This window comes from Triticum aestivum, chromosome 6D, assembly GCF_018294505.1.
Source record: "Triticum aestivum cultivar Chinese Spring chromosome 6D, IWGSC CS RefSeq v2.1, whole genome shotgun sequence".
In the NCBI taxonomy this organism is placed as follows: domain Eukaryota; kingdom Viridiplantae; phylum Streptophyta; class Magnoliopsida; order Poales; family Poaceae; genus Triticum; species Triticum aestivum.
This window is the reverse complement of record NC_057811.1, coordinates 474,310,174-474,382,262: the sequence shown is the minus strand read 5'-3', so window position 1 is coordinate 474,382,262 and position 72,089 is coordinate 474,310,174. Positions and strand designations below refer to the sequence as shown.

Genomic DNA, 72,089 nt, shown 5'->3' with positions numbered 1-72,089 from the left:
TCATTGGGGAGTTTTCCTTGATCATATTTGAATCATGGTTTCACCCCTTTGGGAACCGACGTGGATCGTATTCGAATCAGCGTCGTTAAACAATTCTTAAAATCACTTGGGGGCTTCCTGTTCAAACATGGGTCGTATTCGAACCAAAGAGAACATAGCTGTCGATACCCTCTTGATTGGCATCGCCACACCCACTGGGGGCTATATGATCGTATCCGAATCTTAGCTTAACCCCTTTGGGCCGAGTCTCTGGTCGTATTCGAACCGGAAGCCCCTAAGTTCTTCCGCTTTATCACAAGTTTTCTCTGATTATGTCAAGGTGTGTACAGCCGGGTCTCACTTTGCCGGCTTAACTTTGGTTTACAGTATTGCTGAACGCAATGGGTGTTATAAGACAGGTAAAACGGAGTTGTGGTACCAACATTCTTATCTGGGTTATCTAAACCGGAAGTATGCTTGCAGGCCGTTAAGTATGTTCTTACGGCTGTATTCAGGATATCATTGAAGACAAGTCCTTTTTTGATTCATATTCCGGGTTATCTAAAACTTATGATTCTTAGGGCGGTAAGCCGCCTCGAGACTTGTGATTTGTCCTTCTATGCAGGATAATTAAAGGCACCTCTTTTGAGGTTAAGAAAAACAAAGGATTGACTATGACCCGGAGAAACATCAAAGAGACAACTTCAAAAGACTTCAGCATTCAATACGTGCACGATGGCACGGCAGAGATAAACTGTTGCACCTACTCTATTACAAAATTCATCAAGTCTGAAAGGGTGGAGCATTGTTTGGTAAACCGGCTGCGGAAGTTACGACGCTTGCTGAGTTGAAGTCTCCGGCTCGTTCCTATCTTCTCCTCCGGCTGATCCCAAGACCTGGAAAGTTGATGACTTCCAGTCGATGCCGCTGAGAGCTTCGAATTGGGCTTCCTCGTCAATTAACCCGGCCGGGTCAATCTCCGGGGCGAAAGTGTGCTGACGAGCCGGCGGGATCAAGTTGAGGGCTTCATAGCGAGGGGTTGGAATCCTCTGATTCTCCGCATTGTAACCCGGTTGGTACTTGGTCAGATCTGTGTCGTTCCCGATAAGGGTGGCCACCGGGCGAACGGCCTTCATGCAAGCTGCGAAGTCCTTCTGATCGAAAGCTGACCAGTCTTCCTCCAGGCTTGGATAGCCAAGGGCGATGTCCGCCGGGTCTAACTCCGGAAGGAATGCCTTGGCCCGGCTCAGCGCGGCGATCGCTCCGGCTCTTGCAGAGGCCCGTCGCAGTTCTTGGATCCGTTGAGGCAGTATAGCAAGCCGGCGAAGGACTTCTGCCAGGTGAGTCGGCACCTCGTTGGATAGGGCCACCACAGCTAAGGCATGCTGTGACCCGGTGTAGAGCTGCTCCACCAGGGTATACACGGCCTTCAGCTTATTTACCACGCTCTGGTTGAGGTTGGCACTTCTGGGACCTGTTTGACAGAGTCAGATAAGCCGCTGACAAGGATGAAATTATGAGATATAAACATTCTAAACTTGATAAAAGCCGGCGCGACGACTTACCGAAGATTGCGGCCACCATCTGGGACACTTGGCGCTTTAGGCCGGAGAGCTCGGCGGTCTTCTCGGAGAGAGCCTTCTCCGCCTGTTCAGCCCGGTTCACAAATGCGGCCTTTTCTTCGGCCCACGCCTTCCGCTCAGCGTCGAACTCCGTCTTCAGCTTTTCTTGCGCGGCGATGCTGGACACGAACTTGGCGTTTGCCTTCCGGGTCTCCATCTCTTGCATCTTCAGCCAGCTCTTGACATCAGCAAGGTCAGCCTCAAGCTTTTTGCCAACAGCCTGTATAAATTTCCGGGTTATGGCATGAACAGTTACTATATAAGTCCCAAGCGTTTTCCAAGCAAAGACACTTGGCACTTGGGGGCTAATGCATATTGAACGTATCTATCTACAAACTGCCGACTCAGTTGAGTAAGCCGGAACCTAAGTCTACAACATATTTAATCATAAGTCGCCGACTTGGGGGCTAGCATGCTAAAGGTAACTATGCAGTCAGTAAGAGGATAGCAGAAGGATACCTTAGATTTTTGCTGGATCTGGTTCACCATGGCAACCTCTGCGTCCCGGCTCTTGTGCACTTGGCTGATGTAGCCAGAGACGAGCTCTCCAATGCTCAGGTTGGTGTAGTCGGAGAGGTCCAGGTTCACCCGGTGGGCCTGCAGCAACTCCCCCTTAGCGGAGCACTTGGCCAGCACGGTAGGTCTCCCCGGCTCAACGAACTCCGTCCGGGTGATTACCACGTTCGGGTCGTCTGCTGGTGGAGCCGAGCTGGAGGCCTCCGGGTTAACAGAAGCTTCTGTAGTTGCCTTGGTAGTTGGGGCAGCGGCCTCAGGTGCCTTGTCGGTTGGAATGGTGGCTTCGGGGGCGGAGGCAGCTGGCGGTTCTTGAGCCGTCACCTCCGGTTCAGGTAAATCCGGCACTCCGGCTGACTTGGTCTTCTTCGCTCTCTTGGTGAGCTTTGCCTGGGCACTGAAAGGACAGAAACGTTAAGCACAAAAAGGGTAAGTACAGACAAGTATAATATGAGATGGTTGTCATTACCCGGGCGCGGTCTTCTTCCTTTCTTGCGAGGGGCGGTTTTCTTGGCTGCTTTCTTCGCCTTTCTGGCCTTCTTGGCCGCCTCATGGTCATATTTGACCCGCCAGAACTTGTCATCAGCCTGGAAAATGCAATGAGGTTTTCTTAAAACAATTCAGATGAAAGTCATGTACAGATGAGATGTTCAGATCAGCGGCTTACCGCTGGGGCTGGGTTGGTCTTGCAGAAAGGGGCTAACCCGGTCCTTCCGCAGTCTGCCAGGCTCTCGTTCAAGAGAGCCTTGGTCATCTCCTCTGCAACGTCTTCAGGAAGATCGTTCCGGCTGTGTCTCTGAGGATTATCCTTTCGTCCTGCGTACTCACACATTAAGCCGGGGCGGCGGCTCAATAGGATCACCCGCCATGAGATCCAGACCCGGACCAGGTCGATTCCATTCAGACCAGTGCCCAGGAGAGCCTTGATCTTGTTGATAGTAGGGAGCAGAGGTTGGCGCTCCGCTTAAGTCAGCTTGTCTGACAGTGGGTGAGTCGGCTCCAGACGCGAGGGGCGAAAGCCGGGCAGCGGACTTTCATCAGCCGGTGACGTGTCTTGGCAATAGAACCAAGTCATGTTCCAGTCCTTTGGGTGGCTCGGCGGCTGTGCGTAAGGGAAAAGGCAGTCCCTACGCCGCTGGATGGAGATGCCACCTAACTCCAGACTTGGCCCATTGGCGCACTCATTCTGACGGTTGAAATAAAAAAGCTCTCTGAAGAGCAGCAGACTAGGTTCTTCTCCAAGGTAAACCTCGCAGAAGACTTGAAAGTTGCAGATGTTGGACACTGAGTTGGGTCCTATGTCTTGAGGCCGCAAGTCGAAGAAGTTTAGAACATCCCTAAAAAACTTTGAGCCGGGCGGTGCGAAGCCCCGGCTCATGTGATCCGCAAAAATCACTACCTCCCCGTCCTTTGGCTGTGGTCTCTCTTCTGACGGGTCAGGGGCACGGTAGGACATGACGTCCTTCTTGGGCAGATATCCGGACTTGACAAAATCTACTAGGGTCTCATTGGTGACGTTGGACCTCATCCAGTTGCAAGTAATGGGAGCTTTGGGAGGCATGGTGAAAGTCGGCAGTCTATGATAAAAGGAAAAACGTCCGGGTTAATTATGAGCCGGAAGAAATCTACGGTTCAAGGTCAAGGTGGCGGCTTATGAAGGGGACTAATGGTATACATTTAAGTGCATCGGGCTATTTAAGCCGCCGAGGGATTGAGAGTAATTTGATTGTCTACAGGCTTTATCACAGCTAAGCCGGAAATTTTATGGCGCATGGTTTTCTTTAAGCCGGAAAGTTCTACGGCGCGGGGTTTCTTTAAACCGGAACTGTAAACCGCCGAGATTCAAGGATTGCAATTTTTACTAAGTGTGGTAAAACAGGTTTCACACATCGCAGTAAAAATTTTGGATCAAAATAGTCGGGCAAAAGAAAAGTTTCTAGACCTAGAAACAGACGCTGGAGAAGTTCTTGGGCTCAAACAAGGTTCTTATACAGTAAAAAGAGAGCTACTTGCATATAAAATGGGTCCTCAACGTCTACCGCACTAGTTCTATACAAGGCTAAGATTAAACAGGGGCAGTAACTATGAGAACTACCGGAGCTTGTGGGCGACGGCGACGAACACGGACGAACACGGATGAACCCTACTGCAGATCTGTTCTATGGGGTAGTGAGGACTTACCGGTGCTGAAGAGGTGCGGGGGTCGCCGCCGTTTGTCTGGTCCGAGTCAGGGTGATGCAGCGGCCAAGGTTGACGAAGACCGGAGGTGAGGCGATGGCGGCAAAGTTCGAGCTCGGGTAGAGGGGCAGTGATGCGAGGAGGAAGAAGGGTGGCAGAGAAGCCCGTCGGGCCGACCTATTTATAAGGGCGAGCTCATGAGTGGGCGCGAGGATCAAGGAGTCCACGGCGTGGTTATCTCCTCATGAAACGCCTCGATTTTCGGGAGGACAGTAAATGCAAAGATCCGTTGCGGATCTGGCGGAGTAAAAAACGGGCTTAATGGAAGATGACGTCACGGCGGATTATCCGGAGTCCAGAGGATGACGTCACGCCGGGTTATGGCCTTCACACAAATGGTAAGCCGGAGATTTTTTCTGTCGAAAGAATTGAAGATTGACATGAGCCGGCTCAAATCAATCTGGGGCCTAATGTTGAGGATATAGACCTTAGAGTCACCCGCCAGGAGGGGCCGGGTTACTCTAATGGTCATTACCAGAAGCCCGGCGTCAAGCTTGAAGACGGTGGGCCAGAGATGGGCTTAAGACCCGGATGTGGCTTAAGGCCCGTAGTTACAATCATTATCATGGTAGAACTTGTAGTGTAAGGCAAGAATAGTTGAGAGTCCGAGCCGGACACTTTTATGAGCCGGCCGGGACTCTGAGAGCTGCTGGGCGTCAGCCTCCCTATATAAAGGGACGACCCGGCAGCGGTTTAGGGACAAGAAAGATCTCATCGAGAGCCAGACATAGCAGTTAAGCTCCCTGGTCATCGAAACCCTAATCAATACCACCTCAAACTGGACGTAGGCTTTTACCTTCACCGTAAGGGGCCGAACCAGTATAAACCCTCGTGTTCCTTGTCCCACTTAACCCCTTCAAGCTTCCTAGTTGCGATGGCTCCACGACTAAGTCCTAGCTCGAGGACATCTGCCGTGACAATTCCACAACACTAAGCAACCTCGTAAGTCTCACACGACTGCGGAAACGAGAAATCTTGCACAACTAGAGCTCATACATTCAGATCTATGTGAAATGAATGGTGTTTTGACAAAAGGTGGAAAGAAATATTTCATGACGTTAATTGACGACTCCACTAGATATTGCCGTGTGTATCTTTTGAAATCTAAGGATGAGGCTTTGAACTTTTTCAAGATCTATAAAGCTGAAGTGGAAAACCAACTTGATCGGAAAATCAAGAGGCTTAGGTTCGACCGTGGTGGAGAGTATTTTTCCAATGAATTTGATGCTTTTTGTGCGGAACATGGTATAATCCATGAGAGGACGCCTCCCTATTCACCTCAGTCAAATGGGGTGGCCGAAAGAAAGAACCGTACTCTAACTGATTTGGTTAATGCCATGTTAGACACATCGGGTATCTCCAAGGCATGGTGGGGGGGGGGAGGCAATATTGATGGCATGTCATGTCCTAAACCGAGTTCCCACAAAGAACAAAGAGATAACTCCATTCGAGGAATGGGAGAAGAAAAGGTTAAAACTCTCTTATCTACGAACATGGGGTTGTTTGGCGAAAGTCAATGTTCCAATTCCAAAGAAGCGGAAGCTTGGACCAAAGACTGTGGATTGTGTTTTCCTGGGATATGCTTTTCATAGCATTGGCTATAGATTCCTGGTTGTAAAATCTGAGGTACCTGACGTGCATGTCGGTATGATCATGGAGTCGAATGATGCGACTTTCTTTGAAAATATCTTTCCCATGAAGGATATGGCTACCTCATCTAATCAGGAGATGCCTAGTTCATCGAATCAGGAACCAGTTACAATTACCAAACCTGCCATTTCAATGGAACACTTTGAAAGTCCTGTGGAGGAGAACAATGAAGTTCCTACTAGTAGCAAGAGACAGAGGACTGCAAAGTCCTTTGGTGATGATTTTCTTGTGTATCTCATAGATGAGACTCCCAGTTCTATTTCAGAGGCCTATGCATCTGAAGATGCTGACTATTGGAAGGAAGCAGTTTGTAGCGAAATGGATTCCATCTTGGTGAATGAAACTTGGGAGATAACTGATCGTCCTTATGGGTGCAAACCTACAGGATGCAAATGGGTATTCAAGAAGAAGCTTAGGCCTGATGGTACTATTGAAAAGTATAAGGCTCGGCTCATGGCTAAGGGTTATACCCAAAAGGAAGGTGAAGACTTCTTTGATACTTACTCACCTGTGGCTCGACTGACCACTATTCGAGTTCTACTTTCACTAGCTGCCTCGCATGGTCTTCTCGTTCATCAAATGGATGTTAAGACTGCTTTCCTAAATCGAGAGTTGGACGAGGAAATTTATATGGAACAACCAGATGGGTTTGTACTAGATGGTCAGGAAGGAAAAGTGTGCAAGTTGCTGAAGTCTTTGTATGGACTCAAGCAAGCACCCAAATAGTGGCATGAGAAGTTTTAAAGAACTTTAACAGCTGTAGGCTTTGTTGTGAACGAAGCTGACAAATGTGTGCACTATCGCCATGGTGGGGGCGAGGGAGTTATTGTAACACCCCGCATGTAACTTTCCATATTTGTAACTCCGACTCTTGCCATTTTCGGCTATGTGTTATGGTATTTCCTCCGTGGTCGGGTTTTGTCTTTCGTTTTGCATTTTGTCATGTCATGCATTTTCATATCATGTCATCATGTGCATTGCATTTGCATACACGTTCGTCTCATGCATCCGAGCATTTTTCCCATTGTCCGTTTTGCAATCCGGCGCTCCTATCTCCTCCGGTGCACCCCTCTTGTTTTCTTTCGTGAGCGGGTGTCAAACTTTCTCGGAATGGACCGAGGCTTGTCAAGTGGTCTTAATATACCACCCGGAGACCACCGGTCAAGTTTTGTTCCATTTGGAGGTCGTTTGGTACTCCAACGGTTAACCGGGCATCCGCAAAGTCCATTTGTGTGTGCAGCAAAACCCCCCCTCAAAACCAGCCCAAAACCCACCAAACTCTCTTCCATGCTCTAGGTCGTTCGATCACGATCGTGTGGGCGAAAACCGCACCTCATTTGGAGCCTCCTAGCTCCCTCTACCTATTTATATGTGAGTCTCCCAAAAAACAAACACAGTCCAACCCTAACCCTCGTCCCTCTCCGCCGCCGGACACGTCCGGGCGGAGCCGGACGCGTCCGCCGCCGCGCCCCGGCGAATCACAAGCCGCCACGTCGCCCGTCGGACCTCCCTCCGCCTCCGGCCCGTTCGGCCCACGAGGGGCCCGCCCGAGCCCGCGGATCTCCGCGCCGCCGCCTCACGCGTCCGCCGGCCCCGCCGCCGCGCTCGCCGCCGTTCATGCCGCCGCCGGCGCCCTCGCCCGGCGACCGCCGCCCGCCGGCGCGCCTCCCCTCCTCCTCCGGCCGCAGCCCGGGGCCCCGCCGCCTCCTCCCTCCGCCGGAGTCCGCCGCCTCCTCTTCCTCCACTCCGGTCGGCGAGCCCGTGCCCGAGCACTGTGCCTCGATCGGATCTGATCCAACCCACAGTATGCGTTGACTTTTCCCCGTCCCCCGTTTTTTTCTAAGTCATTGATTTCTTACAGCATATGCCCATGTTCATCGTTCCACAACTCCTTGCATGTAGCTCCGATTCGCGCGTGTAATATGTCAAATTGTTCGTCTCGTGATGCTCTTCATTTTGTTCAATTGCACCGGATGTTTGTGAAGCTTTCCGCAAGCTGAATCTCCAAGTTGTTCCTCAAGGCTTTCTTGCCAACCTCATAGTCTCTCCTACTTTGGAAGATCAAATTCGTGAGGCACAACTTCTTGATGCCATGGTGAAGAAGGTGAAACGTGGTATCGACAAGGGTCTTTCCAAATACAAGTGCTATCGCATTGATGAGAGAGACACTTTATTCTTCGAGGACCGGATTGTGGTTCCTAAAGGTGATCTAAGGAAAGTCATTATGAATGAGGAGCACAATTCTCTTCTTTCCATTCATCCTGGAAGTACGAAGATGTATCATGACCTCAAGCAGTCGTATTGGTGGACTCGAATGAAGCGAGAAATTGCTCAATTCGTGAATGAATGTGATGTCTGTCGAAGAGTGAAAGCAGAACACCAACGACCAGCTATTCTGCTTCAACCTCTTGCTATCCCAGAATGGAAGGTTGATCATATCGAAATGGACTTCGTGAATGGTTTTCCCAAGTCCAAGCGTGGAAATGATGCTATCTTCGTTGTCATCGACAAGCTTTCTAAAGTGACTCATTTCCTTCCAATCAAAGAATCCATCACAGCAGCTCAGTTGGCAGAGCTTTACACCTCCAGAATTGTCTCTTTGCACGGCATTCCACAATTGATTTCTTCTGATCGTGGAAGCATCTTCACCTCTAAGTTCTGGGACTCCTTCCAGAAGGCCATGGGCACTAACATTCGCTTCAGCACAGCTTTCCATCCTTAAACTAGTGGCCAAGTCGAGCGAGTCAATCAAATTCTTGAAGATATGCTCAGGGCTTGTGTCATTTCCTTTGGCATGAAATGGGAAGATTGTCTTCCATATGCCGAATTCTCCTACAACAACAGCTTCCAAGCGAGTTCGGGCAAGGCCCCATTCGAGATTCTCTATGGTAGAAAGTGTCGTACTCCTCTCAATTGGTCAGAGACTGGTGAATGCCAACTTCTTGGCAATGACTTAATCACTGAAGCTGAAGAAATGTGTAAAGTCATCCGTGATAATCTCAAAGCCGCGCTATCGCGCTAGAAGAGTTACTATGATAGTAAGCACCGTGATTTGGCTTTCGAGATCGGAGACCATGTCTACCTCCGCGTCTCTCCAATGAAAGGCACTCGTCGCTTCGGTATCAAAGGGAAGCTTGCCCCTAGATACGTGGGTCCTTTCAAGATCATTGGCAAAAGAGGCGACCTCGCCTATCAACTTGAGCTTCCTTCCAACTTCGCGAACGTGCACGATGTGTTCCACGTGTCACAGCTCCGCAAGTGCTTCAAGACGCCTGAGCGCACTATCAACTTCGAAGAGATTGACCTCCAAGAATATTTATCTTATCATGAGCACCCCGTTGCTATTCTTGAAGAAACTGAGCGCAAGACTCGCAACAAGTCAATCAAATTCCTGAAAGTGAAGTGGTCGCACCATTCCGACCGGGAAGCCACCTGGGAACACGAGGACCATCTCCGTTCTGAATATCCGGAGTTCTTTCAGTCCTAGATCTCGGGATGAGATCCTCTCGTAGTGGTGGAGTGTTGTAACACCCCGCATGTAACTTTCCATATTTGTAACTCCGACTCTTCCCATTTTCGGCTATGTGTTATGATATTTCCTCCGTGGTCGGGTTTTGTCTTTCGTTTTGCATTTTGTCATGTCATGCATTTTCATATCATGTCATCATGTGCATTGCATTTGCATACGCGTTCGTCTCATGCATCCGAGCATTTTTCCCGTTGTCCGTTTTGCAATCCGGTGCTCCTATCTCCTCCGGTGCACCCCTCTTGTTTTCTTTCGTGAGCGGGTGTCAAACTTTCTCGGAATGGACCGAGGCTTGTCAAGTGGCCTTAATATACCACCCGGAGACCACCGGTCAAGTTTCGTTCCATTTGGAGGTCGTTTGGTACTCCAACGGTTAACCGGGCATCCGCAAAGTCCATTTGTGCGTGCAGCAAAACCCCCCCTCAAAACCAGCCCAAAACCCACCAAACTCTCTTCCATGCTCTAGGTCGTTCGAACACGATCGTGTGGGCGAAAACCGCACCTCATTTGGAGCCTCCTAGCTCCCTCTACCTATTTATATGTGAGCCTCCCGAAAAACAAACACAGTCCAACCCTAACCCTCGTCCCTCTCCGCCGCCGGACACGTTCGGGCGGAGCCGGATGTTGGAAATATGCCCTAGAGGCAATAATAAATGGTTATTATTATATTTCTTTGTTCATGATAATTGTCTATTGTTCATGCTATAATTGTGTTATCCGAAAATCGTAATACATGTGTGAATACATAGACCACAACGTGTCCCTAGTAAGCCTCTAGTTGACTAGCTCGTTGATCAACAGATAGTCATGGTTTCCTGACTATGGACATTGGATGTCATTGATAACGGGATCACATCATTAGGAGAATGATGTGATGGACAAGACCCAATCTTAAGCATAGCATAAAAGATCGTGTAGTTTCGTTTGCTAGAGCTTTTCCAATGTCAAGTATCTTTTCCTTAGACCATGAGATCGTGCAACTCCCGGATACCGTAGGAGTGCTTTGGGTGTGCCAAACGTCACAACGTAACTGGGTGACTATAAAGGTGCACTACGGGTATCTCCGAAAGTGTCTGTTGGGTTGGCACGGATCGAGACTGGGATTTGTCACTCCGTGTGACGGAGAGGTATCTCTGGGCCCACTCGTAATGCATCATCATAATGAGCTCAATGTGACTAAGGCGTTAGTCACGGGATCATGCATTGCGGTACGAGTAAAGAGACTTGCCAGTAACGAGATTGAACAAGGTATTGGGATACCGACGATCGAATCTCGGGCAAGTAACATACCGATTGACAAAGGGAATTGTATACGGGATTGATTGAATCCTCGACATCGTGGTTCATCCGATGAGATCATCGTGGAACATGTGGGAACCAACATGGGTATCCAGATCCCGCTGTTGGTTATTGACCGGAGAGGCGTCTCGGTCATGTCTGCATGTCTCCCGAACCCGTAGGGTCTACACACTTAAGGTTCGGTGACGCTAGGGTTGTAGAGATATGTGTATGCGGAAACCCGAAAGTTGTTCGGAGTCCCGGATGAGATCCCGGACGTCACGAGAGGTTCCGGAATGGTCCGGAGGTGAAGAATTATATATAGGAAGTCATGTTTCGGCCACCGGGAAAGTTTCGGGGGTTACCGGTATTGTACCGGGACCACCGGAAGGGTCCCGGGGGTCCACCGGGTGGGGCCACCTATCCCGGAGGGGCCCGTGGGCTGAAGTGGGAAGGGAACCAGCCCCTAGTGGCTGGGCGCCCCCCCATGGGCCTCCCCCCATGCGCCTAGGGTTGCAAACCCTAGGGTGGGGGGGGGGGGCTTCCCACTTGCGTTGGGGGGCAAGGCACCCCCCTTGGCCGCCGCCCCCCACCCTAGATGGGTTTTGGCCGGCGCCCCCCCTCCCAGGGGGCCTATATAAAGGCCTTGGGCGCCTCCCTCCTCCCCTGCTACACCTCTCTCTCTCGTAGAAGCTCGGCGAAGCCCTGCCGGCATCCCGCTACATCCACCACCACGCCGTCGTGCTGCTGGATCTCCATCAACCTCTCCTTCCCCCTTGCTGGATCAAGAAGGAGGAGACGTCGCTGCACCGTACGTGTGTTGACGCGGAGGTGCCGTCCGTTCGGCACTCGGTCATCGGTGATTTGGATCACGGCGAGTACGACTCCGTCATCCACGTTCATTGAACGCTTCCGCTCGCGATATACAAGGGTATGTAGATGCACTCCTTTCCCCTCATTGCTAGTATACTCCATAGATGCATCTTGGTGAGCGTAGGAAAATTTTAAAATTATGCTACGATTCCCAACAGTGGTATCATGAGCCAGGCCTATGCGTAGTTACTATGCACGAGTAGAACATAAAGAAGTTGTGGGCGTTGAGTTTGCCAATTCTTCTTGCCGCTACTAGTCGTATCTTGTTTCGGCGGTATTGTAGGATGAAGCGGCCCGGACCGACCTTACACGTACGCTTACGTGAGACAGGTTCCACCGACTGACATGCACTAGATGCATAAGGTGGCTAGCGGGTGTCTGTCTCTCCTACTTTAGTCGGAACGGATTCAATGAAAAGGGTCCTTATGAAGGGTAAATAGAAATTGGCAAATCACGTTGTGGTCATACGTAGGTAAGAAACGTTCTTGCTAGAAACCTACAAACCATGTAAAAAACTTGCAACAATAATTAGAGGACGTCTAACTTGTTTTTTGCAGCATGTGCTATGTGATGTGATATGGCCAGAAGATGTGATGAATGATATATGTGATGTATGAGATTGATCATATTCTTGTAATAGGAATCACGACTTGCATGTCGATGAGTATGACAACCGGCAGGAGCCATAGGAGTTGTCTTTATTATTTTGTATGACCTGCGTGTCATTGAATAACGCCATGTAAATTACTTTACTTTGTTGCTAAACGCGTTAGCCATAGAAGTAGAAGTAATCGTTGGCGTGACGACTTCATGAAGACACAATGATGGAGATCATGATGATGGAGATCATGGTGTCATGCCGGTGACGAAGATGATCATGGTGCCCCGAAGATGGAGATCAAAGGAGCATAATGATATTGGCCATATCATGTCACTATTTGATTGCATGTGATGTTTATCATGTTTTTGCATCTTATTTGCTTAGAACGACGGTAGTAAGTAAGATGATCCCTTATGATAATTTCAAGAAAGTGTTCCCCCTAACTGTGCACCGTTGCGAAGGTTCGTTGTTTCGAAGCACCACGTGATGATCGGGTGTGATAGATTCTAACGTTCGAATACAACGGGTGTTGACGAGCCTAGCATGTACAGACATGGCCTCGGAACACACGCAATACACTTAGGTTGACTTGACGAGCCTAGCATGTACAGACATGGCCTCGGAACACGGAGGACCGAAAGGTCGAGCATGAGTCGTATAGAAGATACGATCAACATGGAGATGTTCACCGATCTTGACTAGTCCGTCTCACGTGATGATCGGACACGGCCTAGTTAACTCGGATCATGTTTCACTTAGATGACTAGAGGGATGTCTATCTGAGTGGGAGTTCATTAAATAATTTGATTAGATGAACTTAATTATCATGAACTTAGTCTAAAATCTTTACACTATGTCTTGTAGATCAAATGGCCAACGTTGTCCTCAATTTCAACGCGTTCCTAGAGAAAACCAAGCTGAAAGATGATGGCAGCAACTATACGGACTGGGTCCGGAACCTGAGGATCATCCTCATAGTAGCCAAGAAAGATTATGTCCTAGAAGCACCGCTAGGTGAAGCACCAATCCCAGAAAACCAAGACGTTATGAACGCTTGGCAGCAGCGTGCTGATGATTACTCCCTCGTTCAGTGCGGCATGCTTTACAGCTTAGAACCGGGTCTCCAAAAGCGTTTTGAGAAACATGGAGCATATGAGATGTTCGAGGAGCTGAAATTGGTTTTCCAAGCTCATGCCCGGGTCGAGAGATATGAAGTCTCCGACAAGTTCTTCAGCTGTAAAATGGAGGAAAATAGTTCTGTAAGTGAGCACATACTCAGAATGTCTGGGTTGCACAACCGCTTGACTCAGCTGGGAGTTAATCTCCCGGATGACGCGGTCATTGACAGAATCCTCCAGTCGCTTCCACCAAGCTACAAGAGCTTTGTGATGAACTTCAATATGCAGGGGATGGAAAAGACCATTCCTGAGGTATATTCAATGCTGAAATCAGCGGAGGTGGAGATCAGAAAAGAACATCAAGTGTTGATGGTGAATAAAACCACTAAGTTCAAGAAGGGCAAGGGTAAGAAGAACTTCAAGAAGGACGGCAAGGGAGTTGCCGCGCCCGGTAAACCAGTTACTGGGAAGAAGTCAAAGAATGGACCCAAGCCTGAAACTGAGTGCTTTTATTGCAAGGGAAGTGGTCACTGGAAGCGGAACTGCCCCAAATACTTAGCGGACAAAGAAGGCCGGCAACACCAAAGGTATATGTGATATACATGTAATTGATGTGTACCTTACCAGTACTCGTAGTAGCTCCTGGGTATTTGATACCGGTGCGGTTGCTCATATTTGTAACTCAAAACAGGAACTACGGAATAAACGGAGACTGGCGAAGGACGAGGTGACGATGCGCGTCGGGAATGGTTCCAAGGTCGATGTGATCGCCGTCGGCACGCTACCTCTGCATCTACCCACGGGATTAGTTTTAAACCTCAATAATTGTTATTTAGTGCCAGCTTTGAGCATGAACATTGTATCTGGATCTCGTTTAATTCGAGATGGCTACTCATTTAAATCCGAGAATAATGGTTGTTCTATTTATTTGAGAGATATGTTTTATGGTCATGCCCCGCTGGTCAATGGTTTATTCTTGATGAATCTCGAACGTGATGTTACACATGTTCATAGTGTGAATACCAAAAGATGTAAAGTTGATAACGATAGTCCCACATACTTGTGGCACTGCCGCCTTGGTCACATTGGTGTCAAGCGCATGAAGAAGCTCCATGCAGATGGACTTTTGGAGTCTCTTGATTACGAATCATTTGACACGTGCGAACCATGCCTCATGGGTAAGATGACCAAGACTCCGTTCTCCGGAACAATGGAGCGAGCAACCAACTTATTGGAAATCATACATACCGATGTGTGCGGTCCAATGAGTGTTGAGGCTCGCGGAGGATATCGTTATGTTCTCACTCTCACTGATGATTTAAGTAGATATGGGTATGTCTACCTAATGAAACACAAGTCTGAAACCTTTGAAAAGTTCAAGGAATTTCAGAGTGAAGTTGAGAATCAACGTGACAGGAAAATAAAATTCTTACGATCAGATCGTGGTGGAGAATATTTAAGTCACGAATTTGGTACACACTTAAGGAAATGTGGAATAGTTTCACAACTCACGCCGCCTGGAACACCTCAGAGAAATGGTGTGTCCGAACGTCGTAATCGCACTCTATTGGATATGGTGCGATCTATGATGTCTCTTACCGATTTACCGCTCTCATTTTGGGGCTATGCTTTAGAGACTGCCGCATTCACTTTAAATAGGGCTCCGTCGAAATCCGTTGAGACGACACCGTATGAATTATGGTTTGGGAAGAAACCTAAGCTGTCGTTTCTAAAAGTTTGGGGATGCGATGCTTATGTCAAGAAACTTCAACCTGAAAAGCTCGAACCCAAGTCGGAAAAATGCGTCTTCATAGGATACCCTAAGGAAACTATTGGGTATACCTTCTACCTCAGATCCGAAGGCAAGATCTTCGTTGCCAAGAACGGGTCCTTTCTGGAGAAGGAGTTTCTCTCGAAAGAATTGAGTGGGAGGAAAGTGGAACTTGATGAGGTGATAGTCACCCCTTCCGAACCGGAAAGTAGCGCAGCGCGGGAAAATGTTCCTGTGGTGCCTACACCGACTGGGGAGGAAGTTAATGATGATGATCATGAAGCTTCGGATCAAGTTACTACTGAACTTCGTAGGTCCACAAGGACACGTTCCGCACCAGAGTGGTACGGCAACCCTGTCCTGGAAATCATGTTGTTAGACAACGGTGAACCTTCGAACTATGAAGAAGCGATGGCGGGCCCGGATTCCGACAAATGGCTAGAAGCCATGAAATCCGAGATAGGATCCATGTATGAAAACGAAGTATGGACTTTGACTGACTTGCCCGATGATCGGCGAGCCATAGAAAACAAATGGATCTTTAAGAAGAAGACAGACGCGGATGGTAATGTGACCATCTATAAGGCTCGACTTGTCGCTAAGGGTTATCGACAAGTTCAAGGGGTTGACTACGATGAGACTTTCTCACCCGTAGCGAAGCTGAAGTCCGTCCGAATCATGTTAGCAATTGCCGCATACTATGATTATGAGATATGGCAGATGGACGTCAAAACGGCATTCCTTAACGGCTTCCTTAAGGAAGAGTTGTATATGATGCAGCCGGAAGGTTTTGTCGATCCTAAGAATGCTAACAAAGTATGCAAGCTCCAGCGCTCAATCTATGGGCTGGTGCAAGCATCTCGGAGTTGGAACATTCGCTTTGATGAGATGATCAAAGCGTTTGGGTTTACACAGACTTATGGAGAAGCCTGTGTTTACAAGAAAGTGAGTGGGAGCTCTGTAGCATTTCTCATATTATATGTGGATGACATACTATTGATGGGAAATGATATAGAATTCTTGGAAAGTATAAAGGCCTATTTGAATAAGTGTTTTTCAATGAAGGACCTTGGAGAAGCTGCTTATATATTAGGCATCAAGATCTATAGAGATAGATCAAGACGCCTCATTGGTCTTTCACAGAGTACATACCTTGACAAGATATTGAAGAAGTTCAATATGGATCAGTCCAAGAAGGGGTTCTTGCCTGTATTGCAAGGTGTGCAATTGAGCACGGCTCAATGCCCGACCACGGCAGAAGATAGAGAAAAGATGAGTGTCATCCCCTATGCCTCGGCCATAGGGTCTATTATGTATGCCATGCTGTGTACCAGACCTGATGTAAACCTTGCCGTAAGTTTGGTAGGAAGGTACCAAAGTAATCCCGGCATGGAACACTGGACAGCGGTCAAGAATATCCTGAAGTACCTGAAGAGGACTAAGGATATGTTTCTCGTTTATGGAGGTGACGAAGAGCTCGTCGTAAAGGGTTACGTCGACGCTAGCTTCGACACAGATCTGGATGACTCGAAGTCACAAACCGGATACGTGTATATTTTGAATGGAGGAGCAGTAAGCTGGTGCAGTTGCAAGCAAAGCGTCGTGGCGGGATCTACATGTGAAGCGGAGTACATGGCAGCCTCGGAGGCAGCACAGGAAGCAGTCTGGATGAAGGAGTTCATTACCGACCTAGGGGTGATTCCCAATGCGTCGGGCCCGATGACTCTCTTCTGTGACAACACTGGAGCTATTGCCCTTGCGAAGGAGCCCAGGTTTCACAGGAAGACCAGGCATATCAAGCGTCGCTTCAACTCCATTCGTGAAAGTGTTCAAAATGGAGACATAGATATTTGTAAAGTACATACGGACCTGAATGTAGCAGATCCGTTGACTAAACCTCTCCCTAGAGCAAAACATGATCAACACCAGGACGCAATGGGTGTTCGATTCATCACAATGTAACTAGATTATTGACTCTAGTGCAAGTGGGAGACTGTTGGAAATATGCCCTAGAGGCAATAATAAATGGTTATTATTATATTTCTTTGTTCATGGTAATTGTCTATTGTTCATGCTATAATTGTATTATCCGGAAATCGTAATACATGTGTGAATACATAGACCACAACGTGTCCCTAGTAAGCCTCTAGTTGACTAGCTCGTTGATCAACAGATAGTCATGGTTTCCTGACTATGGACATTGGATGTCATTGATAACGGGATCACATCATTAGGAGAATGATGTGATGGACAAGACCCAATCCTAAGCATAGCATAAAAGATCGTGTAGTTTCGTTTGCTAGAGCTTTTCCAATGTCAAGTATCTTTTCCTTAGACCATGAGATCGTGCAACTCCCGGATACCGTAGGAGTGCTTTGGGTGTGCCAAACGTCACAACGTAACTGGGTGACTATAAAGGTGCACTACGGGTATCTCCGAAAGTGTCTGTTGGGTTGGCACGGATCGAGACTGGGATTTGTCACTCCGTGTGACGGAGAGGTATCTCTGGGCCCACTCGGTAATGCATCATCATAATGAGCTCAATGTGACTAAGGCGTTAGTCACGGGATCATGCATTGCGGTACGAGTAAAGAGACTTGCCGGTAACGAGATTGAACAAGGTATTGGGATACCGACGATCGAATCTCGGGCAAGTAACATACCGATTGACAAAGGGAATTGTATACGGGATTGATTGAATCCTCGACATCGTGGTTCATCCGATGAGATCATCGTGGAACATGTGGGAACCAACATGGGTATCCAGATCCCGCTGTTGGTTATTGACCGGAGAGGCGTCTCGGTCATGTCTGCATGTCTCCCGAACCCGTAGGGTCTACACACTTAAGGTTCGGTGACGCTAGGGTTGTAGAGATATGTGTATGCGGAAACCCGAAAGTTGTTCGGAGTCCCGGATGAGATCCCGGACGTCACGAGAGGTTCCGGAATGGTCCGGAGGTGAAGAATTATATATAGGAAGTCAAGTTTCGGCCACCGGGAAAGTTTCGGGGGTTACCGGTATTGTACCGGGACCACCGGAAGGGTCCCGGGGGTCCACCGGGTGGGGCCAGCTATCCCGGAGGGCCCCGTGGGCTGAAGTGGGAAGGGAACCAGCCCCTAGTGGGCTGGGCGCCCCCCCCTGGGCCTCCCCCCATGCGCCTAGGGTTGGAAACCCTAGGGTGGGGGGGCTTCCCACTTGCCTTGGGGGGCAAGGCACCCCCCTTGGCCGCCGCCCCCCACCCTAGATGGGTTTTGGCCGGCGGCCCCCCTCCCAGGGGGCCTATATAAAGGGGGGAGGGAGGGCAGCAACATTACAGCCTTGGGCGCCTCCCTCCTCCCCTGCTACACCTCTCTCTCTCTCTCGTAGAAGCTCGGCGAAGCCCTGCCGGCATCCCGCTACATCCACCACCACGCCGTCGTGCTGCTGGATCTCCATCAACCTCTCCTTCCCCCTTGTTGGATCAAGAAGGAGGAGACGTCGCTGCACCGTACGTGTGTTGAACGCGGAGGTGCCGTCCGTTCGGCACTCGGTCATCGGTGATTTGGATCACGGCGAGTACGACTCCGTCATCCACGTTCATTGGAACGCTTCCGCTCGCGATCTACAAGGGTATGTAGATGCACTCCTTTCCCCTCGTTGCTAGTATACTCCATAGATGCATCTTGGTGAGCGTAGGAAAATTTTAAAATTATGCTACGATTCCCAACACCGGACGCGTCCGCCGCCGCGCCCCGACGAATCACAAGCCGTCACGTCGCCCGCCGGACCTCCCCCCGCCGCCGGCCCGTTCTGCCCACGAGGGGCCCGCCCAAGCCCGCGGATCTCCGCGACGCCGCCTCCCGCGTCCGCCTTCCCCGCCGCCGCGCTCGCCGCCGTTCACGCCGCCGCCGGCGCCCTCGCCCGGCGACCGCCGCCCGCCGGCGCGCCTCCCCTCCTCCTCCGGCCGCAGCCCGGGGCCCCGCCGCCTCCTCCCTCCGCCGGAGTCCGCCGCCTCCTCTTCCTCCACTCCGGCCGGCGAGCCCGTGCCCAAGCACTGTTCCTCGATCGGATCTAATCCAACCCACTGTATGCGTTGACTTTTCCCCGTCCCCCTTTTTTCCAAGTCATTGATTTCTTACAGCATATGCCTATGTTCATCGTTGCACAACTCCTTGCATATAGCTCCGATTCGCGCGTGTAATATGTTAAATTGTTCGCCTCGTGATGCTCTTCATTTTGTTCAATTGCACCATGTTTATTAGAGGTCATCTTGATGCCCAAATCTCTGTTGCAAGAGGGCTAGTTGCTGTTATCTTCTGGTTCTTGGCAGAACTTGGAGATTTGTCATTTTTGTATCATTAAATCTGTGCATCTTATGGGCATGAGTTCTACATGTGTTTTGTTGTATGCCATGCCATCTTTCCAAGGGTGTATGCCATATATTTTTGTGATCTCTGTGGTTACTAGCACAAGCATGCAAAGTAGGCTCCGTAATGTTTCTGATTTCAGAGACGGTGAATTCTCTAAGTCTTTGTCTGCTGTTATTTGTTTGCCATGTAAACTTGATGCTATAGAGAGATCCATGCATATTTTGAAGATGTTCAGTAAGGATGTTTTGTAGCTATTATTGTAATTGATCCGTTCCTGCCCTTTTTTTGCAATTATGGAGTACCATAGCATGACTCAATCTTGCTCTACTTTTGCTATAAAATATTTCTGGCAGATTCCTAATAAGATATTCATTTTTGCCAAGCTTATTGTAGTTGATCCATACATGCTAGGCTTTTGTTCTTGCCATGGATAGCTTTATAAACATGCCATCTTGCTGTAGGTATGCTTGTTTTGTCATGCATTGCTCTGTAGTGAGTGCATCAAGCTCACAAAGAGGCCTTCATATTATTATTTCTGCCATGCTCTGTTTTCTGCTAAGTCTGGAACCTGATAACGAAAACTTGCTATGTTTACATGCTTGCCATCATACCTTCTGGTCCTTTTTGGCTTATGGTAAGTAAGGGACTTTTGTCATATGCATTTAGTAGAACACTGCCATGTCTTGTTTTGCTATGTTAAGTTCCTGCAGCATGTTGATTTCGTGCTTTGAACATTGCTACCTGATGCTGTTTTCTGCCATGTCCAGTTTTTCACCAAGTCTGTGAACCTGTTATCTTTTGCACTTTTGCCATGCTTGTTTGAGCTTGATATGTTGTGAACTAGCCGTAGCTTAGTGTTCATCTTTTGTCAAGCATCTCCTGTAGATTACTGTCATATGCTTTGTTGCTATGTTGGAGTGCTGTAGCATTGTTACTTGTTGCATTTTAAGTGTTATCATGCTGTTAATCACAGATTCGTGTCATTCTTGTTTTGCTTGCCATTTGCAAACCGTGCATCCGTTTCCGGTGATCTTTATATCGATTTCGACCGAAATCATCTCATCTTTCCAGTGGCATGCTTGGTTTGCCAAGTTACTGCCTTGTTCATCATTTTCCTTCCGGAGCACGCATATGCATCGCATATCATATCTCGCATATCATACATGTTTTGCATCATGTTGCTTGTGCATTTCTCGTGATTGATTGTGGTTCCGTTGATTCTGTTCTTGTCTTGGGTAGAGCCGGGAGACGAGTTCGTGAACGAGGAACCTGTTGAGTACGCTTACGAGGATCAAGCTTTCGACAACTCTGAGAACCTTGCAGGCAAGATGACCACCCCTCGAAATCACTTCTATCTTTGCTTTGCTAGTTGTTCGCTCTATTGCCATGCTGCGCTACCTATCACTTGCTATATCATGTCTCCCATTTTGCCATGTCAGCCCCTAACCATCCTTTCCTAGCAAATCGTTGTTTGGCTAAGTTACCGCTTTTGCTCAGCCCTTCTTATAGCGTTGCTAGTTGCAGGTGAAGTTGAAGTTTGTTCCATGTCGGAACATGGATATGTTGGGATATCACAATATCTCTTATTTAATTAATGCATCTATATATATTTGGTAAAGGGTGGAAGGCTCGGCCTTATGCCTGGTGTTTTGTTCCACTCTTGCCGCCCTAGTTTCTGATATACCGGGATTATGTTCCTTGAGTTTGCGTTCCTTACGCGGTCGGGTGATTTATGGGACCCCCTTGACAGTTCGCCTTGAATAAAACTCCTCCAGCAAGGCCCAACCTTGGTTTTACCATTTGCCACCTAAGCCTTTTTCCCCCAGGTTTTCTAGAGCCCGAGGGTCATCTTTATTTTAAACCCCCGGGCCGGTGTTCCTCCGAGTGCTGGTCCAAACTAGAGCCCTTTGCAGCGCCACCTTGGGGAAACTCGAGGATTGGTTTTAGTTGTACGGACTGCTCATCCGGTGTGCCCTGAGAACGAGATATGTGCAGCTCCTATCGGGATTTGTCGGCACATTCGGGCGGCTTTGCTGGTCTTGTTTTACCATTGTCGAAATGTCTTATAAACCGGGATTCCGAGACTGATCGGGTCTTTCCGGGAGAAGGTTTATCCTTCTTGACCGTGAGAGCTTATGATGGGCTAAGTTGGGACACCCCTGCAGGGTATGATCTTTTGAAAGCCGTGCCCGCGGTTATGAGGCAGATGGGAATTTGTTAATGTCCGGTTGTAGAGAACTTGTCACTTGACCCAATTAAAATACATCAACTGAGTGTGTAGCCATGATGGTCTCTTCTCGGCAGAGTCCGGGAAGTGGACACGGTCTGAGTTATGTTTGACGTAAGTAGGAGTTCAGAATCACTTCTTGGTCATTGCTAGATGACGACCGTTCCGTTGCTTCTCTTCTCGCTCTCTCTTGCGTTTGTTAGCCACCAAATATGCTTATTGCCGCTGCAGCTCCACCTCATTACCCCTTCCTTTCCTATAAGCTTAAATAGTTTTGATCTCGCGGGTGTGAGATTGCTGAGTCCCCGTGACTCACAGATTCTACCAAAACAGTTGCAGGTGCCGACGATGCCAGTGCAGATGATGGGGTCGATCTCAAGTGGGAGTTCGACGAGGAACGTGGTCGTTACTATGTGTCTTTTCCTGATGATCAGTAGTGGAGCCCAGTTGGGACGATCGGGGATCTAGCATTTGGGGTTGTCTTATTTTCATCTGGATTTTGACCGTAGTCGGTCTATATGTTTGTATTTTTGATGATGTATGAATTATATTCATGTATTGTGTGAAGTGGCGATTGTAAGCCAACTCTTTATCCCATTCTTGTTCATTACATGGGATTGTGTGAAGATGACCCTTCTTGCGACAAAACCACTATGCGGTTATGCCTCTAAGTCGTGCCTCGACACGTGGGAGATATAGCCGCATCGTGGGCGTTACAGTTATCCTTTGCTTGTATGTTGATGACATACTAATTTTCGGAACAAATCTGAATGTTATTAAGGAGGTCAAGAATTTCCTATCTCGCTGTTTTGAGATGAAGGATTTAGGAGTGGCTGATGTCATTCTGAACATCAAGTTGTTGAGAGACGATGATGGTGGGATTACATTGCTTCAATCACACTATGTGGAAAAGATCTTGAGTCGCTTTGGCTATAGTGACTGCAAGCCCTCTCCAACACCTTATGATGCAAGTGTGTTACTTCGAAAGAATCGAAGAATTGCTAGAGATCAATTGAAATATTCCCAGATTATTGGCTCGCTTATGTACTTAGCCAGTGCTACAAGACCTGACATCTCTTTTGCTGTTAGCAAACTGAGTCGGTTTGTCTCAAAACCAGGAGATGTGCATTGGAAAGCTCTAGAGAGAGTTTTGCGTTATTTGAAAGGCACTGCAAATTATGGAATTCACTACACCCGGCACCCAAAGGTGCTTGAAGGGTATAGTGACTCAAACTGGATCTCAGATGCTGTTGAGATAAAGGCCACGAGCGGATATGTATTCACTCATGGAGGTGGCGCTGTTTCTTGGAAGTCTTGCAAGCAGACCATCTTAACGAGGTCAACAATGGAAGTAGAACTCACAGCACTAGATACAGCTACGGTCGAAGCAGATTGGCTTCGTCGGCTCTTGAATGACTTGCCGGTTGTTCAAAAACCTGTACCGGGTATCCTTATGAACTGCGACAATCAAATTGTGATCACAAAAGTGAGAAGCTCAAAGGATAACATGAAGTAATCAAGACACGTTCAGAGAAGGTTAAAGTCTGACAGGAAAATGAAAAACTCTGGAGTTATTGCATTGGATTATATCCAAACTTCTAAAAATCTGGCAGATCCTTTTACTAAGGGTCTATCACGTAATGTGATAGATAATGCATCGAGGGAGATGGGTATGAGACCCACAATATGAGTTGTTCACAGTGGTAACCTATTCTTTGTGATCGGAGATCCCGTGAATTAGATGTGGAAGACAAGCTGTTGGTCAACTGAGAGGAGAGTATCCTTCCTATTCACAATACCACTCCATGAAGATGCAATACTCTCCTAATCTGCATGGCAGGTTGATGTATATCTTAATGTGTTCTAAGTGGCTCATTTAAGCAGAGATGTTGTCCTGCAGAACATCTTTTGAAGAACACACCTATATGAGTCTGATTGTCAAACGCCGCAATCTATGAGAGTAGGGTTCTCTCTAATAAACTCATGAAAGGTCTCGGAGTATGACGCATAAGCTCCACCCGCGGGGAAGACCCACGGTAGCCACTTATCGGTCAAGGCTTTATGTGAAGCTAGATTCGCAGAAAACTTGCATAGTCCACTGTTCAAGTCGCTTACTAGTGTAGCATAGAGTTCTAGGTGGAAGTTCAACTTAACAGTCTCCACTGCAGTACCGGTATATAAAACAGTGTTTTGGAACCAAAGGCAAATTTTGTGTGCCTCTGGGATCTGGTGGGGGATTGCTGGAATTTTGTCTATTTTGGGCCTAGCCCAATAGCAGTTTCAGAAATCCCTAATAAATCCTAGAGGCCCACACAGCCCATTTGTGCAAGGCAAGAGGTGGAACTAAAGTTTAGTCCCACATTGCTAGTTTAGAGGGAGTTGGACCTCTTTATAAGGGAGGTTCTTTCCCCACTTGTATGAGCATGAGAACAAGAGGGACATCCATGCGCGCTCCTCCTTCGCCGCCCGCCTCGCCACGCCACGCCACGCCTCGTCACGACGCGACGCGGGAATGAGCCGAGCCGATGTCTAAATTTTTGCCACGCACTATGGGTATACGAAAGGTCACACGGAAGCTGAAAAGATTTTTGCGAAAGTGAAGTTCGAATGCGAACGGTGCAGCCCTTCGGCTGCTGGCTGTTCGCTTCATCTCCGTCTCTTCGTTTCGCCTCCCGTCGCTGCCCTCTCGCCTCCTTCTCTTGCGCCTATAAAAGGGAGGTCGCTCCTCCCAGAGAGACGCACCAGAACTCATTCTTCCTCTCGCCATCGGTTCCTGAACACTGCGCTGCTGCTACGATCTTCCTCATCCCGGCTTGCGGCGTGCACCGCAGGTCGGGATAGTAGGCCTCCGAAACCGCACCTCTTTGAGTCTTGTACGGGAGAAGGGTGATAAGGTTTTTGGGGAGCGCTCTGCGCGACTACTGACTTCTTCGTCACGGACGCCCCGGACTCCGACGACTACTTCCCCGACGTCGACAACCTCCTCGACGACATGGCTACCGAGGACACCGACCCCAAGTCCAGTGCTATTGTTGCAGCTGCTGTCCCGTACGTGTTCTTGTTTTTACTGTTAGAGGTTCTGCCACAGTTCCTTGTTCTAGTCCTTTCCCTAGACATGATAGGTTCTACTTCATATTTGCTACTTGGTCTACTGTCTACTCTAGAGATGTTCGGTTCTAGTTTATATTTGCAGATGTTATCTACCTTCTCTTTGTCAGATCGCATGACTTGCTTTATCTCTGCTACTTTAGTCATGCTTTATCTAGTATTTTCGTTAATAAAATCATATGGTAAATTGCTCATATTTCCAACACAAATATCTGTTTCAGGCGCCGGATGAAGGGAATTTTACCCTTCACAAAACCCGACCAGATGATATCTCACAAGTCACGACAGAAGAGAACGATATCCTCACAACACGTTTCTATGAAGAGGAGGTGAAAGCAGTGGTGTTCCAAATGGAACATAACAAAGATCCAGGCCCTCGTGGCTTCCCCGTTGAATTCTATCAGAATTTCTAGGATGTCATCAAGACTGACCTTTTGGGGTTGTTCAATTGTCTTCATGCCTGCCATCTTGACCTATCCAGGCTCAAATTTGGTTAGATCGTTTTGTTGCCAAAAATTAAGGAAGCTGAGTGGATCCAACAATATAGACCCATATGTCTCCTTAATGTCAGATTTAACATTTTCACTAAAGTGTCTACTAATAGGCTCAACACCACGGCTGACCATGTCGTCCGGCCATTTTATACAACTTTCATTCAAGAAAGAAATATACTCGATGACGTAGTAATCCGACATGAGGCCGTTCACGAGATGCGTGCAAAAAACATGAGTGAAGTATTTTCTTAAGATTGACTTTGAAAAGACCTATGACAAGGTCGAATGGTCGTTCCTTCAACAGGTTGTTAGAATGAAAGGATTCTTCGATAATTGTGCCAATGGATCCAAAGTTTTGTTACTAAAGGTAGTGTGGCTGTAAAAGTCAATGATGATGTTGACCATTTCTTTCAAATATAAAAGGATTACATCAGGGTGGCCCCATGTCTACAATGTTAATTAACATTGTTGCTGACATGTTGTCTATTCTGATTGACCGCGCCGAGTAGGATGGACAGATTGTAGGAGTAGTGCCACACCTTCTGGATGGTGGCCTCTCTATTTTGCCATATGTCGATGGTACGATTCTTTTCATGGAACATTACCCAGGCAACGCTCAAAACTTGAAACTCTTGCTTTCAGTATTTGAGCAAATGTCGGGCCTCAAAATTAACTTCCATACAAGTGAATTATTCTAATTTTGACAAGCCTGCAAGGCAGCGGCTGAGTACGCTGACTTGTTTGGCCATGCACAAGGCCATTTCCTGATTAAATACTTGAAACTTCGGTTCATTATAGGCGTCTCACTAGCATGGAGTGGAAACATGTAGACGAGTGCTTAGAAAAATGGTTGAGCAGTCAGAAAGACAAGTTGCTCTCTGTTGGAGGTCGACTGGTCTTGATCAATTTTTTCCTCAGAAATATGATTCTTTATATGTTTTTTTCCAACTCCCAAAAGAGGTCTTACAAAGACTGGATTATTTCAGATCCAGATTCTTTTTGGCAAGGAGACAATGAAAAGAAAAGTATAGATTAGCCAAATGGAGTGTGTTTTATAGGCCGAAAGACCAAGGTGGCTTTGGCATTCATGATCTGCAGGTCAAGAATCATGCCTTGCTTAGTAAATGGGTATTCAGGCTATTTACCGAGGATGGAGTATGGTAAAAACTACTATGTAATAAGTATCTAGGCTAAAAAGTGGTATCTCAGGCATAACGAAAACCAAGTGACTTGCACTTTTTGGCTTAACTAATGGTGGCAAAGAAACATATTTTCCGCTTTGAATCATTCGCGATAAAAAATGAGTCGGGGATTTATTTTTAGGAGGAAAAGTGGCTAGGAAATGCCAGCCTTTGAGAACAATATGCAACTTTGGACGTATTTTTGTCCACAATAAGAATGATATTGTTACGCAGGTGCTCAGTTCATCCACGCCAGATATTTCTTTCAGGCAGGATTTGATTGTATCCTATCTTATGCCATGGAAAAAATCTTCTGTCCCATTATGGCAGCCCAGAACTCTGTTAGAGTGCCACTCTAGTCCATATTGGCGGTTATTATGGCGACCGAGTCAATACGATAGCTCTGCTAGAGATGCTCTTACCTCTAAACTACTCACTCCGTTCCATATTACTCGTCGCTGATTTAGTACAACTTTGTACTAAATCAGCGAAAAGTAATATGGAACGGAGGGAGTAGTTGACTGCGTGGTGTTTGGTTCAGTTCCAAAAGCGAAGACCGCCTCTTGTACAAGCATCTGTGGTCGTACCGCTCCTCGTACCGGCTGGTGGCGATGCCCTTCAGGACAGAGAAGACGGCATGCGGTACGACCGAAGATGGTCATACTGAAGCATGCGTATTAAGATGCTATCCTTGGCTCCATAAGTGTCTGAACTCAGTTTGGCGTGGGGTCGCGTCCATGTAAGTTGTAACTGTTATGTTGTGACTGCTTGTTTCATACCTTTAGCATTTTTGTTGTTGTAGGCTTTATTAATTTAAAGTCCCTCCTTCATTCCAAAATAACAAACTATAAGTCTTTGCAAAAAAATATATAAGCCAAAAGTATACGTAATACTGTCTTCAAGATCATGCATGTCGTGCGATCTAAACTTGCAATACACATCACAATGTTGCTCCGTGCCAAGCAAACTTTTCCCCTCCTCTGGGTCAACACCAGCCTGACCCAATGGGTGCCATTGGTACATTCTCAGAGCCTTCAACTTCTCTACAACTTCCTTCATCGACGTACGCTCCTCCCTGATCATACTCACACACTGCATCACGAGGTGCGTTACTTCTTCGAATGCCTCGAGGGCCATCTCCGTTCTCACCTGGTCATCAAGGAGCTCATCGTGTTGGCCGGTTTTCACGGCCGTCACGAATCAAGACACGGTACTCCAGTCCTCATCCGGTCCGTCAAAGCAGAGCACCTTCTTCCCTTTGAAGAGCTCGAGCACAACGACACCAAAGCTATACACGTCACCCTTATCCATCAGCTGGCATGTCATAAGGTACTCCGGGTCCAGGTACCCGCATGTGCCTTGCACCAATGATGCAATCTTAGCCTCATCACTTAGTGCTAGCTTGGATGCCCAAAGTCAGAGACTATGGCGGTAAGGCTGTCGTCGAGCAGGAAGTTTTCCGTCTTGACATCGCCGTGGAGGATTGGGGGTGAGGCTGACGAGTGCATATAAGACAGTGCCTCGGCAGACTTTTCTGCTATCTTAAGGCGGGTGTCGAGGCCCTCGCCACCATGGATGTAGTGGTAGAGTGTGCCGTTGCAGACGTACTAGTAGACCAGAATGGGCCTCCACCTCAAGGCAGCAGCATTGCAGCTTAACGATGTTCCGGTGGTTGATCTGGGAGAGGATGGGCATCTCCCTCGCAAACTCCTTGGTCTCGGTCGCCTCCATCATCTTGGACTTCTTGATAGGCACTGTGGATTTTTCCTCCAGAACACCTCCATAGACAATGTCGTGGCCACCACGGCCAAGGATCTGATCGACGGATAAGTTGTTTGTCGCCTTCTTGAGCTCCTCTTTCGAGAATATCTTGAAACCGCCATCACCTCCCCCGGCAGCGCCACTGTAGGAATGCATCTGCTGCCGTAGGATGACGCCTCCATTGTGCTCGAAGAAACTCTGGTTTGCCTCGACGGGTGTTCTCTTTTGCAGCACATGAACACCAACAAGAACACCCCCATGCTGACTCCTAAACATGATATAGTGCATACTGCATCATTAGTTTAGATATCCAAGAAGAAGCATCATCCATAAAAAAAGAACTTTAGTTTGCAAAGCTAAGGTGAACTAGATAAGTGGAATATGTTGCATCCATCGATCGATGTCTTCAGTTTGCAAAGCTAAGGTGAACTTGTCTTTATGAAATTACCTGTAGCGACTTTCAGAGCTAAGGTGAACTTGTCCATTGGCCGACAGCCGGCCTTCCTGGTGGCATCTCCACTGGTCCTGACAGGGCATCGGCTTGTAAAGCTTCGCTGCATGTTTGTGCAGACTCCATGGCACGCGTCTTTTAGTTGGCACTCGTTGATGTCATTAGTTTATAATTTTAACATTTGATCATACACATCACATATCTACTAAAAGAACATGATAGGTTTGTACTTCATTATTAAACTATTAATTTTTTTGAGCTCCTTTACGGTAATTGGGGCGGTACTGGAAGTACTTTCGAGTACTTACCCCTCCGATTTTTATTAGCCGTCCGATCTGGTGGGGGATTAAGAATGAATTAACTTAATTAGTTTAATCAGAGAAGGGCATAATGGTCCACGGTAAAAAAAAATTCAACCGATCACGTCCACGACCAGAACCACGTATAGATCTAGTAGCTCGGTCAAGTCCTCCTTCTCGTCCTCTTCCTTCTGTCCGACGAGCCCGGCGAGAGGAACCAATTCACCGTCGTCGGCGTCGTTCTCGTCCTCTTCCTTCTGTCCGACGAGCCCGGCGAGAGGAACCAATTCACCGTCGTCGGCATCGTTCTCGTCCTCCTCCTGGTCCCCTTCACTATAAAAGACGTGGTCGGCAGCAGGAAGAAGAATAAGGCGTGACATCTGCGGCGGCAGTGTCGGCGGCGACGGCGGCAGCGGTATAGGAGAAAGGCCCCCCGCTGATCCCATCGCTTCCGGACTTGCATCTTAAGGTATGAATCGCCCGAATCTCAACTTACTTTGATTCGTAGCCTGCACTTCCTACTTAGATTTGTTTAGTCATCATCGATTTAGGTTTCCCTAGTGCATGCAATTCAATTTAGAATTTTTCATCATCCATGGTCACTTCACTAGTTTACGGGGGACCCAGTTTATGGACATTTATGATCTGCCATAACATGTACAAGGAGCAAAGTTTAAAATTCCATGCAAGATTTCGTACTGGGTTTTGCATGCATTTATGTCTGTCCTTTCAGATTTTTATTTGTCCGAATTGTGATGCAGGAAGACATGGCGGACGTAAGTCACGAGTCAATGATGGAGTACTATCATATTGCCAACAATATGTTTAGTAGTGAGGATGAAGGTTATACATTCTATAATAATATGGTCTTGAGAAAGGTTTTAGTGTCCGGAGAAGCTATGTCGAGTGGGATGGATCCAACTGCCATATAATTTTAAGGAAATTTGTGTGTAGTCGTGAAGGGGTTCGTGAAGAGAAGCACATGAAGAGGAAGATGGAAGATAGAAAGAGGAGGCCACGGAGTATAACTCGTGTAGGGTGTAAAGCTAAATTGGTGATTGCAAGACAGGAGGAAACAGGTCAGTGGTTTGTCAAGGATTTCATCGATGAACACAACCATCCTCTAGCCCCACGGGATCTGTCGTGTCTTTTGCGTTCACACAGAAGAATTAGCGATGAGCAGAAAGCGGACATTGCAGACATGGAAAAATCTGGGATCAGAAAACATCATATTATGGATATTATGTGCATGCAATACGGTGGATATGATGAGGTTGGATGCATTATGAGGGACATTTACAATGTCTGCCATGCTAACAAGCAGGAAACAATTTCTTCCGGGGATGCTCCAACGGTGATCAATCACATGGTGGCGAGGCAAGAGCAAGATTCAAATTTTTTCTTCAGGTACTTGGTTGATGAAGCTGGCCATCTGAAGGGACTGTTCTGGTGTGATAGTCAATCCCGACTTGACTACGGGGCTTTCGGAGACTTTATTGTTTTTGATAGCACATACAGAACCAATAAGTACAATCTGCCATTTGTGCCGTTTGTCGGGTTGAATCACCACGCAGCACCGTTATTTTTGTATGTGGTATCATTTCACATGAAACAAGCCAGGCATACGAGTGGATGTTACAGACCTTTTCTGATGCTATGGGACAGAAGCATCCTATATCTGTGATCACGGATGGGGACCTTGCAATGCAGAGAGCAATCAGGGTGGTGTGGCCTGACTCAAACCATAGGCTCTGTATATGGCACATTCAGTAGAACATTGTACGCCATCTGCATGATGATGCAGTAAAGGAGGAATTCCGATCTTTCATATATGATACATCTTCCATTGAAGAGCATGAGAGAAAATGGTTACACTTCTTATAACGGAATAAAGTAACAAGTGAGGACTCCTGGCTGCATCAGATGTATAAGATGAGAAAACTGTGGTGTGCTCCATATCTTGAGGGCCGTTGTTTTCTAGGATTGAGCAGCAATCAGCGGAGTGAGAGTTTAAACTGAAGGAAATATGCCCTAGAGGCAATAATAAAGTTATTATTTATTTCCTTATTTCATGATAAATGTTTATTATTCATGCTAGAATTGTATTAACCGGAAACATAATACTTGTGTGAATACATAGACAAACAGAGTGTCACTAGTATGCCTCTACTTGACTAGCTCATTGATCAAAGATGGTTATGTTTCCTAGCCATAGACATGAGTTGTCATTTGATTAATGGGATCACATTATTAGGAGAATGATGTGATTGACTTGACCCATTCCGTTAGCTTAGCACTTGATCGTTTAGTATGTTGCTATTGCTTTCTTCATGACTTATACATGTTCCTATGACTATGAGATTATGCAACTCCCGTTTACCAGAGGAACACTTTGTGTGCTACCAAACGTCACAACGTAACTGGGTGATTATAAAGGTGCTCTACAGGTGTCTCCGAGGGTACTTGTTGGGTTGGCGTATTTCGAGATTAGGATTTGTCACTCCGATTGTCGGAGAGGTATCTCTGGGCCCTCTCGGTAATGCACATCGCTTAAGCCTTGCAAGCATTGCAACTAAAGAGTTTGTTGCAAGATGATGTATTACGGAACGAGTAAAGAGACTTGTCGGTAACGAGATTGAACTAGGTATTGAGATACCGACGATCGAATCTCGGGCAAGTAACATACCGATGACAAAGGGAACAACGTATGTTGTTATGCGGTCTGACCGATAAAGATCTTCGTAGAATATGTGGGAGTCAATATGAGCATCCAGGTTCCGCTATTGGTTATTGACCAGAGACGTGTCTCGGTCATGTCTACATAGTTCTCGAACCCGTAGGGTCCGCACGCTTAGCGTTACGATGACAGTTATATTATGAGTTTACATGTTTTGATGTACCGAAGGTTGTTCGGAGTCCCGGATGTGATCACGGACATGACGAGGAGTCTCGAAATGGTCGAGACATAAAGATTGATATATTGGACGACTATATTCGGACACCGGAAATGTTCCGGGTGATTTCGGAGAAAACCGGAGTGCCGGAGGGTTACCGGAACCCCCCCGGGAGAAGTAATGGGCCTTATGGGCCTTAGTGGAGAGAGAGAGAGGGGCAGCCAGGAGGGGCCGCGCGCCCCCTCCCCCTCTGGTCTGAATTGGACTAGGAGAGGGGGGGCGGCGCCCCCCTTTCCTTCTCCCTCTCCCCCTTCCTTTCCCCCTCCTAGTAGGAGTAGGAAAGAGGGGAGTCCTACTCCTACTAGGAGGAGGACTCCTCCTCCTGGCGCGCCAACAAGGGCCGGCCAGCCTCCCCCTTGCTCCTTTATATACGGGGGCAGGGGGGCACCCCATAGACACAACAATTGATCTATTGATCTCTTAGCCGTGTGCGGTGCCCCCTCCACAATATTACACCTCGATAATATCGTAGCGGTGCTTAGGCGAAGCCCTGCGTCGGTAGAACATCATCATCGTCACCACGCCGTCGTGCTGACGAAACTCTCCCTCAACACTCGGCTGGATTGGAGTTCGAGGGACGTCATCAAGCTGAACGTGTGCTGAACTCGGAGGTGCCGTACGTTCGGTACTTGATCGGTCGGATCGTGAAGACGTACGACTACATCAACCGCGTTGTGTTAACGCTTCCGCTTTCGGTCTACGAGGGTACGTGGGCAACACTCTCCCCTCTCGTTGCTATGCATCACCATGATCTTGCGTGTTCGTAGGAATTTTTTGAAATTACTACGTTCCCCAACATAAACTCGGTGCTACATACGCATCTTGAGGCTAAGATGACGTTGTTTCAAATGCTAGAGCACTATGAGCGTTGCCTTGCGTCGCGACGCTTGAACGAGGCTCTCCAAGACGTCGAGGCCTTACAGTCCGTTCCGTTCACAGAGGAAAATGCTTCAGTTCTTGAGAAACACGCCGCGAAAGTTTTCACTCCTGCTGTGTTTAAGTTGGTCTTATGGAGCATAGATGCTGTCAAAAAATGTGAGATCAGAGAGGTACTTGATGCAGCAGAGGTTACCACATACGTTGTGTCTAAGAAGGAAAGAATGGATAAAAAGATCGAAGTGCGCACGGAGTCGAAGGAAGGTATGCTTCGCAGTATCAGTTGTTCTTGCCGCAAATTGGAATGCGCAGGCACACCATGTTCCCACATATTTTACATATTGGGAATTTTACAAGAAGAAACACTGGCCAGGTGTTGTGTTCCCACTAGGTGGACAATGAGTGCAAAATGTGCATTCGCACTGACCAGAAAGAGCGAGATGTATGCATACTCTGCAGCCCTACAAAGGTACCGTAAGCTAAGGAATTTTAGTCACGCAACATGTTTCAAGGCATGCCACTCTGATGAGGCGTTTCAGCATCTAAAAAGGGTTTTGGAAGGACAAGATGTTTGCAAGGGATCAACAAGTGAACAAGCTTATAGCATGGGATCAACTAATGCTCAGGGTAACAGCATTAGGTTTGGCCCATTGATGCCACAATCGGCTAACCTTGATGGTGAAGGTTTCGAAAAGGTTCTGTATCCCGTGCATGTGCCAGGCCGAGGTGCTCCGAAGAAAAGGCTACAGGCAAAGATGAAGAAAACCAGAACAAAGGGTAGATGTAGCTATTGTCATGAGGCAGATGGTCACAATCGACGTACGTGCGCCAAATTGATAGAGGTACCTAATATGCCGTAATTTAATGTTTTAGTGTGTCCAAATATATTCCATGGCATTAATAATATCCTTATGTGCAGGATCTCAAAGCAGAACTATTATAGCTACAACATTGTGCGCACGGTCGGACATCAAGTATGTCGACGATCAACCTGATGTTGGCGTGTGCATTGTCGTCTATGTCTAGTATCGTGTGACCTTTTCTCTAAAATACTTCATTCTGTCAGTTAGTGACTAACTCATATTGTATGACTCAGCTATTTGGTTGTCCACTCCCTTGTAACAGTATTAGTTTGGGATATTTTTTTTTGCATTTTATATGTGAGTTTTTCAAGTGCAACCTCAAGAATCATGGTTTCTTCGTGGCCTGCGTGTAGCTTGTTTAGGTTGCACGATAAAATTTGGAAATAGATGTAATGGAGGAATTATATTTTACTCCTGAAAACAAAATAAAAGCCTGGTAAATCCGAAAAATACATTAGTCATCCATTCTCTCCAACTGAAGAATATACAGGATGAATAAAGATGATGAATCATACTCATCCTACATATCCTCCACGTAGAGTGCAAGGAAAGCTGCTTGCGACTTCTTATCAAATTTTCTTTCATGGACATGTTTGGCACATGGGGGTCACTGTGTAAAAGAAAATTTGGGTGATTTGGAGGTGGTGGAAAAAAATCATCTTTATTCAAAAAATGGCTTAAGTTAGACCAAACGGTCCCTCCGGAATGCGGTGATTTTTTCGACCACCTCCAAATCACCTCAATTTTGGCACACATGATCTCTTGCACAAACAAAACTAGGTTTCCAAGGATTTTTTTAATTTTTTAGATTTTATACTGCCCTCTAGACTAACTGATCAAAACACCGGTCTATACCTCAAGGGGGCATTGTAAAATATATTTTTTCCAAATTTTTCTTTCATGGACATGTTTGGCACATGTGGGTCACCGTGTCATAGAGAAATTGGGTGATTTGGAGGTGGTGGAAAAAATCACCTTTGTTTAAAAAATGGCTTAAGTTAGACCAAATGGTCCCTCCGGAATGCGGTGATTTTTTCGACCACCTCCAAATCACCTCAATTTTGGCACACATGCACAAACAAAGTTAGGTTTCCAAGGTTTATATTTTTTTGAATTTTTTAGATTTTATACTGCCCTCTAGACTGACTGATCAAAACATCGGTCTATACCTCAAGGGGGCATTGTAAAGTATTTTTTCCAAATTTTCATTCATGGACATGTTTGGCACATGCGGGTCACCGTGTCATAGAGAAATTGAGTGATTTGGAGGTGGTGGAAAAAATCACCTTTGTTCAAAAAATGGCTTAAGTTAGACCAAATGGTCCCTCCGGAATGCGGTGATTTTTTCGACCACCTCCAAATCACCTCAATTTTGGCACACATGATCTCTTGCACAAACAAAGCTAGGTTTCCAAGGTTTTATATTTTTTTGAATTTTTTTGAATTTATACTGCCCTCTAGACTGACTGATATAACATCGGTCTATACCTCAAGGGGGCATTGTAAAATATATTTTTTTCCAATTTTTCTTTCATGGACATGTTTGGCACATGTGGGTCACCGTGTCATAGAGAAATTTGGTGCTTTGGAGGTGGTGGAAAAAAGCACCTTTGTTCAAAAATGGCTTAAGTTAGACCAAACGGTCCCTCCGGAATGCGGTGATTTTTTCGACCACCTCCAAATCACCTCAATTTTGGCGCACATGATATCTTGCGCAAACAAAGCTAGGTTTCCAAGGTTTTATATTTTTTCGAATTTTTTTTGAATTTATACTGCCCTCTAGACTGACTGATCCAAACATCGGTCTATACCTCAAGGGGGCATTGTAAAATATATTTTTTCCAAATTTTCTTTCATGGACATGTTTGGCACATGTGGGTCACCATGTCATAGAGAAATTAGGTGATTTGGAGGTGGTGGAAAAAAACCACCATTGTTCAAAAAATGGCTTAAGTGACCAAACGGTCCCTCCGAATGCGGTGATTTTTTCGACCACCTCCAAATCACCTCAATTTTGGCACACATGATCTCTTGCACAAACAAAGCTAGGTTTCCAAGGTTTTATTTTTTTTGAATCTTTTAGATTTTATACTGCCCTCTAGACTGACTGATCAAAACATCGGTCTATACCTCAAGGGGGCATTGTAAAATATTTTTTTCCAAATTTTCTTTCATGGACATGTTTGGCACATGTGGGTCACCGTGTTATAGAGAAATTGGGTGATTTGGAGGTGGTGGAAAAAACCACCTTTGTTCAAAAAATGGCTTAATTTAGACCAAATGGTCCCTCCGGAATGCGGTGATTTTTTCGACCACCTCCAAATCACCTCAATTTTGGCACACATGATCTCTTGCGCAAACAAAGCTAAGTTTCCAAGGTTTTATATTTTTTGGAATTTATACTGCCCTCTAGACTGACTGATCAAAACATCGGTCTATACCTCAATGGGGCATTGTAAAATATATTTTTTCCAAATTTTATTTCATGGACATGTTTGGCATATGTGGGTCACCGTGTCATAGAGAAATTGGGTGATTTGGAGGTGGTGGAAAAAACCACCTTTGTTCAAAAAATGGCTTAAGTTAGACCAAATGGTCCCTCCGGAATGCGGTGATTTTTTTGACCACCTCCAAATCACCCAAATTTTGGCACACATGATCTCTTGCACAAACAAAGCTAGGTTGCAAGTTTTTATTTTTTTTTGAATTTTTTGAATTTATACTGCCCTCTAGACTGACTGATCTTAACATCGGTCTATACCTCAAAGGGGCATTGTAAAATATATGTTTTCCAAATTTTTCTTTCATAGACATGTTTGGCACATGTGGGTCACCGTGTCATAAAAAATTTGGGTGATTTGGAGGTGGTGGAAAAAAATGACCTTTGTTCAAAAAATGGCTTAAGTTAGACCAAATGGTCCGTCCGGAATGCGGTGATTTTTTCGACCACCTCCAAATCACCCAAATTTTGGCACACATGATCTCTTGCACAAACAAAGCTAGGTAAGTCAGTGAGCATGTGTTAAATTTTGTTGACTAATTTCAGTATGAATGCAAAAAAATGCACACCTACCATACCAGAGGCAGGAGTTTTCATACACCACGGCCTGTATACGACTAGGAACCCAACAGTTTATGGGCAAGGATACAGGCCCGGGGTGCAGATTACTCTTCTGCTGGTGGGGCCAACTGGGCAAAGAGCATGAAACATTAAGCAAAGTACTTCCTGCATATGAGAGGAGCTTGAGTGGGGAGGCACATCCGGGTATATAAGCTGCTGCGCGTCTCTCTCTCGCTCGGCGATGTGGGACTAAACTCCCACCACAGTCTGCTTTGCCCTGGTGCGCCCACGCGATGGGCCAGATTAGATGGGCTTTCACAGGCCAGCCTATCCCGCGTGCTGGACCACGCGTGGGTCTAGATGTCTAGGCTGGCCCATGCTTTTCCTTTTGTTTATTTTTTTCCTTTTCCTTTTGTTTACATAAAAATTACCTGACCACTCAAAAAATAACATGTTACATCTTATTTCAAATTCTCTTTTTTGCGATATTTGGTTTGCATTTTCTATATATGCTAAAAAAGATTCATTCCAGTGGTCTAAAAAAAGATTCAGAAATTGAATTCTAGTTTTACAAATAGAAGTTGAGTATTTAGGGCATGTTGTCTAAAAAAAGATTCATTCCAGTGGTCAGATGCTCAAACTGAGGCCTTCACAACATTGAAGAATTGTCTGGTCACTGCTCTTGTTATGGCTTTGCCTTATTTGACCCTACCATTTACTTTTTAAACAGATGCATCAGGTCAAGGTATTGGTTCTGTCCTCATGCAACAAGGCAGACCAATTGCCAAAACAGGAAATGGTGTCAAAGAAATAATCAAGTGGTCAGAACAGGATTCTTACCAATTAAAACTGAATGTAGATGCATCATATGATAGTTAAGAAGGACATGAGTCGATGGGTGGTGTTTTAAGAGATCAGTATGGCAACTCTGTGTCAATTCAGTAAATTGCCATTATATTGCAAATGCATCATCTGCCTGCTTGATGGAGTTTTAGCTATACTAGTGGGTTTTTTTCTTCTGTCTATTTGAACAGAAAATGAATCAGATTCTAAAATCACCATCCAACAAGAAAATCTATGCTAGATCCCTACAATCGTACATGTACGCAAACATTATGGAGGGGCCAGTACATGAGTAGAAATACCTCATCAATACTTTAAGAAAATGATTCAGATTCAAAAACCACCATTCATTATGCAAGAAAATCTATGCTAGATCCTTTCAACTAGGACGCCCATATGAATTTGATTCTCATGTACTTAACAAGAAAAACCCCAGAGGCTACGGATTCAAGTACACAGGTAGCAAGAACATATTGCAGAGAATCAAATTAAGCAAGTGGCAAGTAATGATGAATGAAATTCAGCAATCTTACCCTAAACATAGCTACAGCCGCCGTTCAGACGAGGAGAGCAGCGAGGGAAGCGTGGAGAACGGCGGGGAAGCGATGTCGCGACCACTGTCCTCCTCCTCTTGCGCTTCGGAGTCATCTCCGACTCGGTTGGAGGCTCCACAATCTGCAACGGCACCTCGTGCACCGTGGGTTCCTGATCCAGTGGATGCTCTACCCTGGATCTGAACGCCCACCACCTACGCCTGGTCCACGGGCTGGACGAATCGGCCTGCTCCATCGCCCAGAGGAGGATCTCGACCTTGTGCATCGGTTGTGCGGGTGGGGGGGGAAGCTTTGCCCTCTCCCTCCTCGTCATTTGCTTCAAAGTGGCCATTGCCGTCCAGTTCATCTGCAATATGTTGTGAAACCAAGAACGGATCTCCGTCAACCTGGCCATCTTGACCTGGTCGCCGCCGGCGATCTCCATGAAGTCGGCGTTCTCGCCGCCGGCGATCTCCACGAAGTCGGCGTCTCGCTGCCGCCGATGTGCTCGATCTGCTGCTCCATCGAGGATCTTGCGTGGATGGAAGAGGGGGGGTGGATGTGGAAGATGAGAAGAGCAAAGTTGCGGCCGCGAGAAGGAGGAGAAGGCTAGGAGATGGCCGCGGTTGCAATGGTGATGGAGGAGGGGAAGGAGCACGGCGGCGGCTTTGCATTGGACGAGAGGGGCGGCGGTTTTGCATTGGAGGAGAGGGGCGGCGGTTTTGCATTGGACGAGAGGGCCCCACCTTGTCATATATTTCCTAGGACTAAAATGCCCCTAGACTAATAGTACTTTCGAGTACTTTCATCCGCGTACTTTTGAGTACTACGTATGTATGCGCCGTTAGATCGAGACAAACGAACGGCTCCAAAAAATGCCAACTACTGTAAAAGTTGTATATTTTTTTACGACGTTGTGTGACTCGTCTCGGGAATCATGTGTACTTATGCATCCATCGTCGAGGTACATGTTGCCTTCGTAGCCCTAGGAGCAGCTGCACCGGTACTTGGGGCCATTGGTGACGTTGAAGCACTCGCTGCGTGCACTCCGGTAGGCGAAGTCTGTGGCATTGCGGCTGGCGGTGCTGCAGTTTCCGACGCTCCACATGGCCCAGCTGAGCACGACCGACACATTGAAGTCGTCCGTGCGGTTGAGGAACACATGGTCGCTGTAGCTGAACCAATCAAGCTCGACGAGGAACACGTAGTGGCACGACGTGGTGTTGATGATGAAGGCGAGATCAGAACCGCCATTCTGCCCTGGCGGGAAGTTCCGTTGGTACGGCTCGAAGCAGTTCAGAACGAAGGGTATCCCAGCATAGCCACATGAAACACAACGTCGTCGAGGAGCCGACGTGGGACCGTGCTGATCAGAGAGAATATTGAGGGCGCAATTTTATTTAGATAGAAACGAAGCGGTAGTGTCAGTTCGGACGTAATATGTAATTTGCTGGAGGGGCAAAATCGTCATGTGAAAAATGACGAACCAAGAATATCACCTCTCTTTATAGTAGGTAGATTTTTCTTTTTTCAACACGTGTAATTTTTTCGTACACAGTGTACAATTTTCATATACATAAGAACATCTCTTTGTACACGTTTATGATATTATTTTTCAAACATATGATTTCATGTCTACTTTTTTCACACAAATTGTACATTTTTAGTATACATCTAAAACATGCTTTATATCATTTAACATTTTCCAAATACATATTAACACATGGCAAAAACAATACATGATTAACATTTTCTCAAATACATGTTTTTAAAATTTTGATGAATATGTGTTAAATATTTTTCAAATACACCTTGAAATATTTTAATGAACGAGATGATTTTTTTCAACTCTGCGAACACTTTCTACAATATATAAAGATTATTTTTTACATGTCACAAACATATTTTTGAAACATGTGAACAAATTTAAATATAACATATGGTATGAAACATTTTTTGAATTGCAAGAACATTTTTATAATGCATAACATTTTGCAGAATGTCATGTATATACTTTTTAAACGTGTGACCATTTTAAAGAAAGTAACATACATTTTTGAGTTGTGTAAACATTTTCCAAAAGTTGAGCAGACATTTTTTATGATGCATGAAATTTTTTTTAGCGATGAACACTTTTAAAAAATTAACTAAATTATTCCTTTAATAATATAAGTATTTAGAATTTTCATAATAATAATAATAATAATAAACATGTGTTTGACGTCAAACGTGATGAAACCACAAGGTCAATAAACCGGCCCACTACTGGCACCCTGTAGACGAGCTCGGCTTCGATCTCGCTAAAGATAAGACATAGAGTATCAATGTGCATGCACTCGCTTTTGTCCAGACCAAAGGATTGGCCTTGGGCTGCGCACATTGACATATGGCCTCGCGCGATTTTGGGCCCGTTATGTTACTTCCGAGGAGCACATCCGCTACAACTGTCTTTTTTTGTTTGGAACATTTCTATTTGTTATTTCAGTTGCATTTCTCTTTTGTTAATCAACATGCTCTTCTGTTCTCGCAAAAAAAATTATTTTCTAATTGAATTAATTTACATTTCTGCTGTTTCATCCATAAGATTTTACACATTTGTGTCCAACTTTAAAACGAGTCCCCACCAAACATTGGAATAATCTACAAATTGAAAGCTCTAGCATTTTTTTTTTGCTACAAGCTAAAAGTATATGTACTACCCTCTTCAAGATCAAGAACATCTTGCGGTCTGAACGTATCATGTTGTTGCTCTTCGCCAAGCAAGCTTTGCCCCTCCTTCGGATCGGCACCATGGGTGTCGTTGGTACCTCCTTAGAGCCTCCAGTTTCTCAGCAACCTCCTTCATTGATGGACGCTCCTCCCTGATCATGCTCACACAATGCATCACAAGGTGCGTTACTTCTTCCAACGCCTCTGGGCCCATCTTTGTTCTCACCTGGTCATCAAGGAGCTCGTCGTGCTGGTCGGCTTTCACGGCCATCGTGAATCGGGAGACGAGGCTCCTGTCCTCCTCTGGCCCATCAAAGCACAACACCTTCTTCCCTGTCAAGAGTTCAAGCAGAACAACACCAAAGCTATAGATGTCACTCTTGTCTGTGAGCTGGCATGCCATGAGGTACTCCGGGTCCAGATACCCGCAGGTCCCTTGCACCAGTGTTGCAATCTCAGCCTCATCACTTGGTTGTAGCTTCGACGCCCCGACGTCAGAGACTTTGGCGGCGAGGCTGCCGTCGAGCAGGATGTTGGCCGTCTTGACATCGTCGTGGACGATTGGGGGCGAGGCCGACGAGTGCATATATGACAGGGCCTCGGCAGACTCTGCTGCTATCCGAAGGCGGGTGTCGAGTGCCTTGTTGATGTCGAGGCCCTCGCCGCCATGGATGTAGTGGTACAGAGTTCCGTTGGAGACGTACTCATAGACAAGCATCGGCACCTCCACCTCGAGGCAGCAGCCGTGCAGTTTGACGATGTTCCGGTGGTTGATCTGGGAGAGGATGAGCATCTCCCTCGCAAACTCCTTGGTCTCGGTGGCCTCCATCATCTTGGACTTCTTGATGGCCGCCCACTACAGTATTGTCCTCCAGGACACCTCTGTACACAATGTCGTGGCCACCGAGACCGAGGATCTGGTCGGCGGTGAAGTTGTTTGTCGCCTTCTTGAGCTCCTCTTCTTAGAATATTTTGAACCCGCCACCGCCTCCCCCGGCAGCCCCACGCGTCTGCTGCTGCAGGATGACGCCTCCGTTGTGCTTGAAGAAGCTCTGCTTTGCCTTGATGAGTTTTCTCTTCTGTAGCCCCAGGTAGAGCCAGGAGCACATGAACACTGACAAGAACACCCCCACGCTCACTCCTGGATATGCCAAATTGCATACTTGATTATTAGTTTAGATTCCCGGAAAGAACATTATTCTTCAAAAGGATCGCCCAAAAGAATTTGCAGGACGAATCAACTAGATAAGTGGAATGTGTTACCTGTAACGACCTTCAGAGCTAATGTGAACTTGTCCTTCTGCCGGCAGCCATCCTTCCTGGTGGCATCTCCACTTGTCCCGGGAGGGCATTGGCAAGTGTAACTTCCCTGCGAGTTCGTGCAGACCCCATAGCACGAGTATTCGTCTTTCAGTTGGCAGTCGTCGATGTCTTCAGTTTGCAAAGTGATTTGAACATTTGACCAGGCAAATCGCAACCTACGTAACAGAGCAGTTGCACTTTAGAATTGATTCAGGAATCAGGAGGGTGTGCACCTGTGCATCCACCGTCGAGGTAGGGGTTGCCGTCGTAGCCCCTGGAGCAGTTGCACCGGTACCCGGGGCCGTTGTCGGCGTCAAAGCACTCGCTGTGCGCGCTCCGGCAGGCGAAGTCGGTGGCGTTGCGCCTGGCGGCGCTGCAGTTGCCGACGTTCCGCACGGCCCAGTCGAGCACGACGGGCATGTCGAAGTCGTCGGTGTGGTTGAGGAAGACAAGGTCGCTGTACGTGAACCACTCAGTGTCGACGAGGAACACGTAGTGGCACGACATGGCGTTGCTGATGAAGGTGGGATTGTCGTCCTGGTGCGGCGGGAATTTGCGCTGGTGCGGCTCGAAGAAGCTGATCCCGGGCGGTATCGCGCTCTGGCAGCACCCGACGCCGGTGCACAGGCCCGGCAGGGCGTACCAGGATGGCCGGCACACGGACATGCAGCCGATGACGTAGTATCCGGCTGCGTCGACGAAGAAACCGAGGTTAGGGCAGCCGAGCGCCACCAGACGGTTCTCGGTGGACGAGAAGAGGTAGGCGCTGCCGAGGAGAGGCCTGCGACGCGGTTGTAGCGGCCGAAGACGGTGGGGCGTGGACGGTGTCGTCGTCGCACTCGAGCTGGAAGCCCCGGAGTCGGTCGTCGCAGTAGCAGCCGGCGCCGATGCCAAAGGGCTGGGGACCGTGATGTTGCCGCACCTGTCCCGGCACCCCGGCAGCGCCACGCGCTGAGCTGACGCCACCGCCAGCAAATGCAACACCGATCAGGAGAAGCAGTACATGTTCTTCTCTAGTTCGTTGCTCTGCTCCGATATATACTTACGCGGTCACGTGAGCTGTGTGGACGATGGAGATGGACCGATGGTAGATGTGAGTATGATTTGCGTAACCGCATGACCACCGGTCTTGCCAACAGGAGTAATTAACTACTCCCTCGGTTACAAAATATAAATCTTTTTAGAGATTTGAATATGGACTATATACCGATGAAAATGAATGAATCTACACTCTAAAATATGTTTATATATATCTATATATGTAGTCCATGTTAAAATCTCTAGAAAGACTTGTATTAGAATGAAGGGAGTATACTCTGAGTGCGGCGTTTCGGTGCCCAGGCTCATCTGCATCCGGTTAGAAAAAAATCACAAAAAATTCAAAAATATTGAATTGTAGAAAATTTATTGCGCGAGGTCAGCTCCAATTTTCAGATCGTTTGGACATCTAAGTAGCTCTCAACAAAAAAGGCAAATCGGGTCAGAACAGTGCATAAACAGTAACCTTTTTTACAAACCTTGAATTTGTCTTCTTTGCCGAGAGTTGCTCAGATATCTAAATGATTTGAAAATTAGAACGGGCCCCACGCATCAAATTATCTAACATGCAAAAAATTTGTAATTTTTTGAATTTTCTAGTATTTATTTTGATTTTTTTCTTCAACGAGGGTGCAGATGAGCCTAGGCTGAGAAGTGGTCTCCTACTCATGTCAATTGTCGCTGATTTAGTATAATTTTATATTAAAGGTACACTAAAATAACCTTAAAAGGTGATATTGTTGATAAAAAAAGTATCACTTTAGCTATATGTAAGTCGGCTGAAAATTAATTTTGGGTCACTCAATTTTTGGGCCATAGATTTCTGCGTTAAGTTCCGTGTTGTTTTTTTTTTCTGGGTTAATCTGTGTGTTTGTGTTGACCTTTTTATTTTTGACTGAGCACAGATTTGGGTCAGTCAATTCTTTAATGGGCCGAAGCCCATTCCAGTGCTCAGCCTTCTTATATCTCCTTTGTTTTTTTTCTGTTTTTATGTGTTTTTCCTTTTCTTTATTAATTGGTTTTTATTTTTTATTTTGTCGGTATTTATAGGATGCTTGGTGAGTGTAAATATAAACATACAAATACTATATAATATGTGCTAAAATTGTACTATTATATGATTATTCTTTGCATACTACAAAAAGTGCAATTTTGGTGTAAGTTTTTATTTATTTTATTTTATTTATTATTAAAGGAAATATCAACACCACTAGTTCATTCTCTTTTAGAAACTTTATTATTTTTATATTGTTTAAGTTTTTATTTCACTTTCACTCTATTTTAAGGTAATACCAATGTCACTAATTCATTTGTTCTTAGTTTTGTTTTGCAAAAAATCAACTTTTATATGCTTATCCTTGCATGTTTTTAAAAATCGCAAATTTTATGCATATTTTGTGCAAATTATGTCACTATTTGTTTCAAATTTTGTTCCCCTTTTTCTTTGTTCATAATTGGTAATTCCAATGCCACTAATTTATTCTTCCTTAGGAAATTTAACTATTTTGAGTTTGTTATATTTATTCATTTTCTTTCTTCTTAAAGGGTAATACCAATTTTAGCATGTCACTAATTCATTACTTCTTAGTAAACATGTTTTTTGCGAAATTACACTATTATATGCTTATTCTTGCATATTACTCCCTCCATTCCAAAATATAGTGCGCCCGCGTTTTTCGAGGTCCAACTTTGACCATAAATTTAACCAACGAGACCGACCGCGGCGGGAGAAAAAATTATATAATTGAAAAGTTCTTTTGAACACGAATTCAGTGGTAGTGGTTAAATTTATGGTCAAAGTTGAAGCACGGGGATAGAGGAAGCGCTGTATTTTGGAATAGAGGGAGTATAAAAAAATACAACTTTTTTGTAAATTGCGTGCAAATTTTATAATTATTTTATTTATTTATTTTCACTTTCTTTCCTCTAAAAGAGTACATCAATGCCACTAATTCATTCCTTCTTAGAAATGCATTTCTTTTTTTGTGTGTGCAAGTATAAGTAAAAGTCCTAAATAATATGTGTGTAAATTATAGTATGCGAAAATTGCACTATTATATGCTTATTCTTTGCATATTTCAAAAATTGCAATTTATTGCAAAGTTGTGTGCAAGTTTTTAAAGGTTTTTCTTTTTCATTTTCTTTCTTCTTAAAGGGTTTCATTCTTTTTAGAAAATTTATTATTTTTGTTTTCTTACTTCTGAATGTGTAATACCAATGCCATGAATTCATTCCTCCATAGAAAACGTTTTATTTATTTTGTTTTAGCTTTTAGTTCATTTTTTGATTTTTATTTTACTTTTGTAGGGGTAATACCGATGTCACTAATCTATTACTTTTTAGAAAGCACCTTTTTTGCAAAAAAAATAAATCACTAGTATAGGCTTATTTAGCCAAGTAACAAACTAGCCCAACTCAATTTGCCTATCAGGCCTATATGTGGTTGGCTTGCATGATCGATTAACAACCAAGCATCCAATGCATCATGGACTAATTTTTTTAAAAAAAAATCAACTGATCCAAATTAATGTAAATCAGTTCTGATAGAAAATCGACTTGCCCAAAAAGTATACTAAAATGGCGACAAGTAATTTAGATGAGGGAAGCGGATTAGGAGCACTCGGCGACGCAACACACTGAAATCACGTCCGCCCCCGTGTTCGCTGGGGATGCGTGCATCCTTTGACGTAATGATTTCTTACATGTGAATACCCGGCCAATGTGTACACCGGAACAGTTTGTACCTGGCCATTGTCATTCAATATATGGCAGTGTGGTGGGTCCATAGTGTTAATTGGTCTGTAAAGTTTCCAAAACAAAGACTCCATGGACGACTTTTGGACATCGGATTGATTGTAGGGTGTGAAACAGTGTCCGATTTAAATGTTGGTGTGTGAAAAAGTAGGTGATGAAAGTGGATGTGGTGGTAATACAAATAAATTTGTATGGTGCATTATGACCTGTGGCCGCGTGAAATGCACGGTACAAAACCGACAACCAATGTGACTAATAATAACACATATTTTACAAAAGGAAAAGTCCTGAGATGAGTGTAATGAAATTTCTTAGAATTACTATCATGAAGTTTTTGTGTTTTTAGTAAAAACAAACGACAAGAAATATAACGAAAATCTCTCAATATTCTTACATAATTTCCCAGGAGTTAGTATAGTAAAATTTTGATTTCCCAAGAAAGACATAGTTTCGTGGAATTTACCATGACTATTCCAAGAATAAAAATCTTATAACCGTGAAACCCACTATTTACTTCTATTTTCTCAGAATGAGATTCTCAGTTTTTATAGAAGAAAGATAATTTGACAAAACTTGGTTCCACATTTCCTAAATCTTGAAAATGATTTAAATCTATTAAACATATTTTTCAAAAGTTGAAATGATTCTTAAAAACTTGGTAAAAACATACTTGTTTAAAAAAATCTTATTAATTATTCACTAGTCAGACAAACTAAATATTATTAGATGTGGTGTAAACGTGGGGCTCAACAAAATCTGCATGCATGTGGGACCACTGTCACATGTCATTCAAGACACCCACAATAACGCATTTATTATCCTCAGAGATCATTAAGAGTGTGCAGAAGGATACAACCATATACTTCTCTTAAAGAAAAAAATTCATCATCCTAAACTAAAGAATACACCCAAACTAATATAATGACACAGATCCCTATGCTTCTTTAATGGTGAGATATCATAGAGGTGAGTCGCCGAGTGTTCTTATGCATTTTCGAGATGGAGTAGCATTATTGGAAGAAGGAAGGAGGGAGATGCATGAACCGGGAGAAAGCAGCAATGTTGAGGAAAGCGGGTTCGACTTGGCTGGTCTTCCATGGCGTGCTCGCGGAAAGTAGTCAAGTGGATCAATATTCAATTGCATATTGCCACTTAGCCATGTCACCATGTCTAAAACATCTGCTTACTAATGTTCAGCTTGACAAGATTGTCACAGTTCAACATTTTCTTTTTGTCTTTAGCGTGTTCGCTAAACAATAGAAATTTTGAAAAAGTGACAAATGAACAATGCAAGTTACTGTAATAACCTACAATGTTCCTTAGGTGAAAAATAGAGAAACCCTGAATATTTCTACAATGTACCTATCCAACCTTCGTAGAGGTATATATAGGGTACAATGGTGGAAGAGACTTGGAGCACAAGAGAAGTAATGTATGATTTAAACCAATACTATCCCTATCTTTCCTTAACTCAAACCGAACTCAATTGTACTTCTAACACCCTCCCTTGGTCGTAGCTTGACAAGATTGTGAGTGAATTTGAAGCCTTGCGTTTCTATCATATTCTCCGCTTCACCATCATCAATTATGCCTCTAATGTCTGATGGGTCGGCACCTAGGACGGTGATTGTGACCCCTTCTAGTGCCTTCCTTGTCTTCTCCTCTGTGCCCCCCTCCCCGCCAGTCACAGGGGAGTTGCGTGGATGCTGTTGACTTGAGTTGTTGCCGATGTGTAGCTATAGACATAGTCCTTGATGTCAATGTCGAGCTATCTGGTCATGATGACGTAGCCGCGATCGATGATGTAGTCGCCATGGACGAAGTCACACAAAGCCCGAGGCACAAAAAATGCACTATGATGGAGCTGTAGTCGTGGATGGTGCACCTTGCAGATCTCTGATGGTGTTCTCGTCATGGACTATGCACCTTGTAGATGTCATAGGGTGACGTCGTCGATGAATCCGTCAATTTTGCTAACACCGGGGAAAACCCATGAAGCACACATCGGTTTTTCCAGGACATTGTTGCCATGTAGGGGTCATCACTATAGTGATGTCGTGTCGATGCAGGCATGGATGACGTGGTCGATGATGTTGTCGTGTCGCAGTATTTGCCGTCATCGATAGCGTGCCATGCAGAAAAGTATGTCAGAGGACGCTAGAGATGTCCATCTTGTGGACAAGGCAGCAATTTTGTGTCAACAAAGATGTTGGTGAATACCATGTTGATGAAGACCTTGGTGATGAAGTGTAGTGATGGTGTTGCAGCGGCATGTCGACGACGAGGCGTCACTTGAAGGCGTCCCTTATGGTGAGCTACGAGCTGGAGATGGGGCGCTTCGTCTGCGTGGTGCGTGGGTCTACTCATTGTCTTTAGTCCAAATCCATCAAATCTTGCAACATATCTTTACACACACATTGACGACTTGCATCAATTCATCCAATATTCTTCATGCATTGCATATGAAACTTTTCTTCAAATTCTCAATTGAAAACATTAGTTCATAGATATTGTGATTAATTAACAAAAACACACATGGATACTAAGCACTTTCAAGAAGGCCCTGGTTTTTATGGAAGTACATCTTGCGTTGTTGTTTTCTTATACCTCTTTTCCATCTATAGAAAAACAATACCCCACTCAAACCAACAAGTGGCGTTGCCAAGGCAGCACATAATCCAATGGTAACACCTGTGTACAAAATGTGTAAGTGTCCACCCCATAAGTTCCCATTTTTATATATATCATCTAATATAAATAGAAAGGTATGTATATAGGCGCCATGTATATATATACCTATATTGAGATTATTTTGTTTGGATGAGGTGCACTACATTTTCTCTGGATCATATTTCGTTTCAGAGCGCAACAAATAAAGTCCCCGATGATATTGCGGTCTCAACATATTTTTGTATCAAGACACTCGTCAACACCTGCAAGTGAAGCACACTTTGATAAGTTGGGAATTTAGAGGAAAAAACATTCAAACAAACACACCATATCCCCAGGTAACACTGGAAATGTTATTAAGGATCTGGGGTGAAGAATATGCACCTCAGTCAAATGATCCAGCTAGCCACCCCAACTCAATCACACATTTGAGTCACACATTGCAAAAGGGTCACGAACAACAATAGATGAATCTACATGCTAAATGTGTATGTACTGCCCTCTTCAACATCAAGCACATCTTGAGGTATAAACTTATAAGTCACATCACGTTGTTGCTCCCTGCCATGCAAGCTTTGCCCCTCCTCCAGACCTCCGGCACCAGCCTGACCCCATGGGTTCTGCTGGTACCTCCTCAATGCATCTAGCCTCTCGGCAACTTCCTTCATTGCTGGTCGCTCCTCCCCACTCATGCTCACACATCGCATCACAAGATGTGTGACTTCTTCCAATGCCTTGGAGCCCATCTCCTTCCTCACCCGGCTATCAAGGACCTCATCGTGTCGGTTGGTTTTCATGGCTGTCGTGAATCGGGACACGAGGCTCTTGCCCTGCTCTGGCCCATCGAAGCAGATCACCTTCTTTCCTGTCAGAAGCTCCAATAGAACGACACCAAAGCTATACACGTCACTCTTGTCAGTCAGTTGGCATGTCATGAGGTACTCCGGGTCCAGGTATCCGCAGGTGCCTTGCACCAATGTCGCAATCTCGGCTTCATCACTAGGCGCCAGTTTCGACGCCCCAAAGTCCGCAACTTTGGCGGTGAGGTTGCCGTCGAGCAAGATGTTAGCCGTCTTGACATCGCCGTGAAGGATCGGGGGCGAAGCCGATGAGTGCATATACGATAAAGCCTCTGCCGACTCTGCCGCTATCCGTAGACGGGTGTCGAGTGCCGTATTGGATTCGAGGCCCTTGCCGCCATGGATGTAGTGGTAGAGGGTGCCGTTGGAGACGTACTCGTAGACCAGCATTGGCACCTCCACCTCAAGGCAACATCCGTGTAGCTTGACGACGTTTCGGTGGTTGATCTGGGAGAGTATGAACATCTCCCTTGCGAACTCCTTGGTCTCGGTTTCCTCCATCATCTTGGACTTCTTTATAGCCACTATGGTACTGTCCTCGAGAACACCTCTATACACAATGCCGTGGCCGCCGCGACCGAGGATCTGATCAGCGGCGAAATTGTTGGTCGCCTTCCTGAGCTCCTCTTCTGAGTATATCTTGAACCCACCACTGCCTCCCCCAGCGGCGCCACTGTAGGAACACATCTGCTGCTGTAGGATGACGCCTCCGTTGTGCTCGAAGAAGCTTTGCTTTGCCTTGATGAGCTTCCGCTTCTGATGTCCTAGGTAGACCCAGAAGCACGTGAATAGTGACAAAAACACCCCGACGCTAACTCCTGGATATGACACATCGCATACTCAATTGTTAGTTTAGATTCCCGTGGAGGACCAATGATAATTTTGGATAAAATAAATATGTTAATATCAAGAACAAATGAAATATGTGTAATATGTCACGAGACGACCCAAGATCCGTGTGTGTACCTGTAACAATTTTGAGAGCCAAGGTGAACTTGTCATTTGCCCGGCAGCCGCTCTCCCTGTAGGCATCTCCACTCGTACCTGGAGGGCATTCGCAAGTATAGTTTCCCGGCGTGTTTGTGCACTCACCGTAGCACAGGTATTCGTCTTTCCGACGGCACTCGTCGATATCTTCAGTTTGCAGAGCAATTTCAACATCATTTGGTCAGACAAATGATCATCACAAATATAGTAATAGAAGTACAGAAGTAGGAAAATACCCTTCGGCTCCCGCATTATATACATCCTATATGGAGATTTTTTTAAATAATTAAACAAAAAGTTAAATTAGTTCAAAAGTATTTTTAGATTAAACTTGACTTACTTGCGCACTAGTATATAAATTTTCACAAAAAAAATCCAATGTTGACTTCACAACGAAAAAGACAAAATTTATTTGCTATTATAGGTCACTATTCATGCTATTTTGACCGATAATTTGTCTTTTTTGAAAAGAAGTCAAAAACAAATTTTCTTTTTATGAAACTTTTCTCACTAGTACAATGAAAGGTCAAGTTTATTATAAAAATATTTTCAGAAAATTTTGACTTTTTGTTGAATTGCTAATTATTTTTCCGTATACAAGGTACATATGTATCCAGGAACCAAACGTTCCCCTCCTGAAGTAACGTAACACTACTACATTTACAATAAAATGTTGGTGTCGTGTGACTCGACCGTGTCAGGAATCAGGATGTGTACCTGCGCATCCGCCGTCAAGGTAAGGGTTGCCGTCGTAGCCCTTGGGGCAGCTGCACCGGTACCCAGGGCCATTGGTGGCGTCGAAGCACCGGCTGCCCGCGCTCTTGCAGGCGAAGTCGGTGGCGTTGCGCCTGGCGGCGCTGCAGTTGCCGACGTTCCGGACGGCCCAGTCGAGCATGAGCGGCACGGTGAAGTCGTTGGTGCGGTTGACGAAATTGTGGGAGGTTTGACCGTCGAACCACTTGGTCTCGACGAGGAACACATAGCGGCACGAGGTGGGGTTGGTGTTGAAGACGACGGTGTCCTGCTGCCCCGGCGAGAAGTTAAAAAGGGTCGACTCCCAGTAGTCGGCGCCGTTGGGTATGGCGCTCTGGCAGCAGCCGACGCCGGTGCACGAGCCCGGCAGGGCGTACTGGGACGGCCGGCACACGGACGTGCAGCCGCTGACGTAGAAGCCTCTGCCGTCGTTGAAGTAGCCGAGGCTGGGGCAGCCGAGCGTGACGAGGCGGTTCTTGGTGGACGAGAAGAGGTAGGGGGTGCCGGAGACGGACATGTACTCCGTAACCCTATCGACGAGTTCCCCCGTGGAGTTGTAGCAGTGGCGCGTGGCCCTGAGGTAGGTCCGGGCCTCGCCTTCGAGGGACAGCGCGGCGAGGTGGTAGTCGTAGCCGACTACGGTGAGGCGCGGCGGCCGGCCGGGGCCGGAGTTATTGCAGTCGAGCTGGAAGCCCGGCTGGCCGTCGTCGCGGAAGCAGCCGACGCCGATGCCGAAGGGGTAGGGTACGCTGACGTTGCCGCACCTGCCGCGACACCCCGGCTGCGCCACAAGCTGAGCCGAGGCCGCTGCCGCCAGCAAAGGCAGCGCGATGAGCAGCAGCAGTATGGTGGTGGTCGCCATGCTTGACATGCTTTCCACGGGTTGGTTGCTCTGCTCCGATATATACATACGCCGATATGATGGGTGGGTGTGAATGCGATGATTGTTTAGGATTATAGGAAGATGAAAAGAAGGAAGGAAGGAAGGAAGGGGAGGAGAAAGCACGCAGATTTGACCATGCTCGTTCTCCATGGCCCAACCCAACTTGTCAAACGGGTCCATATTTTTTTTGTTAGAAAGGAGAGAGGGATTTGATGGAATCGATTGATGTATTGTTTGAGCCTCGTCGGCATATATATAGGAGTACAATGACCAAATTGAAGTACAAGACAAGAAAGGAACAAATCCTAGTCTATCCTATACTTCCTAATATACATTATACTCAACATCCCTCCACAGTCACAATGGTAGCGACGCAGACGGTGAGACTGGAGAAGAATCGGAAGGCAAGCCGACAGACACCCCCCACAGTCGTAACGGTCGATACATCGCGGAGTCGTGGCTGGAGTGGAAACCGACGAGGTTTCTCAAGCAAGGCAGTAGCCCTTTGTGCCGTTTGTCGAGGTAGTCGAGAGCGTAGGTGGTGTAGCCATAGTCGAGGTAGCCGTGCGAAGAACACCGTGGTCGGTGTCGAGTCGGGGGTCGCCGGTGTCGAGGTAGTCGCCGGGGAGCCGCGGAAGAAGAGCAGCGGCGGCGGCGGCCTAAGGAGGCGGCGGCGGCTAGAGAAGGAGCGCGGCGGTGGTGCTCGAAGTAGGCGATAATGAACCCAACAGGGTGACGAAGACCGGCGTGGACGGTGACGTTCCCGCGCCAAGGGAGGCGGCGCGACGCATATCCCGTGGAAGTCAACGCGCTGGACGGCGGTGGACCGCGGGCCGCAGCATTACGGCCCGAAGGGGCGACGCAACGGCGGCGGGCTGGTCGGGGCGACGGCGGGGAACACCTCGGGGCGGTTGCAGGGATCGCGTGCCACGCTCGCTACGGTCCGACGGGGCGACGCAGCGGCAGCGCGAGGGTCGGTGCAGCCTCGGGGACGACCTGGAGCGGACGGCCTCGGTGCGGTGGTTGACCGCGGGGCACGGCACTACGGCCCGAAGGGGCGACGCAGCGGCAGCGCAGATCGGTGCAGCCACGGGGAGAACCACGGGGCGGCGGCGCTGTGACCCGATGGGGCGACGCAACGGCAACCCATTGCTCGATCGGTGGAGGGGCGCGCTGAACTCGGGGATAGGGCGGTGACCGCCGGCGTAGGTCAACGAGCGGGCCGACGCGCGGACGTCGGCCGTGAGGGGCCGCCTGTCGCGCGGGGCCGCTGGGTCGGTGAAGAGGCCGGCCGGTCGCGCCGGTGTCGGAGTAGAGGCGCACGGTGGTCGACGGCGGCGGCGGGCGATGCAAACTAATCGTAGATCGAAAAACCAAAAAGAAACGTCGATCAAAACCACCGGCGAGAGAGAAAAACCCGGAGCAAGAGCTCGGGAAAAAGACTCTCTAGGGCAGCCGGTCAACACGACCGGCGGACGAACCCTAGGTACGGGCAGCGTGGCCCCCGGCGACGGTCATAGAGGCGGACCGCCCCGGGGACGGCGGCTAGGGTTTGAGAGAGGGATTTGCTGGAATCGATTAATGTATTGCTTGAGCTCGTCGGCATATATATAAAAGTACAATGACCAACTTGAAGTACAAGACAAGGCAGAAATAAATCCTAGTCTATCCTATACTTCCTGATATACATTATACTCAATATTTTTAATTGCCTGTTGTCAAGCGGATCCATACTCAATTGCACCTGGGCACACATGACGCCATTTCAAAAATAAAGGTGACGTTGTCTCTGTTATGCTCCTAAAATCCGATATTACGTAGGTTAGGAACGGTAAGAGCATCTCTATCTTTTGAAAGCGATCGCAAGAGGCTGGACCCGAACGCAATCCCAAGGAGCGAAAGGAAGGGCATCGACTCCTTGTTCATGTTGACGACCTGGGCTGTTGGAAATAATGGAACGCCCGGGTCTTTGGCAGGGTTAACCAGCAACTGCAGCCGGCACAATTGTTGGGGCAGATCATCGACCAAGCCAAAGAGTGGAGGGCCGCTGGAGCAGGAGGTTTCAACAATCTAGCGGGAGAGTAGTTTCAGAGTTTTTGTAGGTGTGGGTGTGGGTGTTCGATCGAAGCCTGTTCGCAGCGTCTTCGATCTTCTTGTAAATTGTTTTGCTCCCTTTTATAAAAATACGGTACGCCTTTGACGTACTCTTGAAAAAAATACATGTCCTAGAGCCCCTGCGATTGGGAAGGCAATTAGGGTTTGGCCGCCGCCGCCGCGGGCGTCGGCCGCTGATCCTGTTTCTGCGCTGGTACGCGCCCTTGCCATGGGCACCTCTATGCAACTGGTTTGATGGTCTCTAGAGAGAAGGAGAATTTCTGTGCTAGCCAATTGACGCTGCTTCTGTGTGGGTTAGAGCAACTTCAATGGGGCGACCCAAACGGAAGGCGCATTTGTCCGCTTTTTGTCCGTTTGGGTCGGCCGCCCGCCCACCGTCCGCCCAGTTTTGCATTTGGGTCGGCAATGCGCCCAACGCCCCGACCCCATTTCATATCCGCATTCAACTTTTAAATAAAAAAGGCCCGCGGCCGATCATGCCAGCGGCCATGTCTCATGCCGGCACCATGCCGGCTTCAGAAAACACCACAGTTCATGCTGGCGCACTCGTCAGCCGGCCGACACACATGCCAGCACACAAAAAATGGTGGGACTTGAGTTCGACCACGCCATCGCGGCTCCCGTGGTCATGTCGGCACACTTGCCGGCATATAAAAAAGATGGCCCTCGACGCCATAGATCACTCGTCGTCAAACTTGAGCATGTCGGTCTACATCTTCTCGAACCACGGCCTCTTCCTTGACGACAAGGCGTTGAGATCCACCTTCATGATCTCCAACCCGGTCATGATGCTTGCAAGAGCCACTTCTTTCGCCTTTGTCTTGGCGTTGGCGGCCTCGATCTCTAGCATCTTGGTTTGCTTCTCCGCCTCGAGCTCGAACATCTTGGCTTGCTTCTCGGCGTCAAGATCAAGCCTCCTCCTTTGGATCTCCATGAAAGCATCCATTTGCTCCGCCTTGAAACGCTGGCGCTCCTCCTCTCTTGAGTCCTTCTTATTCATCATGCCGTCCACGCTTGCGATCAAGGCGTTGGTGGCCGCATCTCGCTTGTCCTCCTTCTTGGAGTTGGTCTTCCCCCGCGGCCGTGCCGGCTCACCCTCCCCAACATCCTCCACGGCGCCCTTCCCCGCACGTGCCTTGAGCGCGGCATATTGTGCCTTGAACTTCTCTTCGTCCTTGATGACCCGATAGCAATGGGAGAGGTTGAAGCACTTGCCATTGTGTTGAACCTTGAATGCCTCCAAAGCTTAAAATGCCTACAAAATGTTTCCATGCAAGCATATGGGCAAGTGATGGCAAAATAAAGACGTAAAAGGATGATCTTGATGGCACAAAAGAGGACGGCTTGCTTGCTATCATACCATGTCTTGCACGCTGATGCCACTCATGGGGCGGGCCTTGACGCTCTCAAGGGTGGCGCAAAAATTGTTGCACTCTTGTTGGATCACCCTTCACCGCTTGGAAATGGAGGCCCACCCGCGCGTGCTCAAATTGGTAAGGTGGAAACTTCTTGCGCTCATGAAACTCGCGGTGCACACGAGTCCAAAAGGTTGAATGCTTTTGCTCGGCGCCCGTCTTTGGGTCTTGTCCAATGTCTCGCCAACACTCGCAAAGAAGCTTGTCCTCGGCAGCTGTGTACGCCTTCGTGCGCTTGCTCTTGCGCTTCGGCTTAGGACCGGCGGTTTGGTTGGCGAGCTCGTCCTCGAACAAAGGCTCCACTTTGATGTCGCACTCATCCTCTTCCTCTATCCCATAGTCATCCGGGAACTCGTGGTCGAGGGGGAAGCCGTCCAGGTCGATGCCGACCTGATCACGCATGAAGGCCGCCTGATCGGGATCATAGCCAGCGGCCGGCGTGAACGCCCCGCGGGCGTCCTGCCTTTGCGTCTCCTCGGGATCGTAGCCAGTGCCCGACGCACCACCCTCGAAGATGAGGTGTTGCATGTAGTCCTCGTCGACGGCGGACGGCATTTCCTCGAACAGGTTACGGGCGTCCGGGAGACCGCCGGCCGGCGCCTGTCGCGCGCGTTTCCTCGTGCCGCCGGACGACGAGCCACCGACCACCGGGGTGGCGTTGAGGTCGATGGGTGCGGGCGCGGGCGTGGAAGGCGCGACCACGCTCACGTCGGGTGAGCACTCCCCGGAGAGGCGGGAGGCCTGCGGGTAGACGTGGAAGCCGGGGACCGGGATGCAAGCCGATGCGCGGGGTGAGTCGGGCATCACCATCCGAGGAAATGCCGACGAGCCGGTGCTGGCCGCGGTGACGGCGGCTTGGACGAGGCTGTGCTGGCTAGGGTTTACCCCAAGCATGTAGAGCGCCTCCCTCGTTGCCGCGGCGACGCGGGCGTTGGTGAACTCCTACTGCGCGGCGGCGACAGTGGCGGCCTGCGCAGCGGCCTCATCCCTCGCGTCCGCGGCGTGCCTCCGGCCCTTGCTCTTGGCCGACTCCCTTGCCCGCTGTTCGGGCGTCAGCGCCTTCTTCGGCTTGGTCGCCGCGGCGGTCTTGCGCGGGGACGAGGCTTGCCTTTCCCGGAGGGGCGACGGCGCCGGACGAGGCTAGGGAGGCGAGGCCGGCGGCGGCGTCGAGGTCGAGGTCGATGGCGTCCTCCATGGCTGGTTGGGGGGCGGGGGCGCGCGCGGGCGGGAGCGTTTTTGGGGAAAATGGGGGGAAATAGTGGTGGCTGCCACCGACAGGCGGGCCCAGGGAGAGGAGTAGGCGCGCGCGCGTCCGTCTCGTGTCCGCGCCGACGCAAATCCGGCTTAAAATTGGGACTGGAATAGGTCGCCCGCGGACGACAAACGGACGCGCGTCCGTTTGGGTCAGCGCGTTGGGCCGCCACTTTTGTTCGCTCCGACCCAAACAAACGCGAGCGGACGAAATGGGTCGCCCCATTGGAGTTGCTCTTACTGGCTGCTTCAAATCTGCTCCTCCGTCACGAGGACTGCATCCACGGACCACGGTGTTGCTACATATGGCTTTTATAGTGCATATGCATCTGGATTTTGGCTGTTGAACGAATCGGGAGTCCTTCAGATCGTGCAAGTTTTCTGTCCCGACGCTGGCTTCGGCAGCGACTGGTGTTCTGTCCCGACGTTGGTTTCGACGACGTTCGGTTTTCTGTCCTGCAGTGCGTGTCGGCTTCTCGGCAAGGTCCGTGCAGTCTTGATATCCGTCCACTATACTCCTTGCGAGTTTAGGTCTGAACATACATCTGTTTGGCTAGTACTACAACGAAATTTATCAGTTGGAACTATCGGGGCCTCCTCGGCGCCTCGACAGTTCGTTCACTTCTCGACATCCAGCGGCGACATGAACCGGATGCGTTTTTCTTGTTCGAGACGCATCTGGATAAAGATAGGGCAGAAATTTTAATGAAGAAACTTCGCATGGATCACATGCTAATTGCTCCAAGTGTTGATGAAAGGAAAGGTGGATTGCTAATGGTATGGAAGAAGGAGATTATGATCTACTCCCGTACTATCACCTTAGATTTCATCGATGTTTCAGTGGAAGAGATGAATGGTGACATGTGGAGGCTCACGGGTATATATGGTGAACCAAGTTGGGAAAACAAAGAACGTACATACTGTACGCCTCTGTTGGAAAAGGCAGTGCCTAGGAGGCGCTTAGGCACGCCTAGGCGCAAGGCAATGGCCAAACGCCTCGCATAGGGCATAAATGGAGGTCTAGGCAGGGCAAGCAAGGAATTGCCTACCCAAGCAATAAATCATGCCGCATGATGCACTGATATGCCAACCGAGTTATATTCCAATGGCAGTAGATGGTAATTAACTTATTTATATGCCCTAAACTAATATGAACACCCATATAATAATCACAAATACACTACGAGTAAAGACTATATTACCGCCTAGGCTGCACCTAGAGCGCTTAGCCACCGCCCAGGCACTAGGCGAAGGCCAACCGCCTCGCTTACGCCTATCGCTTTTTCCAACCTTGTTGGACGCTTCGTGATTTACATGCCCAGTCAAATTTACCATGGATTGTATTGGGGGACTTTAATGAGATTTTATTTTCCCATGAGAAGGATGGTGGTGCCCCTCACAACCACTCAAGGTTGCAAGCTTTTTAAGATGCTCTCTCTGATTGTGGTTTGGAGGACATTGGATACGCAGGAGACATATTCACTTGGTTTCGTGGAGGTCTTCGCGAGACGCTTGACCGGGCAGTATCAAACTCAGATTGGATGTTGTTGCACCCTTTTGCGAGTCTTGCTGATCTTGAGATGGGCAAATCAGACCATAGGCCGATCTACCTTGATACCGAGTACCTCACGGGGGTTGCTGACAACAGACCTGGCCGCACAAAAAAACTTGAGGCTCGCTGACTTGCGGAGGAAACTGTGAAAGAGATTGTCAAGACAGCATGGCAGAAGGCCGTTCAGCAAGGGCTATGCCCGACATCCAGAGATAAGTTAGACTCAGTTCACACGGACTTGCACAAGCGGCTTCGAAAGGCACAAAAAGAGCTTGATGACCTTATGAAAATGCCACCGTCACAGGAGGTGCGAATGAAACAAAGAGAGCTAGCTATCTTTATTGAAAATCTCCTTGAGCAAGATGAAATATATTGAGCCCAGAGGGGAAGAGTTAGCTGGCTGTGACTGGGCGATCGTAATACAGGTGGCTGGGTTGAGGGGAATGATAACATGTGCCCGCTCATCAGAGATTACTTCGGTAGCCTTTTCACATCTAGCGCGGGGGATATTGACCCGGCTGTACTGAACTCTATTAAACCATCTCTTTCAAACTATATGAATGATCTCTTGATTTCTGATTTTACTAGAGATGATGTCAGGAAAGCTCTTTTCCAAATCGGTGATATGAAGGCCCCTGGTCCCGACGGGCTTCATGCAATCTTTTTCAAAAGATTCTGGCACATAGTAGGAGATGAACTCACAAATGAGGTCCTTGATGCAATTAAAAAGAGGAAGATACCATATAGTTGGAACTCAACTAATGTGGTTTTAATACCAAAGGTTGAGAGCCTTGAGGTAATCACGCAGTATAGGCCCATCTCTTTGTGCAACTTAGTCTATAAGATCATTTCTAAGATGCTTGCAAACAGACTAAAAACGATCCTTCCAGAAGTTATCTCACCTACTCATAGCGCTTTCGTGCCGGGTAGGCTTATTACGGACAATGTACTTGTGGCCTACGAATGCTTTCATGCAATAAAGAAAAGGAACCATGGGTCTAATGGTTATTGTGCCGTAAAGTTGAACATGAACAAAGCTTATGATCGCGTTGAGTGGGGTTTCCTGGAAAAGGTGATGCTAAGAATGGGATTTCATGAGCTGTGGGTGAACATGATCATGGAATGTGTTTCCTCGGTTACCTACAGGGTTAGGTTTAATAATACAAAAACGGAGGAATTCAACCCCACAAGAGGAATGAGGCAGGGGGATCCCTCGTCCCCCTACTTATTTTTGCTATGTTCTGAAGGCTTGTCCAGTCTCTTGTCACATGAAGAAGAGGTTGGAGGTATAGAGGGAATTCGGGTCTGTCGTAATGCTCCTTCTATCTCACATTTGTTATTTGCAGACGACTCCCTTATCTAGATGAAAGTAGACACACAAAATGCAAACACTCTGAAAAGGGTGCTTGAGATATATTGTTCTAGCTCGGGATAGATTGTGAGTAATGCTAAGTCAAGTATCTTCTTCAGTCCTAATACCAATGTCATCACAAGGGAGAATTGCTGTAAAGAGCTTAATATTGTGACTGAAGCACTTTCAAATACCTATTTGGGTCTACTAACAATGGTTGGGGTGGACAGATATGATTGTTTTCAACACCTGATTGACAGAGTATGCCAGAGATTGAAGGGATGGAAAGAAAAAACTATGTCCATGCAAGGTAAAGAGGTACTAATTAAGTCTATTGTCCAAGCTATTCCTTCATATGCTATGTCTGTTTTCAAGCTGCCAAAAGGAATTTGCAAGTCAATCACAGATGAAATTTCTGGTTCTTGGTGGGGAGACAATGATGATCAGAAGAAAATGCATTGGTTTGCATGGTGGAAGTTGTGTATCCCAAAGAAGAAAGGGGGGTGGGGGTTTAGGGACCTTCACAGTTTTAACCTTGCTATGTTAGCAAAACAGTGTTGGTGACTTCTCCAGAACCTAGATTCTTTATGTGCACAAGTTCTTCATGCTAAATATTACCCAGATGGAAATTTACTTAAAGCTGGTCCTAAGAAGGGATCATCTTATACTTGGCAAAGCATTGTGGCAGGCATTCAAACTTTCCAGCAAGGATGTATTTGGAGGGTTGGTTCTGGAACACACATAAACATTTGGCAGGACCCTTGGATCCCAACTAGTGCAACACGGAAGGTAATTACCCCTAGAGGGACAGTAATTTTGTCAAAAGTGGAGGAGCTTATTGATCCTTACACTGGAAATTAGGATGATGTGCTTTTGAGAGATTGTTTCTCACCAGTAGATGTGCAAAGGATATTGCAAATTCCGCTTAACACACATATGACGAAGGACTTTGTTGCTTGGAACTATACAAGGTGTGGTACCTTCTCAGTACGATCGGCTTATTACAGGGAGTTGGAACACCAATTTGGTCCTCGTCTTATAAGAGCTGATGGGCAAGGTAATGTCCATATAAATGAGGTATGGAAAGATGCATGGAAACTTAAGGTGCCTGGCAAAGTAAAACACTTCACATGGAAAGTGCTTCATGGAGTTCTCCCATGTTACGGCATTATTGCTTGCCGACATATCCCCATATTGCCACAGTGTCCTCGATGCTCAATCGATGCAGAAGATGTGCAACACACACTCTTTGGCTGCCGTAAGGTAAAGGAAGTTTGGAGATGCTTAGGCCTCTTGGAAACTATGAAGAAAGCAATGGGAGAAGATAGATTTGGTGCCATCACCTTGGACATACTGCTCAAACTTACAGAGACAGTCGATAGTCTGCCGGTGGCGGAACTGGCAACAGTTGCAGCGTGGTTTCTATGGTGGCAGCGACACCAGCTTGTGAAAGGAGTGGAAATCCAAGGCCCAGATAAAACAGCAATGTCAATTAAACTCCTTGCAACAAACTATATCCCATCTTTGATGCCCAAGTTGCCAGCGAGGACTGGTAATCATATGTGAAAAAAACCACCTCATGGTGTGGTAAAGGTGAACGTTGACTCATCTTTTCATGCGGACACACTGTCCGGAGCTAGTGGTGCAGTTCTACGTGATGACCGTGCCGATTTCATCGTTGCTGCATCCTGGTTCATCTCGCATGTCCGCGATGTTGATGCTGCTGAACTATTAGCAATCAGAAATGGTATGTTCCTTCTCGCAAGTATGGGATGCAATTCGGCAGAGGTGGAATCAGATAGCTCCTTTGCAGTTGAATCAATTAATTTGATGGATGAATATTTGGGACCCGATGCCACCGTTGTTGCTGAATGTAAGCAGCTATCTCTCGATTTCTCAAAGTTATCTTTCAAACATTGTTTGAGAGAAGCGAATCAGGTGGCTGACGAGTTAGCAAGACACTCCTTTACTACTAGATCTCCTGGTTCTTGGGATGCTGCTATCCCTGATTTTATTTCTCATTTACTTGTAAACGATATGACTATTATATGAGAAATAAATTCTATTTGCTGTCAAAAAAAAGAGCATCTCTATCTTTTTTTCCAAATAATAAATGTCACACGTGTAGCATAAAACACTCCGGCCCAGACATTTTTTACACTAAAGTTGTTATCCGAAAAGAAAAGAGAAAAAGAACTGAAACTTGTTATCTGAAAGGGAAGTTGTCATGCTTAACAACGAAAGTTGCCATCCCCGCGTCATTAAACTTTTTTTTACGGCAACCCGCGTCACTAAACTTGTCATAAAAACATTCAGAGTTGTCATGTGTTTATGCCACACATGTGACACTTGTCAGGATCCATCTTTGATTGTTGCCTGTATCAATTAGAGCATCTCTATCGGATTCCCGTAATTTGCCTAAAAAATAAGATTCCCGCAATTTAGTTCCATGTCCTATCCTGTTAGGATCACAATAGCACAGATTCATCTCACAGCGGATCACTCACCCGAATTTGATTACACAATCTGGAGAAGGAGTTCCGAGCTATGAGAAGAAAGATACAGGTTACAGCCATCGTGAAGTTGTTCTGATCTAATCAAGGATAGGCCCATGCACACGGGGCTCCCTTATGTCTCACTTATAGCAAGATGTAGGAAAGCAAAAGCCCGAAAACGCACGGGAGGGCACAAGCCACAGCCCTCACTTTTTCTCCTATTTCTTTAACGTTTTTGCTTTCAAGTTTTAGTTTTTTACTCTTGTTCATATTTCCAAAGATTCTAAATATCTATGTTAGGAAAAATATTCAAAAAACATTTAATCAAGCATTTTAAAAATATTAAATGTGTAGAAAAATATTTGTAATGTATACAAAAATGAACAATGTGTACAAAAATTGATCATGTATTTTAAAAAATGTTAGTAAATTATTTAAAAATAATCAAGGATTCGAATTTTTTTAAATGTGTATAGAAAAAATCATATACAGGAAAAATATATACAAAAAACAATGTGCATGAAAAAAGGTTGATCATGTATTTAAAAATACTAAACATGTATAAAACAATGTTTTTTCCTAGTGTATTAAAAAATGTACAAAGTGTATGTAAAAAACTAGACATAAATAAAAATAAAAATAGTAGTCATGTATTTGAAAAAGGTTAATCGGGTATTTGAAAAATATTAATTATTTGTATTAAAATGTTCCTGATGCATACAAAAAATACACAATGTGTAAAAAGTAGAAAATAGATATCAAAACATATATTTGCAAAAGAATATAAATCATGTATTTCAAAAAAATTAAATGTGTATTAAAAGTGTACCAGATATATGTGAAAAATGTAGATTTGTGTTAAAAGATGATGAAGAAAACTGCGAAAAAAAGAGAAAAACTAAAAAATATAAAAGGACAACAAAAAACTAGAGAAATCGGTGAAAAAAGGAAAAAAAAAGCAAAAGAAAACTAGAAAAATGGAGAAACCAAAGAAAGAAACAAAAAAACCTCCTATCGGCCTCCTCTCCTATGTCCTAGTACATTAGCACCATTGACGGTGTTGTTACTCTCGGCCTCCTCTCCCGCGTCTTGTTGCAGTGTCACCACCGTTGGCATGGTTCCTCTCGGCCTCCTCGCTCTCGTTGTACTACACTGGCGCCATCGTTGGCGTTATTCCTCTCGGCCTCCTCGTCGCGTCCTACTACACTGGTGTCGTTTCCGGAGTCATTCCTTTCGGCCCATTCTCCCTCGTCCTATTGCATTGATGCTGCCATGGCGCGCATACTGCATTTTTTCTCCTCTGTCATCTGCTTCAACGCCCTTCTCCTCCACGTGGACTTTCTCTATGGCGACGCCGCAAGCAACTAGTTCGCCGCGCAGCCGCCGGACACGGTGGACGGTGGCTGCGGCACCGCTTCCGACGGTGACGTGATGAACTAGTTGATTGCGTCCTCGCCACCGTCCAGCGCAATCGCCATGGCACTGTGTAACTCTGTGTTATGTGTAGCTGTTAACTCTTAATCATATCCCATTGTATACAACCAAACACCGTGTAGTTGCATGAGCCGAGCCAATGTAGGACACCAAACGCCAGCCAAATTTGACCCCCTAATGCAGGAAGCCTAGATGTGGGCAACCAAATTGATTCGCTAGTGCAGATGATGCTTTTTCCTAGTTTTTCCTCAACCAGACCCAACGGAGTCAAGCAAGCAATGCATGCAAATTGTAGATGACAACCAAACACGTTCTAAGTGAATCTAGATAAGCATGTCAGATAATCGAGTCATACGCAAAAGTACAATCAAGAATGTATTTGGTTCTTCGATGATCATTGGTAAACCCAACTTGCATGTCACATTTGATATGCCCTAGAAGATTCTACGAATATGGTTGCCTAATATACAGTAGAAATCACTATTAAAATATTTAAGATTTACAAATCTCTACCACGACATTCAATAATATTAAAAGATATATGGACACACGCATATATGCTAATGCATGTATATACACTAGACACTTTATGTAATATTAGAAAATTAATTTGAATGTTTTTTAACAAAAAAGATATTTTTTAGTACATCTTACAATTTAAATTTTGCTGAATCAAAAATTTCAATGATATACATTACAGTTGTATAACCACGAATAATTTTACTATTATTTGGAAACAATATTATGTGGCCAAGTAATAGAAAATTATAATAATTATAATTGTTATATGGTACACTTACTTTAATATAAGTATAAATGTTTGTTATAAAAACAATGGTTTTACAACACGCCGGGCCCAAAAATTGGGCATTTGTTGTGGGTGCTGCCCAACTCTAGGGCGTAGATCTGTGGTTCCAAGTACCCTGAGAAGTGCAACTTCGGGGCATCGACAGTCTTCGCCTTGGTGAGGATCCCGTCACTAGGGGTGAAACCTCCTGAAAGGATGAGTCGCTCCAGGCATGGGGCGTTCGGCAATTTCTTGAAAACACGACATGAGGAGCTCCACGCACTTAACAGTCTGGCTGACAAGGCAACACTAGTGCAGAAAAGCCTAGCTATGGCGTGCCAAAAAGTGCCTTGCTGGTATAGGAGCCCGACACCACCAATATGGCGCCAGTGTTAAAATATAGCGGTGGCGTTGGTTCATACGCCAATAGAGTTTCTGGTATCTATGGCGTTGAATAAGGTCGCACGACTGCAATGTCAAATGTACCTATGACGTAGGTGCATCTCCACACGTCATAAATATGAAGAAACATTAGAGGCGTTGCATATACTTCCGACGCCATTACTTAGTTTGAAAGCATAATAGGAAAAACGCTACCACGTCAGGCGAAAAACGGTGTTGTGGCAGCATGTTTTAAGATCAAAAATATTTCTAGCTAGGTAACATTAATTAAAATACATCCACGATAATTATGTGTAGCACTTAAAATTAAGATAGCTAGGCAAAGTTTTGAAGTACGATAAGAAGACAGAATGACATGTGTAGCCGATCGAGTAGTTTACAGAACCACAACAGCATAGCTAGCTGTCACTATCGTATTACATGAATAAAAAGGATCATCAATGTATTTCTTCGTCTGATCCGCAAGAGACACCGGTCTGTCATCATCGCGACCCTGCTTATTAAGACGAGTTCTTATCTCCTCTGAGCTGGCAGGTGCGCCGCCGTTGAGAAAGCCGGCATGGTGGATGACATCCTTGTTGGGGATGGTAGCAAACTTGAGCTGGACGCGTCTGAACTCATCTCTAGTATCTTCCGGGCTAATTTCCTCCATTTTCTTCCCCCATGCGGTGATGTCAGAGTTCTTTTTAAGGTGTTGTCCCTGCCGTATGTAGTCCTCCATGTGGTTGACGACGTAGTACCCGTCTGTATCACTGTTTTCCGGCTGCTGCATGCAACAAAAATCAGTTTTGTGGGCGAAGCGTACCTCTTTAAATTTGTCGAACTTGCGATACCCCTCTCTGATCACTCCCTCCCGACTAGTATAATCGACCAGTACTTCATCGAGAACCTTCTTGTTGCCTCTGTAGTCTTTCTTCACTTTCCTCGTCGAATCGAAGAAATAAGTTTCGGCGAACTTCGGGGAAATAACGATGAGGACACAATGTTCTCTGCGTAAAAAGTAGAGAAAAACCAATTATGCTCGAGTATATAATGTTTTGACATGGAAGCAGAATGAGATTGTATGAAGGAATAGTGTGTACCGAGTACCGAATGACTTACTTCGGATAGTAGGGTACCAGACGGCAATATTTTTCCATGTTGGCAAGCATGAAGTCTGTCAGGTAGTTCCTCATAGCTTGACGGCGACCAGGGAGGTTGACATTGCTCTCGTGCATGAGGTAGGGTCCACTTCCGCGACAACCTTGTTCAGCTCACATATGGCAATGTAGGCGGTATTGATTGCCCATAGGCGTATTAAGGAAGGACCAAGCTTGTATAGGTGGAATAGGTTGAAGATGTCTTCAAATGGCACATAGAACTTCTCCGCGGAGAAACTATCGCAGAAACCAATATTAGATGGCACCATCACTGTGAAAATGGGGCGATGTCCACCTGCATGAGTAAATGCGTACTTCTCCCTACAGAGAACTGCGTCATGCAGAAGTCTCATTTCTGTCTGCAGAAGATCAGAGAGCTCCTTCGGAAGGATGGGTTCACCCGTGGAATGGTAAGTCTGCCATGCAACACGACGAAGTACTTCTTTATTATTCTGAACCGGCTGGCTGGCGGCGGCAGTGCCCTTCTTATTAGCATTTCCTGGGCGCCTCCTCTTCGTGCGTGACATGTTAGGCTGGCTGGATGCACCGCCCGATATGGACTCAGCAACGCTCCCCTGGATGGTGGCACTTGTGTGTCTGGTGGCGTGAAGTCCCCGTTGAACAGTAGACTCTTCTGGCAAGGAACAACACGGTGATCAGCTTGGACAGCAGGAGGCATAGAGATTGCTTGGACGGGATCAACATGCATACGTCCATCAAGATCAACATCTGAGTTCGGATATTCTTCAACCAAGAAGAATCGATTGACAAGTAAGTCATCATCATTATTTACTTGGTCCTCAAAGACATCCACATTGTTGTTATGCAATTCAGGTTGACTCTGACCCAAAGGAGATGGTCCTCGACACGACGACTTGTTCATCTGCTTCGAGCTTGTTGGAATTTGGACGTCTCCTAGACGAATTTGACTCTTCGGCCACATCATTGGCCAACATAAGCACTGTCCAAGGGAAAGCTGGCTATCCACACCAGGAGGTTGTATCGGAGGAGCAATATCTTCGTAACCATTTAAGACAACAGACAACTCAACTTTGAAGACCCCCTCAGGCATATACACTCTGTGCATGATTGTATCTTTGGGGCGAATGATCGAGCCGATTGCAACTTTAATCAGCTCACCATTCACATGGGCTAAGAGACTGCACGGAGTGTCTTCCGTAAGAGTGTCAAGAGCAGCCATTGGCGACGGGTTGCCAATGAAAGAGACAGAAGAGCTGCTATCCTTGGGCGATGTGTCGATGACAATGTTTCCTAGTTCGCCGTTTTTGATCCATTGCTTGACGCTCTCGATTATTGGAGGCAACATGGCTTGGGCATGGCTGGGCTTTGCGTGTTGATGCGTGCTTCAATGTCGGGAGTTGCTGTAGTTGTGGTTGCGGCTGTGGCTGCAATGATTTTCTGTTTGATGGTTTGCTTGTTGGATCTCCTTCTCTGTCGTCGCTGCTCGCGGTCTTCGACATAATAATCGTCCCATTTGGCTCCGCATCCAGCGCCGTTCACACGGCCACCTGCCGGCGGATGCAACGGGTCCTTGCCGAGGGTCACATTGATCGACCGGTTAAGAGGAGTGTTCCACCTGGCCGTGGACCCTTGAGATCTCTGAAGTTCCGCATGCTGCCTTGCCAGCTCTTCTTCAAGTTTTCTAGTTTGGTGATCGGCGGAAAATTCCCCTGACTTATAATCATAATGGTACCGGCCCCTGACATAGTTATATATATTCGAGGGGGTCTTTGAATTACTCGAAGTAGTTTGGGATGCCCTTTGCTGCAATTATAGAGTCCTGCTTGTCCCACACGGGCTTCTTCCCAACAAAACCATGGCTTCCGAGGGTGTGGTTACTTAATGTCTTTGATCGCATATCCTTCCCATCGACTGGCTCTGCACCACAGGGTTTTGCGTATTTTGCATCTTGAAAATGTTCCAGTCATCTGCACTAATGGTGGGCCACTTCTCCTTGATCATGGAGTAATCTTCGTTAACCTCTTTTCTTGCGGCTGATTTCCAAGAACTCAAATTCTTTGAGAACTTATGGATTCTATGGTTGTTGACCTGATTCTTTGGGTACGATAGGTTGTCGTACTCATCAGGATACTTAAATCTAGCGTGCACCCTTCTTATGAGGAGTTCTCGCAGATTTTGTTTGCCTGAATCCCTTATATTGGAATCGTGATGGAGTAGACTTCTCGAAGGATGACACCAAGGGCGTTGTCGTGGTGAGACGCGGCCTTCCGTGGACTAACGGGCTCACCAGTGGAGTTGACTCGAGTGACCACAATGATGTCGCTACCGATAGCATTTCGGCTCCTAGGTTTCCGCTGCTTCTTGGTTTTTGGAGCATCCTCCTCCTCATCCTCAGCACAATACTCATCCGTATCATCTTCATCATTATCAGCGTCCTTATCAGGATTACTATCCTCACCAGGAACATCTTTGTAGCCACTGCCTTTGATGTAGCACTCATCCGGATTTATATCCCCCGTCCCCTGAAGATCTTCTTCGTAGTCATCAACGTTTCCCTGCGCGTCTGTAAATACATCTTCGCCATTGGCCAATGTGTCGAAGAAGAGCCCACGTCGGACATCTACAAAAAAATACGACATATACTTAATTTGTATACAAAATTCAAAATTTCGGCAGGACCTTTGCTAAAAAATATGACATATTGGTTGCCAAAAATTTGACGAAACGGAATTTAATCAACGTTTCGACAAAACATTGGCAACCCTATAAAGTCCCTGCAAACAGATCAGCACCTACAATACATGATTTCAACCACATTTCCTCAAAAAATCGACAAATCCATGTCCATGAGCAATTAAATCTTTGTGATTTCAGCCACATTTCCTCAAATCCATGTCCAATACAACTCACAATATTACAAATACAACTAATTTACGCTAAAATATACATGTGTACCAATTGTAACAAACATGTCTATGAACTTCAAGAAAATGGAGAGATCTCACTTACCGGCGGAATCGCGGTCTCCGCGCCTGGGCAGAGCGACGCCGGACGCTTTGCAACCCGAGATGATGGAGGCGAGGTCGAGGTGGTTGCCGCCCGCCAGGGAGGGGGGCGGGGGGCGAGCGAGAAGTGGGGGAGGGGGCAAGCGAGCAATGGGGGAGGGCGCGAGGACTTGGTGGGGGAGGTGGCCAGGGCACGGCGAGGTCGACAGGGGTGTCGACGGCAGATGATGCGGCGACGAGGGCCGGTGGCGGCAGAGGCCCGAGATAACTGGAGTGCGGGTTTCGCGCGAAACGAAATCTGCCGCAAATCGGCTAAGGGAATGGTGAGAAATAGCTATGATTTAGCTATGGCGTTGGCTACGTCGCCAATGCCATAGCTATGTTTCACCATTCCCTTAGCCACTTTGGGGCAAATATATAATTAAGTGCAGCGTAGTTTCTGAATTCTCTCGACATAACTTTCTACACCCAACAACGTGTTTCGGCTTCTTTTCGTACACTTTGTTTTGAGCTGGACTTCACTTTCTTCTTGATTGACGCCAGATTGTTTATCATCATGCTCATCTAGATCTTCCTTCTTGGACAAATCTTTATCGCTCTGTTCTTTCTGTCTTTTGTACAAAAGACTTCTCACTTCCTGAACCTCTGCACGGACTTTGTGTCCGTCCGACTGATTTTCATGTCCGGCCTCTTTCTTCATGCCTCCTTCTGTCTTATCATCACGTACTGTCGCCCCTTCTTTGACTCTGGTATCCTCCTCGTCCTCACCATGACTTGTCCATCATGTGTAACCAGGCATGAAACTATGTTTCAACAAGTGCATCTTCACACGACCAGTGGAAGGGTCAATCAAAACTCCGTTTTCGCACTTCTTACATGGACATAATATCTCTTTTTTGCCTCTGTGATTCATATCTTCCAACGCCACCTCGAAGAACTCATTTATAGTTTGATCCATATAAATAGACATGTAAGAATCTTTTCATACAATTTTACGTCAGAAATAAGATAAAACTTACGGAACGTAAAATTACAGTGCACTGGTGGTAAAATATAGGGGGTGAAGAATAACTATTCCTCACCCAGGGTGACGAATAGTCAATCCCTATATATATATATATATATATATATATATATATATATATATATATATATATATATATATATATATATATATATATATATAAGTGAAAAATGGAAAATTGAGCATATATTACCTAGATTAGATCGATATAGTCGTCGATAGATGATATCGCGGTCCAGGCAGCGGACGGCCGGGTGTATTACTTAGGATCTGCAGAGAGAAACAAGCAGGATAATGTTCACACAATATGAGCTAGATACGCACAACAATCAATCTATATATAGAAAGCTGCATATACCTATGGCGTGCTACCAGCTGAGACGCCAACACAATATCTGTTTACTGATATTGGGCCCCACTTAAGCACTAATGGCGTGGCCACAACGTCCTACGACACAAGTATCAGACACAGTGCTGGCGTAGGTGTTTTCCCAACGCCAGAAGTACTCCACGGAAGGGGAGGATGACCGGGCCCACTAATGGCGTACACTTGAATTACTACGCCAATGCTATGCACCTACTAATGTCGTATCAAATAAGATGGCGCCGCCACTATTTGAAAAAAGTAGTGCTGGCGTTGGCTGAAAATGGTGCGCCACCAACGAGAGTTGTGGCTAGCATTTTTCCACTAGTGCAAAGGGTAACCTCAGAACAATTGTGTTCGACACAAAGCGTCTCAAGCACGGGTCTTCGGTCGAGTAGGTAGTTCAAATCTAGGGTATTCATGAGGACGGTGCAGAGCCCGAGCTCATGAAGGTCAGGAAAAATGGAGTTGTGCCGTGCCGGCCCGTGAAGATTTCTGTGTTGGAAGGGAACTTCCAGAGGCCAAGGTAGAGGCGAGTGAGGGTGGTCATGCCTAATAAGTTGGAGGGGAGAAGGAGATTGGGCGGGGATGCGCCATTGACGACGATGAGTTCCTGGATTTTCTTACCAGCAAGAGTTTGGATCCAGGCGCTTGATAAGTGGATCTTATGCATACTTTTTAGAGTATATTCTAGTGCAAAATCCCTCATATCATATCCATCTAGCACTTATTCATGTCTCCAATGCATAGTTTTTGATATTTACTTGTTTTACCAAGTTTGTTGCAAACTTTTTATTTCTATTTAGTTTTTATTAGTTTTCCTTTGTGGTCTTTGTAGGTGTGTTGACATGTTCACATATTTGGAAATCAAAAGAACCAAGTTGGGGGTCAAACCAGAGAAGTTCCAGGCATCAGATCAAGGCCCTTTGGAGAGTTTGATGATTTGACATTTATGAAAGTGTCCAAATGAAGATCTAGAGGCCTTTGGCGCATCGGGCTTTTCACTAGCAATCCAACGAGTCCAAGAACGTCAAAATCGGAATTCGTATGAAGAAATGACGACCAAAATACCAAGTGACCCAGAAGTTCAACAAAGAACGACAACCATTCATATGAGCGCACCTGCTCGTATGCGCGCTCATATGAAAATCTAACAACTCCAAAAATCAGCAATAACTATGTCAATTGTGCTCTGACTTCGTCCCCATTTTCCCCTAAGGGATCCTTGACGACCAAGGCTTGTATTGGACATGGATTTGGATCCCCTTGAGCCTTTGGATGAAAGGTTGGAGGCTAGATAAACGGAGGACACCCGAGCAGGACTCCTATATGAAGACCTCCTACCATAGCCGCCGCATCATTCCATCTCCCGCCCACACAAGTCTCATCTACAGCCACCACAACTCTATTGCAGCAACTCCACCATAGAGAGAAGGGCCATGCCAAGGAAGAAGTAAGGGAGGAGGCGCCTCCATGCCGGCGCTGGCTGGTCTTCACCACCGCGCCATGTTTCCCTACATCTCCAACTTCGTGTTGGCTTGTGTTTGCACACGAACACGTCAACGCGTACTTCCAACGCCGAGGGTGATGCACCGCAGCTCACATCGAAGGAGACCTGTCCGGAAGAGCGGTACACAGGCAATCCGG

At 46.5% G+C, this 72,089-nt stretch overlaps 2 protein-coding genes and 1 pseudogene across 2 annotated transcripts; all 3 read right to left on the bottom strand.

Moving 5' to 3' along the window:
• Positions 1–27,342: 27,342 nt before the first annotated feature.
• On the bottom strand, positions 27,343–28,827 carry LOC123142743 (putative wall-associated receptor kinase-like 16; annotated as a pseudogene).
• Positions 28,828–39,155: 10,328 nt separating this feature from the next.
• Positions 39,156–42,847, bottom strand: LOC123142115 (wall-associated receptor kinase 2-like). The gene is made up of 5 exons (XM_044561130.1): positions 42,415–42,847; positions 42,153–42,310; positions 40,978–41,735; positions 40,410–40,470; positions 39,156–39,536 (listed from the first exon to the last, which is right to left on the bottom strand). Exons 1-5 carry the CDS (start codon positions 42,845–42,847, stop codon positions 39,156–39,158), a joined length of 1,791 nt encoding a protein of 596 aa, XP_044417065.1.
• Positions 42,848–48,999: 6,152 nt separating this feature from the next.
• Positions 49,000–52,152, bottom strand: LOC123142114 (wall-associated receptor kinase 2). The gene is made up of 3 exons (XM_044561128.1): positions 51,208–52,152; positions 50,470–50,637; positions 49,000–50,321 (listed from the first exon to the last, which is right to left on the bottom strand). Exons 1-3 carry the CDS (start codon positions 52,112–52,114, stop codon positions 49,117–49,119), a joined length of 2,280 nt encoding a protein of 759 aa, XP_044417063.1. The 5' UTR covers positions 52,115–52,152; the 3' UTR covers positions 49,000–49,116.
• Positions 52,153–72,089: the final 19,937 nt, after the last annotated feature.

Coding starts and splice junctions, on each gene's coding strand:
- LOC123142115 (XM_044561130.1), bottom strand. CDS start 42,847: ATGTCCGTGTGCCGGCCATCCTGGTACGCCCTGCCGGGCCTGTGCACC. Junction 40,471..40,977: donor AAACTGGAGGCTCTAAGGAG/GTACCAACGACA, acceptor TCTTATCTTTAG/CGAGATCGAAGCCGAGCTCG. Junction 39,537..40,409: donor GCCGGTTTATTGACCTTGTG/GTTTCATCACGT, acceptor CTCTCTGATCAG/CACGGTCCCACGTCGGCTCC.
- LOC123142114 (XM_044561128.1), bottom strand. CDS start 52,114: ATGTCAAGCATGGCGACCACCACCATACTGCTGCTGCTCATCGCGCTG. Junction 50,638..51,207: donor CCTTGACGGCGGATGCGCAG/GTACACATCCTG, acceptor TGCAAACTGAAG/ATATCGACGAGTGCCGTCGG. Junction 50,322..50,469: donor GGCTCTCAAAATTGTTACAG/GTACACACACGG, acceptor TGTCATATCCAG/GAGTTAGCGTCGGGGTGTTT.